Below are 72,089 nucleotides of genomic sequence, written 5' to 3'. Positions count from 1 at the left end.
TGACAGATGCAACTGTCTTTCGGGCTGCATAGGTTAACAGCAAGGTAGATTATTAATGTTCAAGAGCTCACTCCGACACGGGCTGACTTTGAACTCATGACCTCTCAGTCAGTAGTTATTTAATGCAGCTGGCTACTAACTAGCTGCAGCACAGTACTTCTATAGTGCAGAGGCACTCTTAGTCTGCTTTTTCTCTTCTGTCTTTCCATATCTCTATTGGAATCCCAAGGATATTGTGATTTTCAGCATGAAAGATGCCAGAATGAAATACCACAAGCGATGGGTTTTTAAATGCTGTATGTTACTATTGTTATTGTTTTTTTTGCTTATTGTGTATTTTTGTTTTTGATTTTTATTTTATTTTAATTGTTTGTATTGATTATTTGTTATTGCCTTTGTTTACTGACGTGCTGTGGGCTTGGCCTCATGTAAGCTGCACTGAGTCCCTTGGGGATATGGTAGTGGGGTACAAATAAAATTTATTATTATTATTATTATTATTATTATTATTATTATTGAGTGCCTTGGACTGCGAGAAGATCCAACCAGTTCATCCTCCAGGAAATAAAGCCCGACTGCTCACTGGAGGGAAGGATATTAGAGACAAAGCTGAAGTACTTTGGCCACATCATGAGGAGACAGCAAAGCCTAGAGAAGACAATTATGCTGGGGAAAGTGGAAGGCAAAAGGAAGAGGGGCCGACCAAGGGCAAGATGGATGGATGGCATCCTTGAAGTGACTGGACTGACCTTGAAGGAGCTGGGGGTGGTGACGGCTGACAGGGAGCTCTGGCGTGGGCTGGTCCATGAGGTCACGAAGAGTCAGAGATGACTGAACGAATGAACAACAACATTATTATTATTATTATTATTATTATTATTATTATTATTATTGGCCTAGGTTTTCAGTTTCAGTCCTTTAGTTAAATACGAGTGTTTGCAATATGAGCAGTACCTGAATAAAGTGTTGTATTCTTTTCTGTTTTCAAAATGACTAGGGAAGAAAGAAGATATATGAAGTTGTTACATTAAGTCAGACTTCTGATATATCTATCCTTGTTTGTCTACTCCAAAGAGCAGCAGCAAGCTGTTCCAAGAGATCAATTACAAATGTTTTCTTCCCCAGTGTTTGAAAAGCTTTTAACAGGAAATGCTAAGGTCCGACCTTGGAATGCATGTAAAACATTTAGATTACTGCTGAGTTATGACATCACTTTTAAATGCCAGCTGTGCACCACAGCCAACCAGCTCAGATATAAGAATGAGAGGTTTCTAATTGAAGAGTTTTTAGCTTCTATATCTTTCACTGTAGCATTCTAATGAATGAACACCCCATTTCTGGTTGTTAGATGAAATCAGTGCATTGATAGGATTGAACTGTGTTGCATGGCTTCTACTTTCATGACATATACAATGCTGAGTCTATAGCTGATGCTGTTTGTATAGATGCATACTCTAATATTTTACCTATGTCTCGTAGGAATATATCTTACAAAAAAGAACTTAAAATCTATGAAGACTAAATGTGATATCTCTAAGGGGCCTTCCAGACAGGACCTATATCCCAGGATCTGATCCCAGGTTTTCCATTTATCCCAGATTATCTAGCAGTTTGGACTCATATAATCGAGTTTAAAGCAGAAAACATGGATTTTGTATTCACGAAGTTATACTTTTACGAAGAAATATTATTTTTCATGCACATACAAATACACATTGATGTGTTTGTTATGCAAGAAATGCTGGGAACATGCTATGCAAATTTCACCCATGGTTTTTACATTGAAAACAGCACTTTCTGGGCAAAAAAACAACCTTCCCTGAACTGAAAATACTATTTCTTAATAGAAATGTTACGTTGCATGCATAAAATCCTGTTTTCTTCACAGAAACCGTTGCTTTCAGTGGAAGTCAACCACTCACCAAATTTGTAGAAATTAATTGTGAATGAATAGGATGCAAATTGTGAATAGGATGCAAAAACAGTGTGGCGTTGTTTTTCTTGTGGTGAAAAAAATGGCTAAAATGATTTGTTGCTAAGAGAAGAAAATTAGTGATAAATTACATCCCTAATTTGACCTGTCGGTTTTCAGTCCTGCTGGCACAAGGGTTTAGCCCATTGAGCCACTGGGGGAAGATTGACCGGTTGGAGGTTCGAATCTGGAAAGAGTACGGATGAGTTCCCTCTGTCAGCTGCAGCTCCCCATGTGGGGGCATGAGAGAAGCCTCCCATAAGGATGGTAAAACATCAAAAACATATGGACATCCTCTGGGCAACATCCTTGCAGATGACCAATTCTCTCACACCAGAAGCAACTTGCTGTTTCTCAAGTCGCTCCTGACATGAAAAAAAATCCCTAATATGGAGCCATTGTGAACTAAATTCCCGAAACCCAACCTCCAAAATATATCCCTGGTATGTAAGCCACAAAAGAAGAGAGTCCAGTGATTTCTTAAGTATACTCCTTTCGAGTGGTTTAGCTCTCTATAAACAAGTACCAAACCCACAAATGTGAACCCAGTGGAATTTAGACAACCAGTAAAATGCACTGGCAATGTGCCATTCCTGTCACTAGATTTACTGCAGCATTTTGCTCCACCTCTAGGCTTTGACCTAATCTTAAGTGCTTAGATCACACCACAAGCACCCAGACTTTACATTACCAGTAGAAGTTTCACTGTAGACAATATTACGATTCAGAAATTGCCTGATACCCCATCCCAACTAATTCTATGTTCTTAAATAGGTATGCTTCATACTTTTTTTTCTCCCACATTTTATGGGATCTGCCTTTTAGTAAACTTTTCAAAATAATGTAAATTGGACCATTATTATAGTGTTGTTAAGAGGAATATGAATCCCGTATGGGTGAGTTTATGTATAATATGTGAATAGTAGCTGACTACAAGTCTACAGAGCATGTCTATATGTCCTCTAACAGTACAACTTCATTCATAAATCTTTTTATCTAGATATTTTTATTACCCTTATCAAACTTATTTGTTGCTTTCCTGAAAAGTCCTCAAATGAGCTAAAAACTATCTATGGAAAATTTACTCATCTCCCTTTTATTATGGGATTACTATTTTAAACCCTACATTATCTAAACTTGATACTTTTTAGATGCTGATTGGAAATAATGGATCTGCAGTCCACTGCACCAAGAGTGTCAATGGGGGGGGGGGGCTGTCAAGGCAGTCCCCAAGTGACAAAAATCCAACTTACAAATGACTCAGAGTTAAAAATGGGAGTGAGAAAACAGGAAGTGTGAGAAATCGACCCCTAGGAAAGGAAATTCACTCCTGAAAGAGTTATCATTGGGAAAAGGTATCTCCACTGAAGCTTTATCACTAACCCTTGTTTCCACAACAAGACTTTTTTTTTGCCAAAATCCAATTATCACAGGGACAGAAAGTCAGGTGAAAATTTCTGAACAGGGGAGCAGACAGTAAAACAAACACCACAGAAGTGTTAACCCTTCCCTATGATATCCAAAGCTAAAACATATTAATATTTGACTGGAGTAACACTTAAAAATGTATGTGTTCTGACTTACATACAAATTTAATTTAAGAACAAACCTACAGAACTTATCTTGTTTGTAACTTGAGGATTGTTTGTACAGGACTGCAATGGAAAAAAACAATTTGAGTTACTATTCTGCAAGATAGGTAAAACAATGCCAAAATACTTTTAATATATGGCTTATGCAAAAAATGATAAATAATACAGATAGCAGAACAAGTTTTTCAAGGAAGAATAAAACAGAAAAGGCAAAAGAAGAGGGTGCAGATTAAAGTTCCAAAATTTCAGGACAGTAAGCTATACAGCCTTAAAGAATTTTAATCCAGTCTCACATTAAATCACATTGGAATAAATATTTCACTAGTAGATCTTAAACTCTGGAAACAATGGCAGAAGATGAGATTTTCCCCAAAACACCCTGATCCCAAATTACTTAGGGGTTTATAAGTCAACACATGAACACACATAGCAGCATGAATTGAGAGGGACAACTTCATCAATTTCTGGTCCATGACAATATGAGATATCTATAAGCATAGATTTCCAAACATTCCTTTAAAAAGTACACGCGAATATTAAAACATGTATTTTTCCTTCAAGTATACACACATATATACTATGTTGTGTATTCTTCTTAATTATTTTGTAAACTACTTTGAGTTTGGACAAAAGGCAAAGAAAAAATATTATTAATAATTAATTTTTTTATATAGATTTATGTTTTCTGAGCTGAGAAGTACACAACACATTTTTCAAAGATGCAGTATTCAAATAATAATTGTGCTTTAATATATATACTGAGAAAATCCAGATTAAGTTTATTTCTCAGTGTGGACTGAAGAAGTGATTTCTCAGTTTCTCTACTTTGAAACAAGCCCATAAACCTATGGCCAGAAATGGAATGTTTTAGTATATTGTTGCCCCATCTCAGAAGAAAGATGAAATATAAATGAGATGAAATGAAATAAAAGGTTACTTTTGTGTGACTACACAAGACATGGCATACAAATCACACCACCTCCTCAAACCTATGGCTACCAAAGTGTTGGAATACAGATCCCGATATCCCCTGAGAAAATGTCATTGTCTGGCTTCAGATAGTGGGATTATATGCCAAAACAAGTGGAGGGCAGGAGGCTGGATTACAATCATGTTCCTGGAGTAAGAAAACCTGGATTCACAGGCAGTACCACACATTACAATGGTTAAACTTTTTCAGCTTTTCTCATGATCAGAATGAAGGACTGAAATCTTATAGTATTATGCAAATCTTATATCTGGAAAGAAAGTTAACTGTGTGTCCAGTAATCATCTTCTCTGAATCTACAATTCGGTGATGGATCTGGGCATTGTATGTTTTTACCCTGTTTCCCCTTCCTTTCCTCTCCCTCACCCATATTGTGCTTCGGTTTTTGTATTTATATTTTTAATGTACCAAACATACCAAATTTGTATGAAAATGTGACACTATTTCCTGTGCTGGTCAATGACCGAAATAAATGATTTGATTTGATATATCTGGAAATACATCCTACAGAACTTAGTAGGACTTACATCTTAGTAAAAAGCACTGTTATCTGATTGCTCTATGTATGTATCTGGCATTCCATCCAAACCTGATAAAAGGTACTCCACCAATCTAGTATATTTCCTTATGCATAAAGCAAGAAATGGCAAAGACTCACAAAGGAAATCATGTCATCCACTCAGTCAAATGACTGCTTCATCCAGCTTCATTGAAATTCTTCTCTGGCTTATTCCTATGAAAGTTCTTTCCTCCATACAGCCTCATAGAACACACTTTAATTAAGTTTAGATGCAATGAGAGTAATTAATAATCTGGAGATTAATTGCTAAATCATGATTAGGAGATGGCTACTAGAATAGGTTATAAATTAAGTCTTAACTGCAAAAGCAGTGAGTGATTAGCTGTGCTTCTTTTTTAAAAAGAAGAAATGAAAAAGGGAAGAAAACAAAGTTTTTGGTTCATGTGTTAATGAAGAAATCTCCTTGAAAGAATAGGTAATAGGATGTGGAACAATGTGCTACAGAACATTGAATAAGATGGGAAAGAACTAGGTAGAGAACAATGTATGGTGCAACATGAAACCCACCATGGTAATTTATATTTTAAGACTTGGAGATAAGAAAAAAAAAACTGGCATTACTTTCTCACTGGACACATTGAAACATTATACACTCCAGCCATTGAAAAAGAAAAGGGCCATAATCTAAAATCTGTGTGCAACCAAGAAAATCACAATCTGATCTACTTTCCCCCTTACTAAGCATGTGCTTCAGGTTCAGATGAATTCTAAAGTAGCCTGGATCAATAGGAACGTGTCTAGATCAGTGGTTTCCAATCTTTGGTCCATCAGGTATTTGGGATTTCAGCTCCCAGCAGCCCTAGTCCACTTGTCCAATGTTCTGGAATTCTGGTAAATGAAATCCAAAGCACATGGAGGACCAAACATTTGGTCGAAATTAAGGGAAATAACAGAACAACTTTATTCTAGATTGTTCATACTGTAGAATACTGTGTCCAAATCAAATCTTCAATTTGCTGAAGATGTACACTCCTCCAAATAACTTGGAGTATATTCAAGGTAAATATGTTTTAGTTTAAGGCATATTAGAAAAAAAAATATCAGTGGAAGATTAACATGAAATAATAAGTTGCAACTAGTAGTGATTTGTTACATTCAAGCACAGTGGGGAAAGGGGGAGGAAAGTGTGGGTAGCTCTGTCATTTTCCTCCCCTAGTGGTGCCTCCTCCCTACATTGAGAGGAATGTGGGTGGGACCCGCCATGCATCATGTGATGGTGCATGGCAGGCTTTGTCTTTGCCACAAAACGAAGTGGCAAAACAGGGCAAAAATGCTCTGTGTGTCTTACTTAGCCAATTCAATTGCAACTACAGTCCTATGCACCTCCAAACTGCTGCATTAAAATCTGTATTCTATTGTGTGCACATTTAGGACTTACAGTAGATTCAAAGAACAAATGAATTAGGCACAAATGGTGATTCACATATTACATTTTATTACAGATAAATATCTATTTCTTTTTCTTCTCAAATATAAATCTTCTACATATAGAATTGCCATTCTATTTTATCCATGAAGAAATATGCAGACAGTTTATTAGAGGCTTGAATACCGACGCAAGGAATGAAGGTGACTTCCTAGAATATGGATTCTAGTAGCTTTGGTGTTATCATATATTATAGCTTGACTAGATGATTATCTTAATCAGAGTTCCCAAAATGTGTCATTAATCAAGCTGCCTCTTTGACAAGTGATGATCCATGGGGTGATGCAATTCTTCATAATAAAGGGAACAGTAAACAATATACCTATACTTGATAAATAATTAAGTTTGTATCTGTTTCCAGAAAGTGACCCAAATTTTCACATTTTGATATAAAGTTAGCTACATTAAATCTGGATTTCACAAACAAGCTCCCAAACAGAAAATATAAGGTGGGCATTTTCTTGTCCTCCAAGTTTCTCTTTCCATAATAATTGCAATTAGGTTACAGAAGAGCATTCATACACAACTTAGAAATCAATGAGATTAGCAAAACCATGATTAATGAGCATGACAAATACTGCAAAAAATAGTCTTTATGTTCTGCATTTGTGTGTTTTGTAAACAATCAAATTCAATAAGATTCATGGGCATGTACAACAAACATGTATTTTTCACTAAAAATCTCATCGTTGATTTGATTCATACCAGATCAATTTGAAAGTGGATATTAATTTTACAATGATTCTTCACTTATTTAATTCATTTTATGAATTATAATTTTTCAGTATTAATTGTACTTAATGATTTATGCACCAGCCACAGGACTTAGTTCAGACCGCAAACTGAAGATTCAGAAAAGATTTGGAAGGAACCAATTTCACTGTGCAGGTGATTAGATTCAAAGGTCTCAAACTGGTGTAAGGCCAAGAATATGATTACACTATCCGTAGAATCGGGTTGCAACTTCTCTGTGGGATTTTTTTTTAATTCTGGGAGAAATATGCATTAGTGCTCCAGGGACAGAGAAAGTGAAAGAAAGGGGAAAGTAAGGCCTGTCGCAAACTCTGTTCCTGCGGGAGAAAACCTTGCTAGCATGTCCCTGACGTCACGAGACTCCGCCTCTTGCCCCGCCCTTTCTCCGCCCCTTTCTCTTTGCCAGCGTGGATTTTCAGTTGGCAGAATTCAACTGAGAGAAAATGTGGGCAATGCTGCCCTAGCAAAGGAAAAACCACGCTGGCAAAGAGAAAGGGGCGGAGAAAGGGGCGGGGAGAGAGGCGCAGGCTCATGACGTCAGGGACTTGCTAGCAAGGTTTTCTCCCGCAGGAACCTAGTTTGCGACGGCTCTAACAGTTAGGAATGGAGGTAATCAGTTACCCCTCTCAGGGGGTAAATTATCCCTCTGCTAGCCAGTCATGCTCTTGGAGCATCTTTCAGCAACCCTGTTGCCCTATGTTCCAAATCCTAAAAAGCGCTTCAGTAAGGCTGAGTGTTTATGTTGTGCTCTGTATTCTGTAGAGCTGATTGATCCCTGGGATCTGAGCTATAATAGGATGTGCTGTAGTGCATTAAAGGGCTTAACTCGGATTCTCCTGTGGCTTTCTTTTTGTGCCATATCCCATTTCACACATGTTGCAGTACTGGCAGTGTGAATTTTGTGGCAGCTGCAGTTTCGAATCAGTCTAGAGACGTATTAAATGGTCAGTGTAGATGGGACTAAAGTGTGGCTTGCAAAAGATCACCCAATAGCTTTCCATGACCAAGTGGGGATTTGAAAACTGGTTTCCAGGGCTGTCATCCAACACCCTTGCTACTACATCCAACTAGCTCTCTTATCTTAGATAAATCAATCATAAAAGAACAAAATATGCCATATGCTCTTTAAAAGTGTTGTTGATCTAAACAAATGTATGTTAAATTGAAACTGATGAATGTTTTTTTGTCTGAGCTGAAGTTTGCACCTTGAAATTTCTGTAGAAAGCTGCTGACAATTATATGTGCATTGTGTCAAACGAATGCACCACATCTTGCTTCTTTTTCTATTATGTTGAATTATTTTTCTGTTACAATAACTTTCTGTTGATTGTATACACATATCCATATGTAATATGTTACTAGGTTTAAACAAAAAAAAACATGCCTTGTATTTTATAGTACAGCCAAATGATAAATTACCATGTTTGTTAATGACCATATTCTGATAGGATAGTATAGGAAGGCAATTAATCCAGGTAATTGTTAGAGGCCTAAATAGAGAAGACATATATCAATGCTAAATGAGTTTCATAAAATAGTTGGCTCAAATTAATCAGCTGAAGAACTGATCCAAAACATGTTGTTTGTCTGCTAATCTGTGAAGTATTTTTTCAATGTGATTCTGAAGAAGTAGATGAAACAGTTCTCTTGTGTCATTAGTATTTTATATAGCACTTTAAGCTCTAGCCAAAATGTGAGGGTTGGAAAGCAAAGTCTCTATAACTAGTCTATAATACACAAATATGTGGACAAATGCCACACTGGCACACAATGTGAACAATCCTAAAGCCTTCTGTGAAATTATCAAGAATGTACCTTGCACAGGCACACTTAGAATAAAGTACCAACCAAGGAGCAACAGCTGTAAACTTGATTGGTGTTGGGGCTATTGCTTTCCTTTTGACCCCCACATTTGCATTATACTTGTATCAGTCTCTCAATTGGGGTGCTATATAAAAAAAGACCTAGGCTTAGGTCTGCCCCAAGCAGCCTCTTGAGAATCCTGGAAGTAATTGTGCCAGTTCCAATGGGTTTGGCCAAATACCGCTTCTTCATAATGACATTGGGGATAAACCTTTTACCTACTCATACATAAATAAATCAAGCAACTGCAGCTGCATAGTATGATAAAATACAATACAGTAAAATAATTAAAGTCCTTTCTACAGTCTGAAAAAAGTTGTTGGGGGAAAATACTGTTCTCTCTTTGTAAAGGGAAATGACTATCCTGATGAGCTAAAACATAACATGCTTCAGGCCACAAGTAACCTTAGTGCAAAGTACATTAAATAATTTGTCCAAGTAACTACATAATATTACAATCATTATTTGATAAGTGATATTATTCTTCCTTTTGTGGTGTAAAAATACCTTTTAGCTATTTTTATGATAGTATTAATATGCTTTAGCAAATCTTAGGGTTCTCTTGAGCCTACTGGCAACTCCTTCTGGAAACAACAGGTGGGCCAATGTAGCAAAGATTCTATAAGAATGAATTTACTTAGTATTCATGGTATACAGCAAACATGAGAATAATCAGACCATCTAAATGTTGTTAGAAGCACATCCCAGCATCTATAGACAATGCAGCCAGTGGTGAGAAATGTTCGCAATTGTGATCTAGAAAAATCTGAGATACCACATTATTCCCACTCCTGAAATATGGTGTGGCTAACACCATCGCCACAGCTATCCTTTTTCAGATCTCAGGTTTAGGTCCTGAAATCTCAGCTTATCAGAAGCTGCTGACATGAGAGCCCCACTAAGATCACAAGTATGACCACACACACTGTATTGGAATCCTAAATCATTGTAAGTTTTTATATACTTTCAAAACATTTTGGGCACCTTGAGAAAAGTACAAAGAGTTTTGGTAAGACAAGAAATTTCTCAAAGGAGTCCACACAGAGTTAGCTAAGGTCTAATTTGATCTATGATCTTGTAGTGGTGAAATGCCTTTTTCTATCCTTCAGGAAGTCATAGTAGAAACATTATTTCTATTTTCTTTTAAAGGGTCATGGCCATACTATTGTACCCAAAGTATTTGTAAGCAAAACTATAATCCAAAAAGAATAATTTACACTTTATAGATTTTTATCCTTAGCATCGGCATTGTATTCGCATCTAACAAATAATGTGTCCAGTTTTGCTTATGATATACAACATAATTTAAAAATCCAGACCAACAGTTTAGCAAAAAACAAATTTCTTCAATTAGTTAGCAGTGTTTTGTGAGCTATTAACAAATTGACTTTAGCAGAAGATTACAACAGTTTGACATTTACAAAATATGGTTGGCTTTTTAAAGAGCTAGGTGCCAAATAAAACAAATATTAGCATTTGTTTGGATTGATATCTTGAATGTCAATGATGTTCTATACTGAATATTTATTTATGTATGTGCAACTAAATAAGATTATCTGGCCTCCCTTCCCCCAGCCCACCTCAAGATGAGGAGTCAGTTATTCATTTTCTGATCAGGTGTAGGGAGGATATTTCCATATCTCTTCTGTCAAAGAGGAAGATTGTGATAAGGACTTCTGACAAGGATCCTACTTCTGATTATTGCAATCTAACTCAAAGGTGGAAGGGAAAGTCTTCTTTTTTGTGCTCTAATAGAAAGCTGAATGGATTTCATTCACTTGACCTAACTGCTCATTCTTAAGGTAGGTTGAGGACATGTGGGCCAGGAGATGTTACTGCTACTGACTCTTAAGATGGTCAAAGATGATGTTTATACTTACTTTAGAAGCTTTAGAACTTTAGGTTACAAATATGTAATTGCTATACTGAATTTAAGTTATATTTATAACTTAAAATAGAGCTTCTTGAAGTAAAACTTACAGTATTTTTTTATCTCTTTTTACATACTTATTCTAAGCCCTTCTGTTAACTAATCCAAGAACAATGTCACCTTGCTGATATAGTAGGTTTGGTACTGAAATGTGCTTTTTGAATGCCCTAGCAGTGTTTCTGTTTATAATCCTGGATGGTTTTTTTTCCCCAACCTCTCCAAGAATAGAAAATGTTATTGTTTCAAATCACGTTTGGATTGATGCTTTGCATATAAATTGGAATCACACAGTAAGATATTGTCAAATGTACAAAATTATCTAAGCTGTAGTCAGCATGCAGAATTCACTGCAACAAGAGGTCAAAGACAAGCATGATAGCAGAGATTTTATAGTGCTGGAGAATTTCTATGCCAACCAGCATTTCTGGATATGAATGCTAATAGAGGGATAAATATATTTCATGCTTTTGAACATAAATGCATCACCCTGTTGGCCAGTAAGTATTTAATCCCCCTTATCCAAGATAGCATTTCATTGTAGTTACTTTAATCATACTGTCCTATATGAGATAGCTGACTATGCAACCCGAAATTCTTGTGAGATTCTGAAAAATGAAAAAAGGCTGGGACTTGTTTGTTTTAACCCATAAGCTACTAGAGTTTAGCATTCTGGCTACTATTCTATGCTAGGGAGAGATTTATCCTGACTCAGATTAGGTTCATATCTTGTGCATCTGAGTCAGACACAGGGTGCTCCCAGGCAGGAGTTAAACCCATGCCAAAGTGGGTTTAAAAAACCTACTTTGGCAAGGGTTTAATTCCATCCCCCACAAAAGAAACATGGGCTTTTCTGGGTGGGGTGTCTAGATGCCACCCCAGTAACTTCCGGGATGGCATCTATTCACCCCAAAGCCCCCCAAAAGAAGCCTGAAAACTTACAAAAACATACCAGGCTGCCATTATGGTGATCCTTCCATTCTCCTGGTGCATAGAAATGACGCACCAGGAGAAGAGATGTACCGCTGTAATGGCAGCCTGATAAGATTTTCTAAGTTTTCAAGTTTGTTTTGGGGGAGGAGGTGGGTGCCCTTTTGGTTTTCCAGGCTAATGGAGCCCAGGAAACCAAGGGGGCTTTGTGAATTAGGCCTGGGGATAATGTGATGTGGACCCTGGGCCCAATTTATAAAGGGCCCATACCTAGTAAGAGCAGGATCCTACCTAAGATCCGGGTGAGACCCAGATCTTAATGCTTTATTCTAATTTGGAACAAAGCATTAATTCTGAATTAATTCACCTCCAGTAAAAGTGCAACTGCTCCCACATTTTAAGCCCACCTGGAAGGGCCCACAGAAGACAATGAAGTACTTTAAAAGATTTTTGAAGCCTTGGCTCATAAATTAAACAAAAGTGTAGACTGTTGTCTAAATGCAAGAAGAATGCTTAGGTTGATTGTACACTGGCTGAGGCTGGTTTGGATCAGAAATGTGGATTGGCATCTACATAAGCTGGTCCTACTGAGACCACATTGGTCCTAGTGGGCCATCACCTCACCTTTTGTGTTTTTGTCACAGCTTCCAGCTCTGCATGAGCTCCTGGTTATTGTGGACACCCAGTTGTGACATCAGCAAAGGTGCCAGCATGACCAGAAAGCAAAGAAAAAAGTTGGGGACTGATCTCCCCACCCTGTTCCTTGTTGCATGGGAACCTCCTTTGATACCCATGGCATCCATGAGCTCACAAAGAGTTTCACAGCCAGCTGGGAGAAGCAATAGCACCAACAGCAGTGGCAGTACAGGAGTGATCCATCCCTTTGATGGTGGCAGTATCACATAAGGACAGTGGACCAGCCCAATTCAAACTCAATACAGCAGTGCTGTCAAACTTGTATTCCTCCATGTGTTTTGGACTTCAGATCCCAGAATTCCTGGCCATTGGACAAGCTGGCTGAAGCTTCTGGGAGTTGGAGTCTGAAACATTTTGAAGGCTACAAGTTTGACACCACTTCAATAGACCTATCCACACTGTCCCAAAGCTGTAGAATATTCCAGAGTTTCAATCAAACTCTGGAGAATCTCTTGACTTTGTCTGAAGTGGGGAAAAGCCAATATAACCAAGTATAACCCACAAACTTAATCAGAAGTAAAGAAATATCATAAAGACACCCTGCAGCCAATTCAGAGTGTGTTTGGGTTTTCATATCCATGTAGAAGTGCCATTAGACTTGTAAGGACATCTATGAAGAAGCTATATAAAATCGTACGGTTATGGATGTATCATTAAATTTCAAAGTCAGAATCATCCATTCCATAATATTTTCCATTGACATGCTTGGTTATGAAGCTAACAGAAAGTAAATAATTTCAGTTGAAATGTTGCACAAGAGAAGAATCTATGTATATCTGGGCCTACTAAAAAGATAAATGAATATGTCCAGGAGCAAATGACATCTGAATTTTCACTAGCCATGAAGGTGACTAAAGTGAGACAGTTGTACTCTGGGCATATCTTAAGCTGATGAAACTAATTGAAAAAAAGATGATGTAGTATGGTAAAGTGGAAGGCACTAGGAGAAATGCAACGTACACTACAAGTAGATTGAGGAGGAAATCATCGTCCTATAAGCAGTACAGTTAACAAGCAGGGCTCTCTTTTATAGGGTTTCCATTAGACAAAGTCAGCTTCATGGCAACTAACAACAAGAAGATCAGACTTGGGAACATGTATCCCTGCAGATGTTAGACTCAACTTCCGGTGTTCCTCTCCATTGCCTATACTGGCTGGAAGCACAGAGAGATACAACTAAATAAGGGCTTACAGTTCCATTCACTGCTGTGCAACAAATTCCATTTGATCAGTCAACATGCTATGAAATGTAGCCATTTCCGTGCCAAAGGAAATATAATTGCAGCAGCCCATGAGGGAGAAGCATCCAAACGCTGATGACTTCATAATGCATAGAAGTACTTATTCTACAACTCTCAGCAAATTGGATTAAATTTCCTGTGAGGTAACCAATGTGAGAGCGAAATCAATACTTCCATTGTGACTGAGATGTGATAGTGAAGTGATAATAAAGCTCTGGCATATAAAATATTTATATCAGTTGCAGTCACCCAAGAGGCAATAGGTCAGCTGTGTTATATACCTCTACAGGAAATATTGGGTAATGATCTGTATCAAGGTGACACTATTGTATTTCATCCTCTGGTTAAATGAATGAATGAATAATCTTACACGTCATTGGTAGTTGGCCTCTCAATCTATTAAAGGGCTATAAAATACATAAAAATATTTTAGTTATCTCTACTAATGTGAATGAATGGTGTTTTCTTTGAAATTCATAGCTGTTTCAACTAAATGAACACTAAGAACAACAAATTTAACTAAGTTCATCAGAATAAACAAACGGTTGGGTATATTTTGTTTATTTTTGTTTTAAAATAGCATCATTTTCTAAACTGACCAAATTTTAAACTAAATTGGCTTGATTTGGATGGATCCAGATAAGGTCTGAACTGAATGTGACTTGATCTAAATCAATTTTGTGTTTACAGATACAATAGAGTCTCACTTATCCAACATAACTTCAAGTGTCTCCAAAACACTCTCAATTATAGTAATTGCAGCAGAAGGCTTGGAACACTTTTGAAAGAGGTTTGCTTGAATCTGGTGGCTGTTTTCTGCGACTTAGGCTTGTTCATCCTTTTTTTTCAGCAGCATTTAGACTGCAAGACCAACAGAGAATGGTGGTTAGAGTTTAGGAGGCAAAGGTTGAAATCCCACTCAGCTGTGAAAATCCATTGTGCAAGAGTCCCACTCTTACAGAAAGGCAACAGATGGCCAAGAAAACCCAGTGGTTGGGTTTGCATGTGCTAGAGTCAATGTGAAGGCACACAACAACAGTCCAGGCTTGAGCCCTATCTTACCCAACATTCATTTTTGCACTCACTGTTTATTTCAATATATAAGTTCATCTCCCCCCCCCTCCTTTTAAAGTAAACGTTTCATTAGGTAATGGTGCTTTCTATACTTCCCATCCATTATGGACTTTATTTTTAAGGTGAGATTCAACTCTATCTTATACATTGAGATTTGGTTGTTCATCTGAAAAGATTCAATATTTATGGGGGAGAAAGCTCAGCTAGACTTTCAAAACATGGTAAAAATAAATGCAAAATCAGAAGGAGCCCATGAGTGTTAGAGGTTCTCCTGCTAAAACTGTTGCTTTGTTCATGAAAAATAACATTGAAATATAGCAGGGAAGTCATCTTTGTCAACCTGCTTTGAAAGATGGCTGTTTTAGAAAATATTATGTTAAGAAAAACTTTAAATGTGGTTAACACAAAATGTACTAGACCTATTTGGCAGGGTCTACATTTCATGCATGTATGCATAACAGAAACAAAAACATATCCATTTTTAAAGACAAATATTACAGATGGCTAGTATAACTCCCCCCCCCCCCCCAGATTTATACTTCTGAAATTTAGCAAGGTTAAACCTCTTGGAGACAGCTATAATAACTTTAAATTTTAATTACTTATGGAGAGAACAAACTTTTTTCTTAATAAAATTAGTTGAAAGACGCACATGTTCAGATATCTGAATTTTGATTGAAACTGAGATATGAATTAGATCATGTAGGCTCCGTATTGACTATTTCACAGGATTATCACATTCTTCATAAACATATTGTGCTGTTTTGTTTTGTTTTCTGTTTTTTCACTACATAATTCATCAAAAAGAACCCTGACAGGATTGCAGAGTGAATGTTATTTCTATATATTCAATGTCACACACAGATTTGTTTTGGATTTCAGCTCCTAGAAATCCCAGGCAGCTGTTAGGAATTGTGGGAGATGAAGTCCAAAATACCTGGAGGATCAAAGGTTGGAAACCACTCATGTATACTGTAGAATTAATGTAGTTTGAAACCATGTTAACTGCCATGGCTCAATGGTATTGCATTATAAGTGCCTCATTTAACTTGAAGATAAATTGTACATAAGTCCATTGGTGTGTGTGTGGGTGCTTTATTTAACTGGGACATAATCTGAACAATTTTGTATGTTCTGAATGGTGGATTTGCCCTACTTTGAATTATAATGCAAAGATGCCATTTTAGAAGAATATTTCATGAGGGACGATGGGTGTATTTTGAATGCTAATTTCAAAGATTGTATGTTTCTATGTATTGTACAATTAAAAAAACTAAAAAAAGATTAAGGGAATTGTAGTTCAACCACATCCTTATGCATTTTCTAATGGGAGCATTCATAAAAAACCAAATCAAAAACTGGCTTTTTTTTCTAATAAATAGTGTTACAAATTAACGAAATGATATTACCTAACACTTCAAACAAACAATGCCTTTCTCAAATAACCTGGGCATTTCTGGGTATCCAAGCTGGTTCTAAAAGTAAGTAAAAAAAAAAAAACAATAGGAGGATTAGAGGACAAAATATTGTCCTGTTATGTATCAGAAGGAAACCCACCCAAGGTTGAGGAATAAAATGTTGCAGCTGGTCTCAGGAATTGCCAAAAATAGTACAGGATGTTGCGGCATATCCGTTACCCGAGATCAATTTAGAGCACAATCAAGCAGGAAGAAGACGGAGTCAGCCATTTGATTCCAGGCAAGTTTACTATCAAGTTGATAGGACGCTCAGAACATGATCTGAAAGCGTACTTGAAAGTCAGTCAGGTTTCAATATTTATAGCAGAAGTCTCCTGGTCTAGACATGCGTACAACTGTCTTGACATTTGCACAGATCTAATCATTAACAGAGGCATTACGCATTACCTTTTCCCATACATCACAATGACGCATTACAATGACGTGTTTCAAATCTTAATTTTTCCCATCTTCGTAATACCTTTTAGAATATATCTGAAGTTGCCTGCTATTTACCTCACTGACCCACCAGAGGCCGCTAACTGACCTTTCCCAGTTTCAGACCAATTACGCATGTTCTTGTCTGGCTGCCAACAACATTCCTTTGATGTCAGACACCATTGTTTCCCAAATGTCATGTTCCCGTTAATATTTAACTTCCTTGATCTCTGAAGCCTGCATCCTTACTTTCGTCTATGGAACAAATCACTTCTCTTTGCCGAAAAACCCTTTCGTTCAGTATTTCAAGGTATGTCTTTTTCATATTCATTTTTTAAATACATTTTTAAATCATATTCTTCCGCTGACCGCTACAGGATAACAGAACTTTTGTTTGGATAGTTTAAAAAAACCCAAAGACTCAATGTTCAATACTACAATAACCTAATAAATTTATCCTGTCTAAGGAAACCTCTTTCTTGACTTACTTGAACATGGGAAATCCCACTTTAATCAACATTGATAACCACTAGCGGGGGACATGAGAGAAGCCTCCTCATAGGATTGCAAGACATCCGGGCATTCCCTGGGCAATGTCTTCGTAGACGGCTGATTCTCTCACTCCAGAAGTGACCAGAAGCGACTTGCAGCATGCATGCAAGCAAGGAAAACGATCAACGGACGTTTTCAGGACCAACCATGACAATAATTTTCAGGACCAACCATGACAATAATCTTCAGGACCAACCATGACAACCATGCCAATCCCTGAGGAATACGAGCACTTTATTGAAATAGTGAAAACCTGCTCATGGGCCTCTATACCAAGAGGCTGCAGAACCAACTACCTTCAGGACATTACCCCTGAAACAACTGCCTTGTTGGAAAACTATTACAGGCTCCACAACGAAGACCCATTTCGTGAGCAAACCCTTCAGGCAGCGCAGAGCATTGTGTCCTCCATCTCTGAAGCCAAGAAAGAACAGGGGATAAAGCTGATCACACAAGTCGACATGGACAGGAGCAGCCAGAAGGCGTGGAGGCTGCTAAGACAGTTGAGCAATGACCCCTCACAAACTAATACCCATGCCAACATAAAGGCAGATCAGATAGCACACCAACTCTTGAAGAATGGGAAAACCAACCTTGCCACCAAAGTAGGAAAGAAACCAATAGCCAGACACCCAGAGATTGAGAACAACAACCTTCATGAACCCTTTACATCTACTGAATTGGACATGGCTCTCAATAAATGTAAAAATGGGAAAGCAGCTGGCCTGGATGATCTATGGATGGAATAAATCAGGAACTTTGGCCTAAAAGCAAGGCGCTGACTGCTGGAGCTGATGAACAACTGTACTGCATCCTGTCAGATCCCCAAAATCTGGAGGAAAGCAAGAGTCATAGCCATCTTGAAACCAGGCAAAGACCGTAATGATCCAAAAAGCTATAGATCAATCTCCTTGTTGTGCCACCTCTACAAAATTCTGGAGAGACTTATTATGCAAAGAAATATGGAAAAAAAATAGACCCATGTCTGATTCCACAGAAAGCTGGCTTCAGGAAAGGCAAAAGCTGCACATCGCAAGTGCTGAGCCTGACTCAGCACATAGAAGATGGCTTTGAAAGGCAGCAGATCACAGGAGCTGTCTTCATAGACCTGTCAGCGGCTAATGATACTGTAAACCACCGCCTCCTCCTGAGAAAAATATATAATATCACAAAGGACTACCATCTCATCCGCCTCATAGGAAACCTGCTACAAAACAGGAGCTTCTTTGTTGAGTTCCAGGGCTAGAGAAGCAGATGGCGGAAACAGAAGAATGGCCTGCCTCAGGGGAGCATGCTTGCTCTATCCATGTTCAACATTTACACAAATGACCAGACACTGCCAGAAGGAACAGAGAGTTTCATCTATGCTGATGATCGTGCCATTACTGCTCAAGCAGGGAACTTTGAGATGGTTGAACAGAAGCTATCCGAAGCTCTAGATGCTCTTACTGCCTATTACAGGGAAAACCAGCTGATCCCTAATCCATCTAAAACACAGACATGTGCTTTTCACCTTAAGAACAGACAAGCATCCCAAGCTCTGAGGATTACCTGAGGATTACCTGGGAAAGCTTTCGTATGATATTGTTTCTAGCGCCCACTTTTTGCCAGCTCATCCCTTGTTTGGGTATCAGCCAGCACGTCAACGACTTAAATCAAGAAATAGTTTTCTTAGATCTACAGAGACACTCGCTGGAACACCTCAGCAAGCGAGAGTCCAAAAGTGGCAGGCTCAAACCCAGAACGTCAATCAATTGCTGATACCAAATGAGAGACTCCCCCCTGGGCACACAGAAAACTGGGTGACTTGGAAGGCGCTGAACAGATTGCGCTCTGGCACCACGAGGTGCAGAGCCAATCTTAAGAAATGGGGCTACAAAGTGGAATCCACAACATGTGAGTGTGAAGACCAAACCACTGACCACCTGCTGCAATGCAATCTGAGCCCTGCTACATGCACAATCGAGGACCTCCTTGTGGCAACACCGGAAGCACTCCAATTGGCCAGATACTGGTCAAAGGACATTTAATCAACTACTAAGCTTGCAAACTTTGTGTTTTGTCTGTCTGTTTGTTTTGTTAAAAATGTAATACAAATGTCTGGTTGCTCCTGATACGATAAATAAATAAAACCACTAGCAAATCTACTCAAAACTTTAGTAGTACAGTGCTAGAATATTAGGTAGAATTAACTATCACCCTTTTGCTTCAGAGAGAAAGATTCTTTTTTTTTCTTTCACCACAAAAAAGAAACAAAACACCATACATATTCTGACTTGCAAATCCCATAGCTCACCCAGAGCTGTGAATAACGATTTCCCATATGCTCAAAGTGAGATTTTTACAACAATGGAGCTACTAATGGTTACATTTTCAAAACAGAATAGAGACCATGTAAGAATAATTAAACAGCTAGCTTCCAATAGGGGTAGAGAAGAAAATAACAGCCTGAAATGAAACACTTCTATAAGAAATAATGTTCTCAGTGGGCTGTAATGAGCTTCCCCAGCATCTTTTGTATAATTTAATTCTGAAATGCCCTTTCTACACATTACTTAAGTGCCAACAGCATTAAAATGCTTTGCAATACCAAGCTTGCAGACTAAACTAGGGATGTGTAATTCTCCACTGAGAAGTTTTACTAGCGTTATCGAGATTCTTTTCATATCCCTCAAAATTCCTCAGATGTATTGCTTATGATGGGACTTCCATATTCAGCTGAATTTTTGCTCTAGGTGAAATACAGTAGCAATAAAATGTATATACAAATTTAGTGAACATTTGCACAAACATTATATGATGACCCAGTTTGTGACCCACTCAGCTATGTGTATTCTGCTAGCTATATAAACTATAAATATAGTTGATTCTTCAGCACTGGAGATATACATTCATGGGCCAAAACTAACAAAATGAAGTTCAACAGTGACAAATGCAAGATACTCCACTTTGGCAGGAAAAATGAAATGCAAAGATATAGAATGGGGGAATGCCTGACTTGAGAGCAGTACGTGTGAAAAAGATCTTGGAATCCTCATGGACAACAAGTTAAACATGAGCCAACAATGTGACGTGGCAGCAAAAAAAGCCAATGGGATTTTGCCCTGCATCAATAGGAGTATAGTGTCTAGGTCCAAGGAAGTAATGCTACCCCTCTATTCTGCTTTGGTTAGACCACACCTGGAATATTGTGTCCAATTCTGGGCACCACAATTCAAGAGAGATATTGACAAGCTGGAATGTGTCCAGAGGAGAGTGACTAAAATGATAAAGGGTCTGGAGAACAAGCCCTATGAGGAACGGCTTAAGGAGCTGGGCATGTTTAGCCTGAAAAAGAGAAGGCTGAGAGGAGATATGATAGCCATGTATAAATATGTGAGAGGAAGCCACAGGGAGGAGGAAGCAAGTTGGTTTTCTGCTTACTTGGAGACTAGGACACAGAACAATGGCTTCAAACTACAAGAGAGGAGATTCCATCTGAACATGAGGAAGAACTTCCTGACTTTGAGAGCCGTTCAGCAGTGGAACTCTCTGCCCCAAAGTGTGGTGGAGGCTCCTTCTTTGGAAGCTTTTAAACAGAGGCTGGATGGCCATCTGTCAGGGGTGATTTGAATGCAATATTCCTGCTTCTTGGCAGGGGGTTGGACTGGATGGCCCATGAGGTCTCTTCCAACTCTTTGATTCTATGATTCTATGATTCTATCCAATGAAAATGAGTCTATTACCTTCCAATCTACTGAAAACATAAATAATTGATAGCAAAGATACATCCAAACATGAAACACATGACAATACTTTATCAAGATGTGACTGCTTCAATCACAAACAACTTGTATAAATGCTTTATCAAAACATTCCCACAAGGCGTGGACCACATATGGTGATACTTACCTTTGGAATCACTCTGATACATTACAGAATGGACATTATCAGGCCAATGTTAGGGCTTAAGGCTTAAGCCAAAGCCTTGTCCTGGCAATGTTGTTGTTATTTGCCATGAAGTTGGTTTTGATTTATGATAACCCTATGAATGGGAGACTTCCATGTGTTCTAGCTTTGAACATCTCTGCTGTATGTCTTGCAAACTGAACACTCAAGTATTTCTTTATTAAATCTATCTATCTGCCATGTAGTCTTCCTTGACTTCCCCACTGCCTTCCACTATACCAAATTCCACTACTTTTACAATGAAGCATGATATCTCTTGATGTGTCAAAATTGATTAAGTCATGTTGGCTTCTAGCAAGTATTCAGGCTTAATTTCCTCTAGGACCATTAGGGTTGGGTTTTTTTTTTGAAACAACAGAATTTATAGAACTGTACTTCTGCATCACATTTCAAATGAGCTGATTTTCTTCTTGTCAACTTTCTAGAGTTTCCAGCTTTGCCAGCCATACATACAAATCAGAAACATGATGACATTCTGACTGGTATTTAATGTCTGACAATGACATCCCCATTAAAGAAAAAAACTTTCCAGTCAGTTATAATTTCATGGCCCAGTTAAACAAATCAATTTTTGGACATATGTACAACAATAGCCAACATTTTGCAGCAACTGAGTTGATGATTGTATGCTATGGCACATAAATGACAAATAAATGGTAGTTCCACAGTGTCATTTAATCAATGTTATAATAGTATTATCTTTAGTTGTACTTTAACATGTTTAAAAGAAAAACAAGTATTGTTTGCTTTTTAATTAAGTTGGAAGCAAACTTATATCCCCATCCAAGGAGTAAGACAAGAATATAAATCAAATAAATAAATAGCCAAATAATGCAACAAGAGCAGCAAGAAAAATAGATGAAGGACATCCCACTCAAGACATCCAAACATATGACTTCGTCACATAAGTATTTCTACACAGAAATACTTAAGAAACTGCTACCAATGGTGGCCTTCATATTATGCAAGCTTCAAATGTGGGGTAGATGTATCTTGCTGTTTCTAAAGTTTGAGTTTTTCCCATGATTCCTAAGTCAATTGACAAGTAACTGATTCCTCAATTCACCACATAGAAACACATAAAAACAACCTGTTTAACATGTGATGGGAATCCCCCCTTCCTGTTTGTAAATAAAACAAAGATGTCATCATGGAGGGAGGCACTGAGATGGGCAGAATTTATTCCTTTCTGCCCCTGTTACCATTTGGAACTGAGGAGGTATAGCAAACAAGATATTCAACACATTCTGGAGAACATAGCAAGCATTCAAATCCTGTGCTTCTGTCTCTATAACCTTAGCAAGATCCCTCTTCCTATGTCATGTCATAAAAGTTCTTTTGAACTCTTGCCTGATGAAACTCCTGCTTTTGCCCATCAAAGGGATAGCAGAGAGAGATTTAAGAGAGCCAAAGCTTCATTTCCCCACTCATGTAAGAACATAAGAATAACCCCTCTTTTGGGCCTGTAAATGGAACTCCCAAGACAGAAGTTTAAAAAGAAAAAGAAAATGAGAGAAGGACAGTGGACGAAACAATTCTTTACTGTGTGGTGGCAAAACAAAGGGATAAATCTTAAAGAAAGCAGAGAGAAGAATTAGGTATGATGGAGGTAAGAAAATCTTCCATTCAACTTAAAATCAGAGTATGGTGAAACTTTAGAGAAAACCTACTCTCCCAAATACTTGATCTATTTTGTGGGATGAAGTTCCTAATCAACTGTCCGTCCCCCCCCCCCCCCCCCCAATAAAATTAGCTACTAGCAATGAAAAGTGAGAAAGCCAAAAGCCTCTCCTACACCTTTTATATAATTTCAGCAGAAGCTTCTATGGAAAATTTATAATTATGAGAAAAGCAACTGTGTCTTTATAGCCTTAATGGTTCAGCTTAGAATGGATTTATATGGGAATGAAATTGAGTCAATATTGCCAAGTTTCCATTTGGCCTGAAAAGATCTTCCACATATGTGAATGGGCAGAATGAGAATTTGAGTTAATTATACACATTTGTTCAATTTCTGCGCTTGCTGATCTCCAGAAGCAGTGGGGGAGTGAAAATGTCCCCTCAGGAGTGGCTGCCAGTATAAGCTCCCTATGACTATGGGGACTGACAAAAGTCAAAAAGAAGCACGAGACTAAAAGCCTTTCACCATCTCACTCTACTCACATACCCTTCCAGTGCATTACAGTAGTCTAAACAACATGTAGTCAAGGTACATAACGCAATAGCCAGATCTGACAACTCCCAGAGTGAGTTCAATCTCATTTCCTTACTTCTTTTTCACTGACCAGGAATACATTTGTCCTGTAAGAAATAAAATTTACTTAATAAATCCACATCTGGTCACTCCTGACACAACTTTAGCAATAAAGCAGGTTCCTTGGAATTAATCACAAAATAGGAAATAAAGGTGGGAAAGCGGTGATACCAAATCCTGAAGCTCCAAATAATCTCTATGTTAAGCAGTACAGAGAACAAACTTTCAGATAGAAATCCTACAATGCCTCCAGAAGGAGGAGTTCCTGATATCGTGATAGTGTGTTTGTTGTGTCTGGTTTGAAAGTAGATTTATTTATTGCTCTAATTCAGTGGTTCTCAACCTGTGGTCCCCAGATGTTTTTGGCCTTCAAGTCCCAGAAATCCTAACAGCTGGTAAACTGGCTGGGATTTCTGGGAGTTGTAGGCCAAAAACATCTGGCCTACAGGTTGAGAACTACTGCTAATTGTTTCAGGGGCACCATTCAAGGCACCCTTGAGTTACCCATTTATCTTTATGGAACAATAAATAATCTATTATGAATGTCACCATGTAAACAGCTGTTAAAATTTACTGCATGTTATTTGCTGTATATTATTCTAAAAAACACTGACTGTTCTCCTTAATTATTAGGTCACTGGATGAGAATATGTGGTCCATCTGAGAATACTTTATTGTTGGTACATATTGATTGTGACCTTTTCAACAGTAATTTTGCTACACTTTACATAGCATAACTTTATATCACCTCATATCTTTTATTTTGCAAAACAATATACTGTAACATGGAGATAAAATTAAGCCATTATATCAAGAAGGTTATCCCTTTAGTTGGAGTAATAGAAGGTTTTGGGATATAAGTAGTGATTATTGCAGTCTATCAATGCATCGAGGGAAAAAGCCACATATTTCAGTATTAGAATTACTATCTGGGACAATTCCACAACCATGCCAGCAACTCAGGCCCTTTTCACAACAAAGCTGCAATATGTTAGGTGATTATTTGGTTAGACCAGGGGATCTACATGTGTCACAAATGATGATGATAGTTCACAGTGGGGTACTCCAGAGCAGTGCCACTGCAATCCAAATGGCCAGCCAGTGAGCTAACTCAGTGGCTGGTGCACTTTTTTACATTGCATGGCACTAAACCACTAAGTGACTAGTCAACATGGTCCAGTGGTATCAAATCTACCACTTTTATCTTAGAATCATAGATTTATAGAATCATAGAGTTGGAAGAGACCTTATGGACCATCCAGTCCAACCCCTTGCCAAGAAGCAGGAAAATTGTATTAAAAGCACTTCCGACAGATGGCTATCCAGCCTCTGCTTAAAAGCCTCCAAAGAAGAACCCTCCACCACACTCCAGTGCAGAGAGTCCCACTGCTAAACAGCTCTCACATTTAGGAAGTTCTCCCTAATGTTCAGGTGGAATCTCCTTTCCTATAGTTTGAAGCCATTGTTCCAAGTCCTAGTCTCCAGGGCAGTAGAAAACAAGCTTGCTCCCTCCTCCCTATGACTTCCTCTCACATATTTATACAAAGCCATCATGTCTCTTCTCAGTCTTCTCTTCTGCAGGCTAAACATGCCCAGCTCTTTAAGCCACTCCTCATAAGGCTTGTTTTCCAGACCTTCTGTTGTCTTGGGTCACCAGGCACAAAACCTGTAGTGGTTATCACTGGTCACATTTAGTGTCACTAGCAAACTCATCAAATAGGAGAAGAATCAGTGGCATGCCTCTCCTCACTGCCCCTTTAAGACCAAGCTCACTGGCTCCCATTACAACATGTACTACTCCTTCCGGCTGGGCTCCATGCTTAAAGTGGTGGTGAAGTGAGGCATGCTCCCGTTCCTTGGAGCAATGGGGGGAAGCCAGACAGTCAACACTTCCCCCTGTGGAATCGCTCTGTGGGTAAGTTGCGGGGCATGGGTTGGTGGGTTCTCTCATCCCACAACAGCGGTCACCAAGTTCACCACAATGTGTGGTGATTCCAGCAACCAGTATGAAGAGTTTATGGCTGGAGTGAATAAGTAACATGAGAAAAGGACAAGGAATCACTCCCCTTTTGCTCCTTCCCCTTTTTCTAATTGCTTAATTGTTCCAGCTAGTGTCACTACATTTGACAAGTGGACTGTCGGTTTTCTAGCAGTTTCATGGCCAGTTATCTGGCAGTTTTATGCCCGCTAAACTCAGAATGACATTGGAAAAGTAAGTGTCATCCCCCGTATCCAGGTTGTGTGAGCCCAGCCATGTGAACATGCATGGTTACTCCTGAACAATGGCCCAATTGTGCACATCACTGCAACTTTTTAAAACATGGGTTTTTTTTCATGTCAACGGTGACTTGAGAAACTGCATGTCACTTCTGGTGTGAGATAATTGACTGTCTGCATGGACGTTGCATATAGGATGCCCGGATGTTTTACCATCCTGTGGAAGGCTTCTCTCATGTCCCCGCATGAGAAGCTGAGCTGACAGACAAGAGCTCACTCTGCTCCCTGGATTCAAGCTACCAACCTTTCAGTCAACCGTTTGGGTAGCAATCATGCTGGCACAAGGGTTTAACCCATTGTGTCATCTGGAACTCCAAAAAGATGGGATAAGACCACCTTAAGCAGTCTCCTCCCATGTTAGAGTGAATTGAATTCATGTGTTATGTGGGTATCATGAAATGCATTCACCCCCACATTGACTCTTTTGGCCTGTATAGATGCACCCTAAGAAACATTTTTGATGGATGAAATATTTATACCATGCACAGAAAAAAATATGTTTGAGAAGGAAAAAGAGGGAAAGAGGGTAAATATTGGTAATGTATATAACTGCATATTATCTGTATCTCTATATTAACATTAAAATATGTATGTACTTGTATGGATGTATCTTTGTATTTTTCAGGATGGCTCCTACATCCGGAGAGCCATATCATGACCAGGAATAATGGATTTGGGCCTAACTTGGCACACATAACCAACATGACAATTTTAAACGACTGGCATCAAAACACTCTTACTGGTTACATGGTAAGCAGTCACAACACATCCCTCTCCTTATGTAGAAATAATGTATCAACTCTTTTTACATTTCTGGTACAGATGTTTGAAAATCTCATTCAGTTCTAGAATAGGAAGCTGACAAAATGTGACATTTAAAAATTATAGCTAAACCTTGTTAAACACTCTGGAGAAAAATGAAGGTCATTAGCCTCTACCTGAAACTTATTTTATTACTTTTACAACATGGTCCATCTGCAATTCCTTCGTGCTTTAGAAACAGTAAGAAAGAAAACTTTACAGAATTTTTTTTATTTTACTACAATTTTTTCTAGCACTCAGATTGACTACATATACAAAATGAAGGGATTGTTCATTGCCTTCCTTGAATTTGTACAGGGCAGTACTTTCTCAGCTTCTCTTTAACAAAATAGCAATTAACTAAAGATCTTGCAGGCTCTGTTATCCTTCATTATCACTTCCAACTGTATCAGCATAGAATGTCATTATGCATCAGAGACATTGTGCAGTTAGTTTACAAGCACATAGGAAATGAAGTTAATGGAGAACATTATAGCTCAGCGTAATGATAATGTGCTATGAGAGCTTCTTTTGAATTTTATCTTGCATGTTGTTTTGATTTTATTCCATTCTTTGAAATAAGCAGGATTGATGCTATGAAACCTGTGAAATACTCCAGATATTGCTATTTGAAGAATGAGTTTCTTTGTCCCTTCATAGGGTGATGGTTACTGCCTTTTCTCTTACCTGAAATAGCTGTACATTTTTAAACTTTCCTTATCCTTTTGTTTTCCTAATGGATACAACTTTCAGACTCTAATCCTATACCCATTTATTTAAACTCAATGGAACTTATTTTTGACAGAAAAACATAAAAGCTTTCATTCTAAACCGCTGGATGACTTGAACAGAAAGATCATGATTGATTGAAAGGATGTCCTAAGCTAATCAGTCAGAAAATGTAAATGATTTAAAATGTTTCAGAGAGAAGTACAAGTTATAAACTTTGTAACTTACAGAAACTGTCTTCAAAGAAGAATACTACCTTGATGTTGCTTCCTGCTACATATGCATGCAAAATAAGGTAATATTTGTAAACTTTTTTATTACATGCAAACTTATGTAAATGTAGCCCATTAAATTTATGAATGGCCTGAAGCAAAAACAATTGATCAGCTAAGGAGTTCTGTAGATGTTCTCCCAAATGACAGTTATATGAGGGAGGACAAGTGGACCTGTCCTTTCTGTGTTCTAAATTGAATGTGCTCAACAATCTTTCACTTTTGGAAGTTCCACTTCTATTTTTTCAATACAGTCCCAAATAGATGTGGCTAGTGGCTAGGCTGGCTGTGGGATTCTTATAGTCATGGTGGGGCAATGTAAACCAGGCATCCTCAAACTGCAGTCCCCCAATTGTTTGGGCTTCCAACTCCCAGATTTCATGACCATTGAACAATCTGGCTAGGATTTTTGGGAGTTGGAGGGCCAAACAGCTGATGGGCCTCAGTTTGAGGATACATGATATAATTCAAAAATGCTTTTTCCAAGACATGGAAAAAGTGAGTGACAAATAAAGAAAAAATTATACACAATTGATCTAGCAATAACAGTTCTCTGCCCTTGCATAAATGTGGTAGCATGAGGAAGAAGGTTTCTGTAATTAATCTGGGAGAGAAAAATATTTTCTAATTTCTTATATGAAATTGTGGTAGTAAATGCCGACAGCAGCCTATCTATCTATCTATCTATCTATCTATCTATCTATCTATCTATCTATCATCTATCTATGCTTTGTATCTTCAAATTGTTTTCAATTTGCAGATTGTGGTATTCAGGATCATAGTCTACATTTATCACCTCAAACATGCTTAAATACAAAGAGGCTTGAAGCTAACTGTGAAAAGAATGAATATGCTGAGTTAAATCAGCAATTTGTTCAGACCATGGGAAAATAAGTGGAAAACACCAAACCATGGGTTGGGAAGTATGCAAGCATTTCCTGTGTCACCTTTCTTATAAAGGAATATTTTAATGTTTCTGGTGTGTGCAGTTAGTCAGCCTTCCATAACAGGGTCAATGAAAGTAGGAACCGAAAGATGCTACGTTCCCGGTATTGTAAAGTTATTAAAATATAAAATTAAAAATTTAAAAAAATCATGTTTATAATCATATTGAGCTTGGATTGCGGTCGTACTTTGGGAGGGGGGTCCACTTTCTCGACAACAAACACATAAACATCATTTCCCTAAAAGAACGTAAGATCCCAGGACCTGATTAGATACCTACATAGTAATAATAATACTGTTTATGTATATTCTGCTTTACCTCCCTGGAGGGACTCAGAGCAGATTACAATACATATATGAGGAAAACATTCAATGCCTTTTTACACAGTGAACAATGTCTGAAGGCGATACCCACCTCCGGCCATGGGGAGGTGCTCTTGTTCCATTTTCCATGCCGAGGAGCCTGTTATCCATGGACATCTCCGAATGTGTTGTCAGCATGTCTTCACAACTACATGGGGCCCTATTGATCTACTCACATTGCATGCTTTCAAACTGCTAGGTTGACAGGAGATAGGGCTGACAGTCAAGAGGTCACCCTGACTTGTGGCTTCAAACTGCCAACCTTCAGCAGCTTTCCTGTGCTATTCGCAGCCCATAGTAGTGGGAACAAAGTCATCTCTAATCTATTTTACAATTGTTTTGTTTTATCCTGCTACTAGTATGCAGTGCTCCAACTGTAATCTTCCCTCCCAGTATATCTAATAAAGCAGGGTTTGGCTACTATGAAGTAGTGGCTCAGTGAGACTCAGGATGCATCTTTAGGAGATGGGGAAAAGAGGATATTGACCTCTCCCAATAAGAATTCTAGCTATTCAATCATTTTTTCTAGAGTCCCTAAATTTTAAGCATTGAAAAGAGCAACATAATGAAAACCGTTCACCTCTAGAACTCTTCTATTTGCTCTGCACACATCCTTTTGATAATTTTGTCTGCCTGATTTATCAACTGAATTTCTAAATACTCAACTTGGAGTTTAAATTACTGCAATACTAGAAATATGAGAAATAAAGAAATATTTCACAGGATGAAGTTTCTGGTTTAGGAGTGGTAATGACTTCCTGCCAATACATATTACCCTTTATGTTCATTTTGAGGAGGGATGTTTTATTAAGTAATCATGGGGAGCAAGGTGTCATTTGCCCAATCCATCTACTTTCTCCCCTTTCCCAAGTCCTTTCTAAAATTTCCTTGCACAAGTTGGCTTTCATTACTGGAGAAACAGCAACTAAACTGATGAAATTGAATAAATTGATTCTTTTAGGTCTGCAGTTAGGGAATGTATAAATCTTAAATCTTGTTTGCACACTTTTTAGTTGAATGGTTAGGCACTTGCTAGAATTAACTAACTTTTGCTATGAGACAATAGCCATATAAATAGCACTTAATAATTAATATACTACTAGATTAGTTTGATCTCACAGTTGAACTTTATTGTGATTCATCATCATACAAATACTGCTAATGAAGAGGAACATCATCAGTGCAAATAAGCATACCTATATTTCAGTCAATGGAGTCAGGCTGAATTTTAATAACTAACTAGATGACTCATTGTCACTTATTTAATTAAGATTAAATGGTAGACTAGAATGACATTTTAGTGACAAAAAATTCCCCTCAGTCTTGGAAACTCTGGTAATTTATCTAATCTTTTATTACAAGCATGTCTGCTAATCTTCATTCACCATGCATTAGTACAAAGCAAACCTCTAGAATCAATGGGCATCAGTTCATTTAAAAGAGTCCTTTAAAGACTGTGCAACTCTTAAGACTTGAGTACATTTGTTATTTAAGTAAAAAAAAATCAGACACAGATGTTCCATTATGACATATCTGTGCATGGCCAATCTGATGATGTTTTTGATGATGATATTTGGTTTGTTTTCTCATTTTGTTCTGCATAACACTTTGCAATATTTTCAGTGATAACAATGTAATGACAAAGGGGAATAATTTGCAACTGCAAAGTTCACATCAACCATTTTAACATAATAACATTTGAAAGAATAAAATATGTCTTTTGAAAAAGGTAAGTTTATAAATGATAAATTTAAGACATTTTGTGGATAATCTGCATACAACATTGCCTTTATGGATTCACTTAACTAATGTTGGGTTGAAGTGTGTTCTCAAATGTGAAGCACAGATCATGTATTTCAATTATGGATCCATCAGTAGATACATTCATTTTGATAATTCCCTAGAACACTGCAAATAATTTTAAAATAATAATGTAATCTTTACTTTAAAAAATAGAGGTGTATTGTTCCCATGCCAGTGAGAAATCTTGCATCTTACAACTTCATCACTCAAGGTACATTTCGGTACCAGCACCAGTTCCTCTTTAGTTTTGTGAAGGAGTCTGCTTACTCCCATTCCATGATGTGCAGATACTTCCAACAGGTCTCTGTCACAAAACTAAAAAGGAACCTGTGTATGCCACTGCAGCAGCAACACAGAAGGCTTCCTGTGTTACATTGGGATCTACAGGGCAAAACTAGGCAGTGGACACTTCCCCGTGGGATGATGTAAGAGGGAAGCTGGAAGATGCAGGGTGTGGGGTAACAATTCTCTACTCCAGGCACACTCACGATGCTTGGCAATTCTGGTAGCACATATGAAGAGGTTGTTAGTAGGAGCAAAATAGACGAGGTAGTCAACAAGCATAAATTTCATATGTTTTTGGCAAATAGCAGCCATGGGAGGTGATAATAATAATCATCACAGTGATGTTGATAGATTTTATTAATTAAGGAAATAATTGCCCTTGAATCCTACTTCCTTCTCATGAGCCTCCACTAGTATACATAGTTTCCCTCCTTTCCAATTTATCCTCATAACAATGTCATGAAAATATCATTGCAGATTTGATAAATGTGGAAATAATAATAATAATAATCATCATCATCATCATCTTTATTTATGCCCTGCCACCATCTCCCCAACAGGGACTTGGCGCGGCTTACATGAGGCCAAGCCCAACAATGCATTACAATAAAATAAAATAAAACCAAGGCATGAAACAACAATACAATAAAATACATAGAACATGAGAATACAATAAACAATGTATAATACAGTAAAAGTCAATCACAATCCCAGTTACAATAAGCAGGCCACATGTACAGAATAAAATACTAAAACTCAAGGTGAGATAGGAATGGAGCAGATTATTTGTAAGGGAGAGCACATAAAAATGGGGGCATAGAAACAGGCCTTCATACAAGCATGAGAAAGTGTACTGTAGGAATAAACGTTGAGGAGTAGCAGCAATGTCTAGTTGTGCGGTCAATCTCAAAAGGCGCAGCGGAAGAGTCAGGTTTTGAGGTCCTTCTTAAAGGTTTTTAAGGAGGGGCTTGCCTAATCTCACTAGGCAATGAGTTACAAAGTTGGGGGGCCACAGCAGAGAAGGCTCTCTCCCTTGTTCCCACAAGAAAGTGGCAGGGATCAAAGAGATCGGGTCGGTTCATGGAAGGAGATATGGTCATGAAGGTAGACAGGCCCAAACAGTTAAGGACTTTGTAGGTGATGACCTGAACCTTGAATTGGGACCGGAAGATAAACAGCAACCAGTGGAGCTCCTTAACCAGGAGTGCCAACCACACTCTGCAATTTGCCCTGGTTATTAATCTGGCCGCCTAGCATTGGACAAGTTTTAATTGTGCGAAGGTTCTCCCGGCCACCACCCAGGTGGGTAGGCCAATATAAACTATATTCTGAAGGACTTAGTCGACTCTCCAAAAACGGAGAGCCACCTAATGAGTTTATTTGACTAGAAAAAGAAGATATCTCCACTGGGGAGAAGGAGTCATCTGGCATGGAGAGGGGGCTAAACAAGGGAAGAGTCTGTTTGCGGGATTGGGAATTAGAAAAGGCAGGGATGTAAACTAGGGAGGGAGGCTCAAAATGGAACTCTGACGGGGGGGGGGGCATGTCTGTGAATGAATGGAAGAATGGAAGATGAATGTATGGATGGAGCTAATAATTTTGGAAACACCAGTAGAAGACCCAGGCCTGCAATGACTATCTACCTGCTTGCTGGACTGTAATTAAAAGTAAGCTGTGATAAGAACTGGGACAGTGATAACAGAAATGTTTACAATGTTAAGAAGTCAACATAAGATCAACATCAATCAAGAAGATCAACATCTGGCCAGGAAACTGAGATGGATCCAGGATGAAAATGTCTATTATTAATTTATAACTTTGGGACTACTTCAGCAGAATATTCCTATAAAAGACTCAGTCTAATAATGCTCAAATTGTGGCAGACTTGAGCAGTCTGTTCCACCCGCTATGCTCTGCTCCATGGGAAGGAGAGAGACAATGTACCTATGGAGAGTGGCAGATTTGCATGGGAGCAGTCTGGTCACTTTCGGGCTTCTTTCTCAAGGGAAGAGAAAAAAGTGCACTTTTGGAGTCTTGGATTTTGTGCAGGGAGTCAGGTTCTGCTGTATGGAAGTTTTGAACTGTACGTTGGCAGGCTGCAAGAAAGCAAGGTCTGGCCTAACAGGTGTTTCTCCAAGGAGGGAGAAAAGGATATGGTAATATTTTGGATGCATGTGGATGAATGCGTGTACATGTGGTGTGAATGTTTAGTGAAAATGTAATTCCCCTTTGTTTGTTTGTTAACCAATGTAATTGTAAATCCAATATAGTTGCATAGAATCTGTATGTCCAATGTCATTCTTTGTCTAAATGTTCTACTGTAATCTGATATACCCTCTCACACTGGAAATTGCAAAAAAAAAGAACCTATGCTTCAAAGTTATTGAAAATTCATTCATGACAACAATCCAGTCAGGTTCAAAGAGAGTTACTATTTTAATGTTGTCCAGTGAATGTCATAATTCAGTTGCATCTAGAACCCTGTTCTAACAGTTCCAGTCAAGACTTTCACCATAACATTGCGTTAGAATAGCACGACACTGGCTTAACCTTTTCTCCACACCATTTTCCCATTGAAAATCTCTGTATGATACTGCTTGCCATGTTCCTATAATATATGTTAGGAGTAATATATAGATAACAGATAGCTTGCCTCTAATTAAAACTCTTTTGACTTCCCACACAAGCTGTTCAATATCTTTCCAGCTCTTTGAATTCACTTCAGATTTTGCCTCAGGTATCATTTCAGCCAGCTTGTCAGAGTCCCTGAGCCACCACTGATTTCAACTGCAATTTTGCTCAACTTAGTCTTGCCACTTCTTTATTCATTGCACTCAGTTTAACTATGCCCCTGCAATCATGGAAATTGTCCTTCTGTGAATTCAGAAGGCATTGATCCAGCAGGACTCCTGCTGGAAGACACCAAGACAGTAAATTTATTGATTCTTCTTCATTCCCTACTGGGATATACACGTGTATGAGCTTTCTCATCTCCAGTTTCCCCCCTGAATTCATGATAAAGAAAAACTAGCAGCAAAAATTCCCACAAGTATGAAACCACCCTATTCCAAAAGGCACAGCACAGTGGGAATCACAGTTTACCTACCAGTCATATAACTGTCAGAGACAAGGGACCTCATCACATTAAGGGTGGGATTCGCCATAAATCATGGTGAATTTGGTGGGGCCCAGCATGGGTGTGGGGAATCTGTCTTTCCACACCCTGCATTGCCCGACTTCCCCTCACCCCATACCATGGTGGGAAGCATTAACTGCCCAGGTGTCTTCTGGTTCTTGCCTCTGAAACATGGGAAATCTCTTGTGTTGCTGCGGCAGCAGCTTACCATTCTCCTATTTTCATTTGTGGCATAGAGCCCCACCAGAAGTAGATTGATGTCATGGGATAGGAAATGATGAGATCAGTGCTACAAGTGAAATAAGAGTTTCATAGGATGGGCAATTTTGCCCATGTGATGAGGCTGAAGGAAAGAAAATATGTTTACAACTCCACAAACATGTTCAAAGTCAGATTTTTAAGAGTTAACCATTCAAATGCAGTTTCTGGAAGGATAAAACTTTCCAGTTTTCCTTTCTCCAACATTCATTTCCCCCCCTCTTTTTAACTTCCATATCCTTTGTATTTTATGTGTGTATATGAATGTTGCTTAATCCTTTCCCCAAATGAACAGACATACAATTATTATTTATTTCATTTCTATCCTGCTCTTCTCACTCTGCAGGGGACTCAGAGTGGTGTGCAACATACATCTAGGCAAAAATTCATTCCCTCATTATACAAACCAAATAAAACATAACACAAAACACTAGAAACAATAGATATATAAATACATTTTAAAGCAATTTAACATGAAAACATAATAATCCCATACACAAATAATACACTGCACCAATCTCTTAATCATAATTCAGCTGCTTAATTTCTAACTGTGTCATTATAGGATGTTAGACTTCATTTCTGACACTTGTCAAACTTGCATAGTGATGTTTCTCAAGTTTCTTGGTTGAGTAGCAGCATCACAGTCCATCACTACTCCAGCAGCATCATTATACACCCTACTAGCTGCCACCACCCTCTCCTCCTCCTCCTCCTCCTCCTCCTCCACCACCACCACCACCACCTCCTCCACCTCTTCCTCCACCTCTTCCTCCACCTCCTCCACCACCTCCTCCACCTCTTCCTGCCCCCATCATGATCTTAAGGTCTCCTTTGGCTCTCTTGGATGGTGCTGGGTGGCTGGACTCCCACCAAAGTCCTCCTTTTATGCTTCAGCCTCTGGAGGCAGCAGGTGTTTCTGCTAGGCCTTGCTTCAGCCAGGCAGTCAAGGCTTGAGCCAGTCACCAGGAGCTGAGGTCAAAGGCAGCCTGCAGCAGAGAAATACTGCCTTTTCCTCCAACCTACCTGCTGGTGATGTTTTTTTGACTCTCTTGGGTGGTGCTGTGTGACTGGGGCCCTGCCTGCATCCTCCTTTTATGCCCCAGCCTCTGGGGAAAGCAAGTGTTTCTGCTCGGCCTTGCTTCAGCCAGGCAGTCAGGGCCTGAGACTGTAAGGAGCCAGTCACCAGGAGCTGAGGTCAAAGGCAGTCTGCAGCAGAGAAATTCTGCCTTTTCCTCCAAGCTACCTGCTACTGGTTTTCTTGGGCTCTCTTGGAGCCAAAGAACTGAATTGTGTCCATCCAATTCAGTCTCTGAAGTTCAAAATGCCTTCTGCCTGCCATGGTTTTCAGTGAATATAGTATTATAAGGCTGCTCATTTTACTGCCACCACATGACATCTGTCTTTAGGTACAGATAGTTTGTAGTGTAGAGGACAACTAACAATCCTACAAGTTAGGATTGTCCATCTCACCATTACATTTGTATTTGGATTCAGTTTCAGGTTGGCAGTGGCAAATGATATTATGTATTAATGATCCAGTCTAAGGACCTTATCAGACAGGCAGTAGTAAAGCAGGGGACTGTGGAGAAAATTGTGGGGCAGTGGAGGGAACCGTCAGGCTCTGTTCTCTCCCGTCAGGGTCTGACCTCTGCTCTCCCACATAGTTTCCTCAACTGATTCCACTTCCCCTTCAGCTCCTCTTCTGTGTTGCACCTCAGCTGGGGTACACCTTGCTTAAGCATTCACTAGGAAGCCCAAAGTAGAAATACTTTATTGAAAGAAACACACACAGTAGAAGAGTAAAAAATCCAAATAGATAAGATACAAAGAGTCTCACAAAACCAGAGATAAATTTCCAATGCAAAGGTTAAAACATAAATATAAATCCAAGGAGCAAGGTAAACTCATGAGCTTGAATAATCCAAAGATGAGAAATAAAACATCAACTTGAGTGATCCAAGAATCAAAGAACAACACATTATCTTGAGTTCATGTTAAAATCCCTAAGACTTACAGCAAAACTTGACCAGGACATGAGTTGAAGCGAGAACCAAGGCAAAAGATCCTTGCTCTAATTGCAAAGTTGCTTGATCTGAAAAACTGAAAGCAGTTTTCCCTCTTAATATGGACAACAATGCATGAAAGCTGTTGGGGTTCAGCCTCCATGTGAACCTGAACCTGATTCTCTGATTGTATTTCCTGATGCAACTGAACAGGCTACTGAACATGAATTTGTCCCTGAAGGTTTGGAAACTGTTGATTCTGAGGTCAGTGACTTGGAAAGTGAAACTACACATCCTGATGGGAATGTTTCTGAATCAAGCGGTGATAGCTCTCCAGAGGAGCTAGCACCTGCCTTTTTAAAATAAGGATAGAAAAGGACAGATTTGGAAAAACAGGAGTGAATCGCAGAGTCTGCGAAGGTCAAGCAGATTAAAGGAAAGGGAGGCAAAGGCTTCAAAGCCTGGAGGCGTGTCCTGAAACAGTTTCTTTAGTTTTAAGTGTCTCTCCCCGGGCTCTCTCATTAGATCAAGCATCGTTTAGACTGAGGCATTACCTTGGCAGATTTCCCGGTTCCCATGGCCTGCATTCCCAGAGGCTTCTAGTTTCCAAGTACGGTTAGTGAGATGCTAACAGGTTCCAGGTTTTCAAAGTGTTGCTTTTGGAATTTTGATCTAGTTCATAGATATTCCTGACTGCTGATTTTGGCTTTTTGGACTTTGTATTTTTCTCTACTTTGTAACCATTTTTCATCAATAAAAAAGGATTGTTTTTTCCTACAGTCAAGTGTGGTGGATTAATATCTTATGGTCTTGTTTCCTGATCTGGGTTGCAACAAAAGCATTCCTTCAGCCCTTCAGCTGCTTTTCCCATTGCCTAACTTGCACATGGAGAAGCACTCTCACCTCTCTATCTAATCTTTCTTCTAGCCTGTCATTCTGCAAAACAGTTTCATTTTCACACAGAGAGTCCTCTGTTCTCCCAACTGAGGAACTGTTTTTATGTTCCAACATCCCCTCTGTCTGAACAGGCCCTGCACCCTCAGACCTCTCGTCAACATCCTCAGCTGGAGGCCCTGCACCCTCAGACTCCTTATCAACATCCTCAGCTGTCTGAGCTACAACATTCTGTTCTTCAATTAGGAGTCATGTGTACATGCAGTGCTACCACCCTGGAACTCCAGGAGGTCCCTCTGAAAGTAGCCCTGCAACATGTGATTGGCTCCGTGGGACTCCCTTCCAGCAGCAGAGAGAAGGGGAGAAGACGCTCCTTCCCTGCATCTTTATGCAGTTATTTTCTTCACACCCACAACCTCTAATTTAATGTGCTACCTGCTATATGACAAGGATCTTGTTTTATTTAAAGTTGAATGAGTATCTTCCTTTTTCTTCTTTTTTAAAAATTGTTGAAAACCACAAAAAGAATTTTTTAAAATATTTGTACAATACTGTGAAAGGGAGATAATTTATTTGTGTACTTTGCAACATTATTTTTTTGTGGGAATCAGCATCAGCGAAATAGTGAAATAGGCAACATACTATCACTAAAGAGAAAACTTTGATCTGTCCTGTTTTACAAAACAAAAAGAACCTACATAATTTCTTCTTCAACAGGTATGTTCTGGCCTTCCATCCTCATCAAAGGTTTAGTGACATCATCAGAAAAGCGAAATAATTGGCCCCATGGTGTTATCACATTTATTGCATGATGCCTATTGGTTTATAATCATGTTTGGATTTTTAAAAGACATTAAGTATGACACAAAATTATCAGTATATCCAAGCAACAGATGTGTGAGTGAAAGACTGCAAAATACCCTACAAAATAGTATTTGGATGGGTATTTTCAGATCCTCAAAAAGCACATTTTTACAAGTGCAGTTCTAACCTTTTCAGTTTAATAATATGAATAATTAAACACAACTAAAATTCAAAATATTACTTTCTTCTTCTCAGTTGTATGTGAATTGACATGCAACACTTTATCATTGCCTGTTAGGGTTAAACTAGACAATACACTTAGCATATTTTAAAAAGTCGTAATGTCTCAAGTGAAGAAAATGTCTGTTTGTCAAAGCACCATTGTCCTCATCTATACATTTTTGAAGTAACATGCTTGCTTTGTGATTGGTCATTGAAACAGAAGTCTAATTTGCAAGCTTAATTTCTGAGACACGCAATTCCATTACGGGAACAAAATAGGCTTATGGAGGCATAGAATTAATGTCTACCCAACAAAACAGATTTTTAGTGAATCAGTATTCTTAACCCTTTCATATCATAGATCTACCTAGTTTCTTTTCCCTTCTATTGCTATCTATCTAGAAGTGAAGACATTTATGAAAAAATAGTGGGAAGGAAAGAATGTAGGCAGGTGTCCAAGGCTTTTTTTTGTTTGTTTGTATCAGGCTATAGAAACTAATACATAACCTAAGGCAACAAAGTGCATTTCATATTCTGTTATAAGATGGAAGTTTCCCCCTATATATGTAATGGAATAATTTATCATGAACAGATGGCAGGTGACATCTGTAGTCCTTGTGTCATCTTAAATCACATAGTACATATGCTGCAGGTTATCATCATTTGCCTCACACCCTTTCTCTCACTAGAAGATATATTGTTGAATATTAGGAATAGATCCTAATATAGAGTCAGCAATGGGCATAGATGATGTATGCACTCATATATTTTAACATGGTTTTCTCACATGCCCATTTCCTTGTCCCACAGTCAAAGAGATGGTACATTTAGATGAATCTCAGAAATAGAATACAGTCAAGGACTAAGCTAACTAGGCTCTTTATGCCTATACTATCCATGGGTGGATTGCTTTTTCAGTATTTACCCATCCTTCCTCTGTTTTGTAGTCCAAGCCTATCATTGATATGGGTCAAATTTCTTTCATTCAACAGGCACAATGTCTCAGTTTGTGAGGGAATATCATTTCTTTATTATCTAAGACAGATGTTCTCAAACTTTTCAGCCATGGAGTCCTTTTTGAAGCAAAAGTTTTTCGTTGAACTCCTAGAAATATTTATATATTATATTATGTATTCTAGAGCCCCTGGTGGCATAGCGGGTTAAACCACTGAGCTGCTGAACTTGCTGATTGAAAGGTCGGTGATTCGAATTCCTGCTGTTAGCCCCAGCTTCTGCCAAACTAGCAGTTCAAAAACATGCAAATGTGAGTAGATCAATACATAATGCTTCTGCAGGAAGGTAACGGTGCTTCATTCAGTCATGCCAGCCACATGACCTAGGAGGCATCTACGGACAATACCGGTTCTTTGGTTTAGAAATGGAGATGAGCACCACCCCCCAGAGTTGGACATGGCTAGAAATAATGTCAAGGGGAAACCTTTTCCTATATTATCTATTATGTCTATATTTCAGGCATGGGCAAACCTTTGAACATAGGAAGTACATTGTGTTTTAAAATTTGAGAGATGTGCCAAGCCATTGGCAGATAGATGGAGAGTGTTTGTGTGAACAAAAAAAATGCATATCTCTCGTTTGTATTGCAAGCAATGTTTGAGCCACTTTACTGAACCTCTTGCCTTTCACTCTGTCTCTTTAGCTCAGCCTGAAATTTATCTCTATGTTATCTATGACTAAGTTTCCCATTCCTGAATTATGAAATCATTGTGCTATCTGGAAAATCCCGCTCCATGGTAGTTTATGGCTAACTAGGTTCAGCGATTAGCGATGACTCATAGATTTTCATGAAGAATATCTCATTCAATATGAAAATACCCTTTTTATACAAGTCCTTAGACAATTGCCACATGGAGGTGGATTTTCAATGTGAAAACAAACACTTTTCAAAAGCACTCCACTTCAGATTTAGCCCTTGTAAACTTTTACACTATCATTCTAAAAAAAAAAAGTGGGAGGGGGAAGAAAAGGGTAATTTTTTATACATTATGATTTCATTCCATCATTGCAATGAATTTTATGGTTACATTAAGTTTCCTTTATTATCCAGGGACTATAGATTCAGCCAGTGAATGAACTATAGATCCATTTGATACTGTGACACTACAGTTTATTGCTCTCATCATGAAGGGTAAAATTCTCAGACACCTTGCTGAGAGCAATGACACTCCTGTATAGGAAAGTGTCCACAACCAAGGGCCAGCAGAGAGCCAAGAGGATTGCGTTTTACATAAAATTTCCATATGACTTTCACCCTTCTGTCATCTTGACAATGAACTATGGCACTTAGTAATCACCAGGGTGCTGTTTTGAAATTTTAGAGTAACTATTAAATTCATTGGCTTTAATGCCCCTTTTATCCCTCTAATGACTGATAGAGTCTGAAAACAGGACAAGCTTATCACCAGGTAATTCCATTTCCAAGACATGTATTTTCCTTCCTCATGTAACTGGGTACCTTTGTGACATTCAGGTTTTACAATTTCAATGGAAAAATTAAAAGTGGCAGGTTAGAGATAAAGAGACTGTGGTAAACAAATCTTGAAAAGAACACACCAAGGTAAATCTCCCCATTAACAATGGTTTCTTTGGTATTCTTTCCTCTTTTAAGTAGAATCAAGATGTGTGTAAACAACTTGCCCATTTTCCTGATATGTTGTTGTTCTAGATGTATTTCAAATTCTTAATGAGGGATAAGAATTCGAAAACAATCTCACAAATGTTGTGGCATTTCATTTTGTGAAAAGTCATAACTGATATGATATTGCTATCAAGCACTAAAGGGAACAAGTTGCATTGGGAAAGGAGTTAAGAGGACAGCTCTCTCTTCCTGCCACACCCCACAATTAAAGAATGCAAATAAACTTTTGGATAAATAAGAAAAATCTTTATTAACCTATAAATAAGGATCCCTACTAATACATCCCAGTAAAATAGTGGTTGATCTCAACCATGTTGTTTACATCAGGTTAAATACACCTGTCTGAGTTTATGATTACCAACCTATAAGACAGGCAGGATAAGAGGATAACTACATTATCTCCAGGCAATTGACCCTCTCAACTTCTCTCGTTGCAAAATACTTTCATGGAAATATGTGGAAGAATGGAGCAGGAGGGGGATTCAAGATAAAAACAAGTCATCCATCATTCTCCTTATTTTAGTCCTCCAAGATCTTGAAATGAAACTTCCAGTTAATTCTGGTTTCATTGCAAGATCTAAGAGTGAAATAAAATGGAGGAGGTCCCTACCCGGACTTTAAGGCATCTCACTCGTAATATCTGGTTGTACCAATCCATATGAAGACAGGAAAGCTTGAAGAAAACAATGATGCTGGGGAAAATGGAAGGAAAAATGAAGAGGGGCTGACCAAGGGCAAGATGGATGGATGGTATCCTTGAAGTGACTGGCTTGACGTTGAAGGAATTGGGGGTGGCCACAGCCAAGAGGGAGCTCTGACGTGGGCTGGTCCATGAGGTCCCGAAGAATCGGAAGTGACTGAATGAATAAACAACAACAACACCCATAATATAAGGCAAGATGGCCCATGATGGCCTTTTCCTTCACAAATAATTCACAAGAGCAACAGTGAGGTTTTGCCACAATTTGCCAAGGTTAGAAGGATATTAGTGATAGAAGAAAACTGATAATTATGGTTGCTCTTCATTTTTCATTTGTATATAGTTCAGGTTCTATCCAATTGTCACATTGATTTTAAGCATATCATTTAACAAGTTCATTCAAACTCTGGTGTGCAATGAACACAAGAACACATGTACGTGTGGAAAAAATCCCATTAAGCTGCTATGCATCAAAACTATCAGCTCAGTTTGCAGCTTTCAAATGTGGAGAAGGACTCCAAAGCTCTTTCCAATTGTACAATCCCATGATTATATGACAACCGAGCTGGAAGAACCTTGGAGATCATATACACTGTGGAATTAATGCAGATTGATGCCACTTTAAGTGTCATGGCTCAATATATGGGATCCTAGAAGCTATAGTTAGATGAGGCACCAGCATTATTTTGCAGAGAAGATTAAAGACAGCTCCCATGACTGATTATATAGTACCTCCCTCCTCTACTCTTAGTTCTAATTCATTTTTGTGTTTGGAAGGAATGCTTTAAAATCAATCCCAGTGTTCCTACTTGCATGCATTTTTGACCCAGCAGAAAATGTCTCATCCCTCCACTCATAGGCCATCTAAGTAAAGTGCCTTTGCTATGGTAAAGACATTGTTTGTAGTCCTATTTTTCATTTTAAATAATAATGTGATGCTGTCTTTTATGCTTCTCTTCTGTTTATTTCCAGGACTCCGGGGAGGCATACTTGGAACATGCTTCTTTTTATCTGTTATTTTCCCTTATTGTTTTTTAAAGGCTAACTGTTGTTAGCAGCTATTGCAAATGTTATATAAATTATACTGAGGACAGCTAATGAAGAAAAAGTGAACATCATTGCTTTTGACATTTTTAGCATACTTAATGGAACATAGACTGCCTTCAGCCAGCACTACCAACCCTCTAAATGTTAATTCCTTAAAATTTATGAAGTGGGCCTATTTGTATCACTTGGGATATTATGGTTCAGCTAAAGCTAAAGGTTTAAGTAGTCTTATAACTGCTTTCCCATTGAAATCAATGAAATTTAAATTGGTCATCTTTGACTATATTGTAAACTTTGAGTATTTAAATTATATGCTGAAGAAAGGAGGAGGAACGGGTGTACCCAGAGACATAATTTCTTGAACCAGAAAAGATTTAAGGCAGGTCTTTACAATTTCTGATCTGGCAAGCAAAGCATAATTCTGCATGAATATAAGAATACAATTATAATACTAATCCAATATGATGAATGTTTCAAATTTCTCATGTGACTATTCAAACATAATTGATTTTTGTATATTCCAAGATGTGGTGGGTGCTCTGTCATATAGGGTTGCCATATTCCAGTTCTCAAAATTGGGCCAGCCCATTTTACAAATTATTATTTGATATACAACAAGATTAGCACATAGCAAACAAGATCACTATGTTGGCTGTTGCATTGGATCAAACACTGGACACTTCCCAAGTTTCTAGGACTTTGTGATGTATAGGCAAATTACGCATTCAGATCTGGGTAGGGTAGGTTCTTCTTCTTCTTCTTCTTCTTCTTCTTCTTCTGTTTATTGTTATGTTTATTTATGTTGTTGTTTATTCATTCAGTTGCTTCCGACTCTTCATGACCTCATTGGCCAGCCCACGTAAGAGCTCCCTATTGGTCGTGGCCGCCCCAGCTCCTTCAAAGTCAAGCCAGTCATTTCAAAGATACCATCCATCTGTCTTGCCCTTGGTTGTCCACTCTTCCTTTTTCCTTCCATTTTCCCCAACATCATTGTCTTCTCCAAGCTTTCTGTCTTCTCATTATGTGGCCAAATGACTTCATTTTTGCCTCTAATATCCTTCCCTTCAGTGAGCAGACCAGATTTATTTCCTGGAGTTTGTACTGGTTTGATCTTCTTGCGATCAAAGGCACTCTCAGAATTTTCCTCCAACACCACAGTTCATAAGCATCTATCCTCCTTCACTCAGCCTTCCTTACGGTCCAGCTCTCACATCCATAGGTTATAAATATGTTTATTATCCCACAAAGGGCACTCAGAGTAGCTTACATTCAAAACATTTCAGTATAATTTAATGTTCAGATCAGTTCTAGCTTTTGTTCTTCAGGTTTCCTTCTGGTTTTGCCAAATGTTACATTTCTGATGGCTCTTTTAAAATATACATGTGTCAAAACACAGAATGTTACATTTCTGAAAGGCCTTTTTCTTTAATATGTAAAATTGTTGCTTCAAGAAAGTATTCAGATCTGAGGTTTGTATTTGGGTGGAATAGCCGAGGAACCTGGGAAAAATGTCACTATGTGTTTCAATAAAACTAGCAATATTTTATTTAGACATGGATCTTCATTATAATAAAGCCTCTTCTTTACATTTAGAACCAGTTTTTGATGTTTTTCAGTCAAGCATGTATATACCCCTAGTAGATTTTAGACTTTAATTTCCCTTTCCTCCTTATCTCCCCAAATCACATGTACAGTCTACTAAACTTCTAATTGAAACTTCTGTGGCATTTTCATGATGAACCACATTCAGCTCCCTGTCATTCTATACTGCTAAGTAAACACATCTCCTAACCTTTTATTTCCTTTGGAATAATTCATTAACTGCCTCTTTTCACCTTTGGCTGTGTGTCAGTTTAATTCCATGGTCACAAAATCCTCGTTCAACAGTTCTACAGTCAACAATGATTATGTAACACAGAGCAGCAAGTGCAATTTCAGCAAGTAAGCCCACTCTTTAATGACAGGCATTAACTTATTCATAGTCCCTCTAGGCAGACTTTTTGCTTAGCACCTGGGCTTGCTACATCACTTACACAGCAAACAACACTTGCTGGTGATGCAAACTCTTTACATGGCTCTTTTACTAAATCCCTTGGTGGCCTAGACCAGACGGTAGATTTATTTGGACATTTCAAAGTTTACTGATGAGTATGTATGCTCTTTTTCTATGCCATAGCATAAGTTTCCTTGACATGCATAGAGACTAACAACTGGAAAGAAAAAAAATGAAGCAAGCCCAAGGCTTCCCAAAGAATAAGATAATGAATAGAGTAACTGTTCTTGGGGGAAAGAAACAAATCTGTGAGTAGAAACAAACTTGAGAATCACTGGACTAGAAAATGACAGGGCTCAAATAGTTTTGTCCACAACATTTCTTTTATGAATGTTTATATTATGGGATTTTCCAAATGTCTGCTGCATATTCAGAAAATCTACATGGCCTAATTGTTGTTGTCTAAACAGAAACAAATGGTTTTCCTTATTTATGATGTCGATATATACCTTCATGCTTTAAATGTGTTATTATGATACCTTTTATTTTTAAAAGTGCATGTATCCTTTTTTTTTAAAAAAAAAAAAAGGTTGATCTACATGAGATACAGAAGCCATTCTATAAAAACAATGTCCAAATAAAATGGAATAACAAAACTTCAAAGGGAAAAAGCATGGGGAAATGAAAATTTCTCTAGGGATCAGCATCAGTACCAGTGCTAAGTAATTTTAGCTGACAGCAAAACAATTGGGTTCAGAACCTTGGTGTGACCCAGCAACTTCAGAAGGTCAAATCAGGACATGGATGATCGAAGGCAAAAGCAGAGGTTTTCATTGTGAAAGGATAGTAAAGAGGCAATGATCTAGTATGCACATTCTCTTACTCTTTTAATAGAATTAAATCTGCATGGTAAATAAACTACCTACTGTAGCAAAGTTATTTCAATGTGTCTGTCTTTCTAATATGGCAATTTCTATTTCCCAGAAATATTGCTCTGAGAACAAGAGTTACAGCAAGAGCTACTGGAATCCAATCTTATGGGACAACCATAAAACCTAGTAAGTTGGTGAACACCACTAAGTTCCACAATCTCTAAATCTTTCCAGGAGGAATTTATCTCTGAACTTTCATTAAGACCAGTGTGAAAAACGATCAGATGCTGAGAAAGCGCGTTAGCCTTTCAGACTATCTTGGAGAGTCAAACCATGAAATTATCTGGAAAAAAAATCTGTCTCCAACTACTCTCCTGGGAGTGGGGTTGATCAAGGTAAAGGTAAAGGTTTCCCCTTGACATTAAGTCGAGTCATGTCTGACTCTGGAGGGTGGTGCTCATCTCCATTTCTAAGCTGAAGTGCCGGCATTGTCCATAGACCCCCTTCATGTCATGTGGCTGGCATGACTACATTGAGCACCGTTACCTTCTCACCAAAGCAGTACCTATTGATCTACTCACATTTGCATGTTTTCAAAATGCTAGGTTGGCAGAAGCTGGGGCTAGAAATGGGAGCTCACCCCATTCTTTGGATTCAAACCGTTGACCTTTCAGTCAGCAAGTTCAGCAGCTCAGCGGTTTAACCTGCTGTGCCATCAGGGGGCCCTGTTGTGGTTGGTTATTTTGTATTTATTTTGCCAGATTTCGGGTAATCTATGGAGCATTTTAGCAATGTTTAATTAACAACAGGAAGTGTCTGGGAAATCACTTCATATTCATTTCTTATTAAAAAAAATATCATATAGACTTCAGGGCACATTCCCACACAAATAGAGTAAGGCCTACATTTCTTTGAGATAATAATGTTATGCCTGTTCCATTTTATATTGCTGGTGATCAGGATTATACAGTTTAATTGCTTTAAAAAACAAACCTATCCATACACATTAGTGGGTGACTTCAGGGGATAGAAACTGTTTTTCCTTCAATACAATGTGAACCAAATCTCATCATTATTATGCTGCCAAATTTCTCACCACATCTTCAAATTTTGACAGCGTGGCAGTGCAAACTCTCCACTTTGAGAGTACACTTCTATTTTTAAAGCTGAATTGTGCTTCCAGGAGCACATATCTTCTTCTTTCAAAGGTTCATATTTTCTGTGTATTTTGTTTTCAAAGAAAATCAGGGCTGTACCTCTACTACCTGACCAATGTTAGTAACTGAGATATGTATAGGCTACAAAAGCAGTGGTAGGGACCGATGATTGTATACAAGAAACAGGTCGTGGATCATACAAAATCATTTATTCAGGAGAATAGAGCTAAGTACTATTTTCTCCCCTAAATGCCAGAATTTTACCTACAAACTATTTTGTGCATCTCCAGGAGACATAGTGGAGCCCAGCTCCCAGACACAGATTTCCCATCATGCTACGGTTTGCATTTTATAAAATTGCTGTAATAAATGCAGTTATGTAATTAGAATGTCTGCCAGATAATCCTGGAACCGTTCTGTACAATATTTATGTCAGGGTCAGGTTACCTGATTTAAAGAACATGAAGTATTGACCTCTATCACACACAAAAAGACTTTTGTTTCTGAAGTCCCTAAATTGGTTATGATATTACCTTTTATACTGCTGCTGAAAAATTGAAAACACTAAATGTTTAATTAGGGAAGAATAATGTCACGAGAGAGCAAATCTCAACTCTATCTAGTCTCAGAAATACACAGGTTGAGGCAGACTATCTCATATTTGCTGAATTAGTTAGTTTCTCTAATTACTGACACTTCATCAACTGACAAAAGAAAAACCTCAGCATGTAAACCTCTTCAAAAATCTGGGACAATTTACATGTAATTTCAGGGAGCAGCAGGGATACTCAGCTGGAGAAAAATAATAATAAAGTGGCTTCCTGTAATTGAAAAAAAGTCTCAGAACTTTCTTTTTTGGTGATTAAAATGAAATATGTTTCTTGTTGCATTGTTGAGCAGTTACGTATATTTCACTATGGCAATGATGCATTGCTTGTTATGCGGGCATGATCAAACATAAACAGACATACCTTTCTAAGCAATGCTAATGAAATATGTGCACTTAAGATGTATGTAATGTACTGTAAAGGAATATTGGTTGGTTGTATCTGTCTTCTGAGAAACAATTCAAGATATCATTTAGTCCCTGAGACAGGCAATCTAGAGAGATAGGACTACAATGGCTCACTGTGCCCCTTACCTATTCCATTAAACTTACCAATTTCAGTTTTATTAATTTTTTTCCATTTTTTCTAGTCATTCATTTTATTTTTTTCTATTTTTGCACCATTTTGCTTTTATAAACATTTGCATGACTGGGGTGGAGTTCCTGCAAAGAAGTTAGAGAAAAATAAAGGTGGAGTTCCTACAAAGAAGTTAGAGAAGAAGAAAGGTGGGGAGGAGAGCATGATTCTATTGCCAAATATTTTGGGATAAGGAATTTTATACTAGTATTCTGAAATATGAAGTTGACTTAAATTGGCCACGGTAGTCCACGCTCTGGTTACATCCCGCATAGATTACTGCAACGCGCTCTACGTGGGGTTGCCTTTGAAGGCGGCTCAGAAGCTTCAAATGGTCCAGCGTGCAGCAGCCAGGTTGCTAACAGGAGCGGTGCTTAGGGAGCACACAACTCCTCTGCTGCGCCAGCTCCACTGGCTGCCAGTTTGCTACCGGGCCCAATTCAAAGTGCTGGCTTTAGCCTATAAAGCCCTAAACGGTTCTGGCCCAGCCTACCTATCCAAACGCATCTCTTCCTACGAACCCTCTAGGAAGTTAAGATCATCTGAGGAGGCCCTGCTCTCAATCCCGTCTGCTTCGCAAGCACGCTTGGTGGGGATGAGAGACAGGGCCTTCTCTGTGGTGGCCCCTCGGCTGTGGAACTCCCTGCCTAGGGATATTAGATCAGCCCCTCCCTCCTGACCTTTCGTAAGAGAGTGAAAACCTGGCTCTTCGAGCAGGCATTCGGAACCCCGAAATAGATAGTCAAGCTTGAGATGGAGAATGACCCAGGAACGGCCAAGACGATGAAATGGACAAGGATTGGAATGAGAGGATATAGCTCTTTTAAAATTGTTATTGCACTTTCTTTTTTGTCTAAATGCACTTAATTGTTTTTGCTTTTGTATTGTATTGATGGCATCGAATTGTGCCGATATGTAGACCGCCCTGAGTCGCCTGCGGGCTGATATGGGTGGGATATAAGTGATGTAAATAAATAAATAAATAAATTTCAGTATTGCTAGAGTGACCTAGATTTGCTTAGAAAAACAGTTTTAAAAATGTTATTCAAAATAACTGCAAATCCTCTCAGAACTTTCCCAGAGTCGTTGTGGACACATGTGGAAAGATATTTACTAGGCCTGGGTAACAAGGGAAAAATTTGTTTCTAAAATCGATTTGTATTTGGGGGTTTTTTTTGTTTCGATATTTAAAATAATTACAAAATTTTCCTTTTAAAAAGTTCAATATTTACGAAATTTCGTAAATGGAAAAAAAATTAACGAATCGATTTCCGAAACAATAACGAATCGATTTGTTAATGGCGGACGCGTCCGCGAAATACGCTAAAAAACCTCCAAAACCTTCTGAAGCTTCCCTCTCCCTCTGTTGTTGACTGTTGGTGTGATATTATATTTTTTTTTCACTAATTAAACCATAAAACTGGCCCAGACATGCGGAAATAATAATGAAACGACCTCAAAACAATAACGAAACGAATACAATATCGAAATACAAAGCATTTACCCATTGTCCTAATTCCAACAGACCTCTACCTCTGAGGATGCTTGCCATAGATGCAGGCGAAACGTCAGGAGAAATGCCTCTAGAACATGGCTCTATAGCCCGAAAAAACCCACAAGAACCATTTACAAAACGTTTTTGAAAATTCGTTTTTTTAATAATTGCTCCAGAATAGTTCGTTATCGTTTTGTAATTGAAAAAATTAACGAATTATTAACGAATTACGAATTAACGAAACGAAACCACCCAGCCCTAATATTTACCCAAAAAATGTCAATATATGAGAAAACAAAAGTAGGAACCAAAATATTATCAGTTTGACTAACACTTGGTCTGAATGTGCAATGATATAAAAGGTTCTGTACAAAACTAATGAGTATAAGTGTCCAGATTGAGGGAAATAGCACAGCCACTATATCCTGTTTTGGTTAGGCTTCATCTGCAATACTGTGGCCAGTAAATTGGGTATTTTGTTTAGCTTGGAGGGTACTGAAAGGAGGCGAAATAGCTAATTTAAACATTTGAATAGATGGAATTAGTTTGTTTTCTACTGCTCTTCTGGAGACTAGAAAATGAACCAAGACACTAGAAGATGAACCAATGTATTCAAATCACAAGAAAACAAATTCCCCCTAAACAATAAAAGAAATGCTTTACTGTGAGAACAGTAATAAAATAGGCTGCAGAGTGTAGTGGGCTATGTTTATTTGAATGTTTTTAAACCGAGATTGAATAGGTATCTTCCAGGAATGTTGTAATTGTGCATCTCAGCATGGCAGGAGTATACTAAATAGTTCTTGTAGTCTCTTCAAACTCTAGGATTCTATGGTTTTATGACCCTGCTTAGGTATGAGGTTTCCTGGTTGTTCTTTTTGGGAAGACAGCAAGGGTATGAGCCATGAACCACATGAGCATGAGCCATGAACCAAAAGCTACTAAATTTAAAAGCAAAACATGCAGTTCACAACTGACCTAAACAATTAGCTTGCTAGTGAACTTAGCTAAGTCAATAACTACCATCCTAAAGGTATTGGTTCTTATATGGGGCTGAATACTGACTGTAAATAGAAGGACAGCTGCTGTCCTCTCCTTTTTGCCTTGTCTTTTACTCATGTTGTATTTTGAAATGGTCATATGACTGGTAAGATAAATTATAATGATGATGATGATGATGATGATGATGATGATGATGATTATTATTATTATTATTATGACTATTATTAGGGGCTGAATACAACTGCCTATTGTAAAAGCTTAGCCATAAAATACTGTATATAAAGTGCTTTGAATGCTCAAAAAGTACTGTTTAGAATTATTTGTATTTTCATTCTGTTTTGAGTATTTGCCACTACAAGGCAGTCAAATTAAACAAACAGATTCAATGCACTGAAATGAATTTCCGAAGACAACAATTTGAGCATTTGCTCCTTCTAGTCACCTCCCACACATCGGATAGATTATTATTTTCTGCATTATGCTTTCTAGTACTTTGTCCAATCTGATTTTTAAAATGTCTAAAGGAATTATTATCTCTTGGGTGGCTATTTTGAACAACAGAATTTTACTGTTCTAGGGAGAACAGCATTTTGGCAATGTCACACTTGCTTCTCCATTTGTCACTGTAAAAGCTCATCCAAAGGATTATGAGGGGAGCCTTCTGCAAGGTTAAAGATTTCAATTAACAATTTGAGAACATTACCAAAGTATGAATTATAGCTAAATGTTTGATGAAAATTAACACTTGCTCTATTACATTCTGTGATGCATGACAACGTGGACAATGAAAGATAGCTTCTCATCTGTCATTGCATATTCAAGGCTCACAATGGATCATTTGGCATTAAATTGTTTATCTTAATGGCATAAAAGCTTTGTATAGCTAAACACACTGACATTCACGCTGCAGTCTGAGATATATTGGACAGTGACAAAATACCACCTTTTACCCCCTTCCCATTTAGAACCAAGTGAATTGTATTTGCAAACTGTTTAAGTGACCCTTAACAGTAGCAGAAAAAAATGCAGCTTGGCAGATGTTGTTGCACTACTGCTCCCATCATTTCTTCCCATTAGCCATTTTGGCCAAGATGGATGGAAATTACAGTCCAATAAATCTAGTGAACTCCATTTTTCCCACTCTAGACTTAGAGGAATGGGTGTTAACCATGAATCAGAAATAGACAAATTTAATGAGTATCCTTAATGTTTTAAATTGTTTATGTTGTTTATGAACTTCTATGTGTATGTGTGTGTGTGTATGAAAACAATTCACACATATATACACTACACCGAACACACACACATGTATATATGTTAGCACTGTGCAAAACTTTATTTGTAACTAGTTTGTCATATCTATTTCATAAGATTCATACATACGATTGATATTTAGAAATTGACCTATGACTTTTGGATGAGTTATCTAAGTGGCTCTAGGTCTCTGGCTTGCCCCCCCCTCTCCCCCCCAAAAAGGACTGGGTTTTGTTCTCCCAAAGGGCCCTGAGGAGGATGGGGAGGCCTGGAGTTGAGGAAGAAGCCCTGCTGTTTTCCTAAAGCGGGTGGCGAGGGGGGGCTGGGTTGGGCAGGCAAGAGGAAGGGATGCCTGGCTGGATGGCTAGGCAAGGAAGAAGCCTTCCCAGCACATGTTCAGGCCAGAGAGAGGCAGGCAGAGACCATCACATTGAGGCTTTAACGAGGACAGCCTCAGTATTCTGAAGCGAGCAGAATTCTGGGAAATGTACTTTAGGGTGGGATCTTTTGAATTCTCTTCCACAGGGGTACTCTCATTTCCAAGAAGTCTGCTTACTGCCTTGTGTCTTCTCCTCATCCTACTCCCTGAAGGTTGCTGGGAATTGATGCAACCCTGTGATATAGGCAAATTTGAGAGGCAGTAACTCCAAAGTTTACCTAGTAGGTTCCCTATTATTATTATTATTATTATTATTATTATTATTATTATTATTTCAAAGGCTGGCTTGGCATGTGTTGGGGGTGCTTTGACCATGCTTGCTTTTTCTGCCTGGCAAAACAGTACTGTTAAGTTTATGTTGGTTAAAATTCTCTTGTCCAACATGCAGCTGCCCTTGTCAATCATGTTAGCCACCAGCCCCAGCCCCTCCCTAAGGCGGCAGAATATTTTACAATGAAAAAATGCTTCAAATCAATAAATTTCTCAGTAAGTTTTAGAGCCTTCTGTTTCAATCTGTAAATCTTTGGAGGAGCCTTTACCATATTGCATTGCAGTGGTTAGTATCTCCAAATCACCAAAATTGTCTGAAATCCAAAATGACATCCAGAAGTTTGCACACCTCTAATAGTTCTTTCAGCCTCCTTTCTTGAGAACAAAGTGTCACATTTTATTGTCTTCACTGCAACTTTGAACTCCTATCAAAATTGTTCAAATTCTCTCCAGAAGCAGAAACCCCAATTTTGTCTTATATTGTGTGTTAGGTAAAAATTAGTGGCAAGTCTAAGCTTTTCAGGGATTGTGATGGTCACATATTGAAGAATACATTGACATTTTCTTCCACCTCCATGTCACTCACCCTTTTTTTCCTTTGTATTTCTAGGATGTCCTTCTTTTACTTGGTTTGGCTGCTATATTGTAAGTGCTGTGTGTGAAGGGCTAATGATGTCTGGGTTGCTTTCCTTTTATCCCTGCTTGATACTTAGAGATAGTGGATATAATAAAAGCCTATTTCAGAGATGCAATAGAGAGGTAGGACTTCAAAAACATAGACAATGCACTAATATCCACCTTTGTCAGCTGTATACACATAGTCATTCTTTTAACCCGAGGCTTCTCAATCCTCCACTCATAGACCTCATACAAACACTACTATTTCTGAGGGTCTTTTAAGTAATAAAGGACACAGTAAATGGCGTTGCACATTTGTCTTTCACTTAACTTACAGAGGGAGGAAGCCTTGGAGACTGCCATTAGAAGTGAAAAACTAGCCATGGGGGAGGAGACACATAACTCTTTGATACAAACACATTGATAATGACTTTCCATCATCAAATTTCCCTATATATCTTTTCCCCAAAGATATGAATGCAGCTTAGGACAATGTTGTTCCAATGAATAACATGCATGGAAATGTTTAAACAGTCCCAGTGCCTCACCATATTTGCTTTCCTCAAAGCAGCCCCTGCAACTGTTTTATGGATCAAAATAAATTATACATTAGGGGTTTTTTTGCTTGTTTTTTTAACTGTGGTCCTCCCTCAACTGATAAACAATATACATTTGCAAAACATCATGACTGGTATTATTTCTGTTCTCTTTCCTTTAATTTTCTCTCTTTCTTTCTGAGAGAGAGACAGACAGATACAGAGAGAGAGAGAAAGGCCCCAGCTACAATGACTATTTAATGCAGTTTGTGGCTAGCTTCCAATTGTGGTAGCTAGACAACAAATTCCCACAAATGTGAGTGAAAGAAAGCCATCTGTGTTCTGTGTAATCATGATCTGGGCCTAAACTGGTTCCAGGATTTCTCATGTAACCATCTGCATAGTGAAACCACTTTCTTAAAAACCAGTTTGAAACTGACTTACATGTCAGTGTAGATTTGTCCAGAGAGACAGTGACAAAGACAGTGAGGGGAGAAACAGGAGAGAGAGAAAATATTGTAACACATTTTCCCATGGTTGAAATTAAAATTTGAATCCAAATATTATCCAAAATATTAATTTTCTAAATATTTCTTCATCACTGTTACTATTTTTCTGTGGTAATGGAACCATGTGTTCCTGTTAGGCAAGAATCTGTATTGCTGATAGGATGCCCCATGTCAGACAGGTGTTTGTAGAGGAGCCAGACTAAATATGCCAAACAGATATAGGACAACAGCAGTAGTAGAGGGCTGTGTGAGATCCTGGGGGATGTTTTCTCAGAGCAGTGGCACCATTACTCTGTTAGTACTGGACAGAAGCTGGCATGGCAAATGACCTTAGGATTTCTTTTATCACAAAACACTAAAATGATACAATCCAAAATTAAACAAGAGATAGTGCCAGATAATCAAACTCCCATATCAGGAAGCACTTAACAATCTATCCAGGTAGAGTAGAGAGCAACTACGAGTAGCACTGGCTTATGTCAAAACTGAATTTAAGACAAAAGGATGCTCAGCTGTAGGATTAGACTGAGGGGAATTTAAAATATGTAGATGAAACCAATCTACTACCAGAAAGTAGAAAAGACTTGGAAGGAAATATGAAAGAAATAGGAAAGTTCCTGATGTGTAAAGCATACCATAGAATACTAAAGTTAGAAATGTCCATGCCATCATATTTCTAAATGTTATGTATTAGGGCTGGGCGGTTTCGTTTCGTAATTTCGTAATTCGTTAAAAATTCGGGTTTTTTTATAACGAAGCGATTTTGAACCATTCAGGAGCATCTAAAAAACGAAACGAATTTTTCAATTCATTTCGTAATTGCTTCATATTCATTTCGTATTCGTTTCGAAATCGTTTCGAAATCGTTTCGTTATTATTTCCGCATGTCTGGGGCAAGTTTTATACCTGTTGTTTGTTTAATCAGTGAAAAAAAAATATAAATATCACACCAACAGTCAACAACAGAGAGGGAAGCTTCAAAAGTTCCCCCTGTCCCATATGGAGGTTTTTTAGCATATTGCGCGGTCACGTCCGCCATTAACGAATCGATTCGTATTCGTTTCGAAATCGTTTCGTAATTGTTTTGTAATTTACAAAATTTCGTAAATATCGAACTTTTTTAAAGAAAAATTTCGGAATTCTTTTAAATATCGAAACGCAAAAAACCCCAAAAAACGAATCGAGTTTAGAAACAATTTTTTCTGTGGTTGCCCAGCCCTATTATGCATATTTGTGAAAGCTGAGTAGTGGGAAAAGGTCTTAGGAGGAAAATTGTCTCATTTGAAATCTGATGCTGGAGAAAAATTCTATATATGCCATGGATTGCTAGAATAACAAATAGATGTTGGAGAAAATCAAGCCCAAATTCTATTTAGGTCCAAGGCGATTAAAATGAGACTCATATTTTGGCTGCTAGTATTTCATGAGAAGAAGGCAACAATACTTGGTAAGACAGAAAGCAATAGGAAAACAGGAACAGTGTATTACAAATTGATAGATGCAATCAAAGAATCTGCAGCCCTGAATCTGCAAGACTTGAGCAGTGTTGTTAGAGGTCTCTCGTTCATAAGGTCACCCTAAGTCAAATTTGACTTGACAGCAGTTAACAGCAACACCTTTTTCTTCTAATACTGGGACATCAAGTGTTCTTGAGAACATCTTGTCAATTTACTATACAAAATGATCTCATCACCATACCTTGAGGGTCAAACTAGAAGTGTTCTGTTTTCTGGATTTCTTTCCTTTGTTAAATCTTGCAACATCCTTCTTGATAACTTCAACAGAACAAAATATCATACATTTTAAATTCACTAGTGTCAATATGCTTGATCTGAAGGTGTAGTGTTCATCATAGTCAATCATGTTACATATCACTGATGGTTTAACATCACTCACATTAAACTCAGACTTACCAATAATACTTCCCCAATGACTTTTATGCCAGGAGAACAACTAGTAAGTCGCATCTGATTTTCTCTTGGTGTGTGTATGTATGTGCATGTTGTTTTCTTTTTTCTTTTTAGGTTCTGAATTGTAACCATTGCCATCCCAACCAGTAGTGTATCTGGAGTCAAACGTGTTGTGATTAGGGACTGATGGGTAAATGCAGCGGCAAGGACTCTAACAAATCAAAGTAACACATTAAAAAGAAAGACCAGTAATAGTTTTTTTTTGTCAAAGTTAATCCAATGATCAGTCTCTGAAAATAAGATAAATCCAGAGTTTATTATGATAGCTTGATATATGCCACAATATGCATTTCAGAGGGTCATGACATAAAGCAAAAAGCTGAATAACCTTTGTGTCAATCTCAACAGCTTGTTACAATTCTATACCACAAAAGATGTGATTATGTGAAAGGAGATAGTGTTCTTCTTAACACAATAATTCTTAAGATTGTGATTGGAACTGTGAAAGATATCATAGGCCCCATGGGGAGGCTAGTTTAAAAAGGACCCTGGAAATACTGTATTTTATGGTGTTTACTATCACATATGTATTATTGTACAGGATTCTTGATACTGCAATAGTATTCCAGTGAACATGGGGGTCTAAATCCAACTGTTACAACCTCATTATATGAAGGCAGAGAAGCATCTTCTTCCCATTTTTTCCACTGTAGCTGTACACAGCGCTACTTCCGTTGCAGCAGTGGAGCTCAGAGAAAGAGGTCAGAGGAGCCAAAGAGTAAGCAAAGGACAGGACAGAAATATCATGGGAAGGTATACCATGGACCCCGATGGTAGGGAACACAGTATGACAGTTTCCTCCACTGCCCCACAATTTCCATATCTTCCCTAGTAATAAGAGAATTTTTTTTTTGCAAAATAAGTTCTGAAGTGTGAAACATCTCCTCAGCTAGGATTCTTTGCCCCAAGATGTTCAAAACCTGTGTTTTGAAATCTTTGTATCCTCTTTTCACTCTTATTTTAACATATACAACCAAAGCTAATGAGATTAATCATTAAGTTCCATTAATTGAAAATTCAGCAGTGATACTTTGAATCACATAATTACAGACCCTTTATCTATACATCTTTTTGGTGATGGCTAGGAATAAATTTTCAGACCATTAAGGTAAATAGGAAATCAGAGTCTTGGGAATTAAAAGTAATTACACCTAGATGTTTAGTAGATGGCATAGACTCAAATAAATGAAAGGGGTGAGTGTTAGGCATTCCTTGCAAACGGTTGATGTTGTGTGTGGAATCAAGCAAATGAAAAAGAAATGTGAATGTTAGTCACACCTGCACCAAGCAGAGCTGCAGAACTGAAATCATAATGTGTAAATATAATTATGTAGTAAATTTAATAAATACTGCTGAGGTTCTCAAATCAGCACCTGTTGATTTGCAAATTATATGATGTAAATGCTTCACACATACTGAGTGGCAGACTTCAATATGTGCATACCTGGGATGATTCTTTATAAATTGCTTCTCTACACTCAAAAAAGAAAAAAAAACTTGGCACACAATCCCATATCTTAATTGTTTTATGTACGCCATTCCTTTGCTATTTTAGCTTCAGCAAAAAAAGGGGGAAAGAATTATATATATTTCCATTTCAGCTCTTCAGTCATCCTTGAGAGACAAACGTTTAGGATGCTCTCATGAGTTTCAAACAAGGGTTTTGATAGTGTGAATTAGTAAATATTTTGTTACACTTGAGGTGAAGTACTCCAAATAAGTATTTAATTAACAAAGAAAACCATTATTGCTGCTTGAGTTTTAATAATTGCCAATAATTGCTTTCTAGAAACTGAATAGTTACCATAAATAGAAAACAATAAAAATCAACATTCAATGATCGTATACTATCCCAGGGTATCATCCAGCATAATCTTTAAAACTGTGTCAGTAAGATGGCATAGTGTGAGAAATAAGTGACATTTACCAACTCCTCTGTGTCTCCCTAGACTATTTTAGGAATGTGGGGGATCTGATTAAGGGGGTAGGAAGAGAATAACTCACCTCCAACATATACCTCTTATGAGCAAGAATATTGCATGTGCTAGCATTTGCAATCTTAGGAAAATTATATTTTATTTTTGAGAGACTAGGTTTCAAGGAAAGAAGGAAGAAAGGAAGGGAGGAAGGAAGGAAGGGCACAAAGAAAGACACATTTATTAAACACCATGAACCTGTATTGAATGGGATGATATAATTAAAGTGGATAAACCTGAGTTCAAAAATCCAAAGCTGTGCGCTTCCAATTCTGTGCCACCTATGCAAAAATGTGCTGTGACCTTGAAAACATCACTTATTTCTCACACTATGCCATGTCATTGACACAGTTTCCAGAATTGGATGATGCACCTTGGGCTTGGCTAGTCACTGCTGTGAGAGAGCAACACTGTCTCAGTTTTATGGAGATCAGCTGACAAGAGGTGTATGGTATCACTCAACATGGGTCACATTGTGGGTTTATCATCTGTTCCCCCCTGATGTTATCCCAGGTTGTCAGATACCAAATATCAATAATTGAGGAGTATGGATGCTGAAGAACAGTAAGTGAAAAAATGGAAACTGCATTGGTAGCTTCCTCTTTAGTTTCAGCATAATTGTTAACATCTCACACTGTCCTGAAACCTTTGCTAGTTCTTGGACCTTATCACATTGGGATAGAATCCATTTCTATCAGCATGCATCCCATATTTTTTTTAGGATTGGATGCGTACTGTATTCAGACAGGGTGCATTGCACACTCTCCCCATCCAATCTGATTATTATGATTCTTGCAATTTGAAAATACTGCACTTTGACTCATCACACCATGGAAGGCTTGCTCCTCCCAATCAATTCAAATGCTTCTCTGTGTCCCTTTTTTGGAAAAAAAATCCTAATATTGTGCAATGGTGTAGCCAGGAAGTCATGAACTACCATTCTCACAGGATTTTAGGTGATAGAATGCACACTGATTATCTGATCACACATTAAAACAGCACCTCAGCAATATATAAAAGCTTAGTAAATCAAAAACACGATTAAAAGCCCATGTGGAATTACTCCATTTATGTGACATTGAATGGGGCAAATGTCATATGATAGGACCTATTCAGAATCCTTTTCAAGAAGTCTCAGAAATGGGGTCTATCCCAATGTGATAAGGTCAATATACGAAACAGCAATGGCTTTTTGTATGTATTATTGTTTCGTTGCGAAAGAAATTTTGAATCCCCACCATGAAATAATGAGACCTGGCACGAAGGTATGTAGAAATAAAGGGCCATTTATTTACCTATTTAAACTGGAAATGTAACTAAGTAATTTTTGTGGGGGGAGCACTGTCACATGGGCGATGGCGTAAGCCAACCTCTGGGTGAAGCACCTGATCCTGGGGCACTCCGTGGTGATGGTTTGCTATTCTCAGCCAGCCATTACTGGAAGGCCAACTCAGGAGTCCTCCCACCCAAGCTCCAGAACCCAATAGGAGAGAGATAACCCCCCCCCCCGGTAAGCACCAAGGGGGATCTTTTGGGAACTCCCCCAAGCTCAGAACCTATAGAGACCATCCCAAATATCCCCCTTCACCCCAAAAATGGGTACCAAGGTGCACATATCCATATTCTCTCTCCCCCCCCCCCATTACCTGCCACAAAAAGACTCAGATATCATCTAGTGTCTTTTACCCATCAAAAATTCCAGTGTGGCCTCCAAACTCCTTTTAAATTCTGCTAGATATAAGTTACTCCCTTCACCGAAAAATATATGGCACCTGTCCTGTAGAGCTCTGGACCAAATGATGCAACCCCCAGGCCACCTCTTCTGAACATAACAAAAATTGTATTTTACCTAGAGACTCAGCACGTTTGTTTTCAGCAGGCCCAGGTCATTACCTCCCAAGTGAACATGAAGGATATCTGGGGTGGCCCCTTACTTTCTTCAAAAAGGAGAGACAACAACACATTCCAATATAGACCATCAGTAGTGATGAACTTGGTAAGGCCCAGCTAAGAGTCAACAGGGCTGTGACTGGCTTGCCACTTCAGCCAGATCATGCTGTGGCCACAGATCAGGATTCATTGTAACATGCTGGATCTGGAAACTAATAACAAAAGAGATTATTTGTTGCTTCTTTGCTCAAGAGTGGTCGGTTATATTACTTTAATGCCTGTGAATGCCATCTGCCAATCTGCTGTGTATCCTGGGATCCCAAACACATTACAAAGTCAGTTGAAGTGGTCTCAATTCCAAATAAATGCATGCCCAACTTAGCCCCTGTAATCTCTAACAACTCCAAGGCTCTTGGATGTAACACTCCAAAGTTGAAACTTGGTGAGGGGGACACCATCCTCATGGCAAAACAAATAACCTGGAGCATTTCTATAAAGTTTAGTATATCTCCTTAGTGCCATAACCAAGCAAAGGCTCACCACAGCACTGGTATTAAACTCAACCAACCTGCCTATACCTTTCTGATCAGTTTTAGAAGATCTAAGGGTTAATTTAAATTGGTGTGGAGACATCTGTAAATGCCACCCCCCCCCCTGCATCAGAGCTTTACTAGACATGTTAGATTGAGACATGGGAACAAGCTTACATTGCCAAGATGCCCCCCCCCCCAGAAAAGCAGTTAATACAGCTGTGGGAAAGAGCACCACCTCATAGGGGGAACTACAGATCAGTTCTCAAGAATTTGATAACCCATGTAAGATATCAAAAAATAAGGGAATACGTGGATCCCTTATTTTACCCCTTTCATGAAGCCATCTCTCCAATACCTTCCAAACTCAGAACTTTCAAAAGTCTGGGTGCCCCTGTTTTTTTATGCAAACGCCAATGCTGAAATCTTGCTGTGTATGGAAGGGGAGGCTAAACCCTTGAAATGTTGAAATATCTCACTTATAATATTGTGTCCAATTCTGGGCACCGCAATTTAAGAGAGATATTGACATGCTGGAAGGTATCCAGAGGAGAGTGACTAAAATGATCCAGGGTCTGGAAACCATGTCATATGAGGAGCAGCTTAAGGAGCTGTGTATGCTTAACCTGCAGAAAAGAAGATTGAAAAGAGAAATGATTATCATGTTTAAATATTTTAAAGACTGTCATAAGAAAGAGGGAGCAGGCTTGTTTTCTCCTACTCTGGAGACTAGGACTTGGAGCAATGGGTTCAAATTACAGGAAAGTAGGTTCAACCTGAACATTAGGAAGAACTTCCTGACTGTAAGACCTGTTCAACAGTGGAACTTACTGCCTTGAATTGTGCTTTAACTCCTGCCTTGGAGGCTTTATACAGAGGCTTGATGACAACCTGTCAAGGGTATTTTGATTGTGTTTTTCCTGTACGGCAGGTGAGTTGGACTGAATGGCCATGTGATCTCTTCCAACTCTTATTTTATGATTTAAAACAGAGAAGACTATTAACTGAAGCATACAGCATGAGATCAAATAATTTCTCTTCTTTAAAAAAAGACAGATAACATTTTGAGTAATAAATGATCTAGATACTGTGATTTATCAAAAGGCTTTGGGAATATATGTAAAATGGCATTTATTTTAACATTCACAACCTGCAACAATCCACAGAGAAATGTGTCAAAGGACAAGCAAAATACCAATCCCCCACATACTTGAGAACATAATATCAAGATCCTTATGCATTTTTTCAGATATGTCTTTGTGTCACTATGGATCATGACTCTTTCTTTGTGAGAACTCATGAAACTAAAAAGAGGCAGAGCCTGACAAGTTTCTAACATGGAGATAAAGAATTATCAATCACATATTCCAATCCTACTGTTGTAAAATATATCTCTCTCTTTCTTGTTTAAATTAGGTGGCATTGGCTGAAGCAAAGTCTAAGAGTATGGGTCAAACTATAGACAATGGACCATTGAGATCTGCTAGGGTTTGGTTCCAGGACCCTATGTGGATACTGAAATCCATAGATGACCAAGATGCATTATATACAATAGGTAGTAGAGTTGTGTCCCTTATAAGAAATGACAAAATCAAGGTTTTTTTAGACTTTTAAAAATATTTTCAATACAGAATTCATGGATATTGATAACTAACTTTATAAACAACATGTATATATTAGAGTTGGATAAGTTCATTCGGAAAAGCCTGAAAGTCATGAAAAAATTCCGAATTTTGACTTTCGAAGCCGATTTGAACCATGCAGGAAAGGTTCAAAGGTGGGGGAGGGGGAATCCGAATTTGAACCATTTACCTTTTTCCCGGATATATTCCATAATGTTCAGATGTCTCCCAAGGTTATTTTAATTTTCACAAGCATTAAGCAAATTTGGTAAAGCCTAAAAATTTTAAAATCTCATGCTTTCCCTCCCCCTGTGATGCAAGGGAGAGATGAGGTGAGCGTGGTTAAGCACAACCATTGTTGTAGTTTGTGAAGGCCAAGCCCCCAATGGTAGATATTGCAAAAGGCCCTGCTGTTAAACTACATTTTTCACACTGCCTGGCTGCTCATTAGTCAAAATGGCTGAAAGACCCAAAAATGCTATAGCTGTCTGTAGCAGTCTTCATCTAAATATAAAATAAACTGATTCAATCTACAAAGGGTGTCTAAAGAAAGCAGTAAAGCAATAAGTAACTTTTGCAAAGCCAAGAGATCATAAACGGCTTAATAAAAAAATGTCACTTTGGTTTGATTGCCATTAACAAGGCACTGGGGTAGCCAGCCACAGCCAGCCAGCCCTTTATGTCAGTAAGTAATGATAAAATAAAATTATTGACTGCATCTGCAAAAAGGAATAAATGGATGGATGTGTCTTGAGGGTTCCCTCCAACTCAATAGAGGAAGCAAATGGATGTCAGGAGAGTTTGGATGGTACCTTTCTGCCCAGAAGAAGGGAGTCAGTCTAAATGTCCCTTGAAGGGGTCTGTACTATGATTTCTGTTCTCCACCAATTTAACACAGTTTGTGCCACATAAACAAAGTTTCTCGAGTACAACAACTACTTTCAAAGTAAATACCACTCAATGAAACAGAAATAACACTTTCAAACCAGGAACAGATTTTCTTTATTATTAAAAATGTTTTTTTATAAAAACTTTGAAAATTTGCCAAAAATCCATGGAGAAGTCAAAGATTATGAAATTTTGTGAGCTAACAGTGATCCATGTGTTTTACCACTATAGCAAGGTTCATTTACCACCCAACTGGCATGAGAATTATCAGTTGGAACTACTATTTCAGAAAGTTATTTTCTACATATAAAGTGTTCCCTGTTTCCCCACCCTGTAATCATTGCTAAATTAATTCCAGTAGCCTTAAAAGCACAACACATAACAGCCTCCCATAAGACCTGTCCAGTTGCGAATAAGGTTATTGCTTAACATTATCTCAGTACGTTTTTTTAAAATGCCTTTAGTAGTATGCTGACTTGTTTATTACTTTGTGCTGTTAATTAGACAAATGTAGAACTCTCCAAGCAACCACAAGATGTCCATTTCTAAGTTTACTCATTAGTACATGTTTAAAATTTCCTATTAAAGTCCTTGAGGTTTACACTCTATTGTTTTGAGGTTTTCAGTTTGTTGCACTAATTAATTCCATAAATATAAATATTCTGTAGACAATTTCCATAATCTGTTTTCCAATAATCACATCTGCTATGGTATTGTACTATATCAATCAGAAAGTGACAGTCTGTCACTTATATTTTCTCCTTCTGCCAATTATTTAAAAACCCCAAGTTGAAATTTTGTGAATTTGGTAAATTATTGAAAAATGAAATGGTATAAAATTCCACTATTTGCTCTACTGAAATTCAATATATGCAGATTTTTTTCATCCAACATAAAGGAAACACTTCTGCCACATGGGTTTAAAGGGCCTCTGTTTGTTGCCCATGTGACAGTACTAATTCAGCACTAACATGTAGAGAGGTGGCAGTACTAATTCAGCACTGGCACACTGAATATATAGAAAGGCAAGCCCAGGGTTGAATGACAGAAGCAGTCAAGCTATCACTCTCATTGTACTAGTCTGCCCATTTCCATTTCTATTACCTATGAAAGCATTTGATCAAAACATTTTCCATCTTTTCATTTTGAAAATGAATAAATTTGTGATTCTGATATCTTATCAAATCTGAACTGAAACAAAATGATCACCTAATTGTGGAATCACCAAACAGGCTTTAAATGAAGGGATATAGCAAGATATACAGACAACCTTCTGTCTATCCTTACAAACAGCCAACTTAAAGTCCTTATCTGAAAATAGTGCAAAATTGGCCAAACAGTGTAAAGCTACTGTGAACTCTGACTGTATTGTAAACGGTTCGGGCCCCGTCTATCTTCGCGATCAAATCTCCCTCTATGAACCGGCGTGAACTTTAAGGTCTTCCGGGGATGCCCTGCTTTAGCTCCCACCACTGTCACAAGCATGGTTAATAGGAATGAGAGAGACGGCCTTCTCGGTGGTGGCCTCCTGCCTCTGGAACACCCTTCCTAGAGAAATAAGACAGGCCCCATCCCTCTCCTCCTTTCATAAGAGCCTGAAGACTTGGTGGTTTAAACAAGCCTTTGAGAACGACTAGTTCTAGCTCAGCCCCAGGTACTGTTGAATATGGCTATATCTTTTTCTACCAATAACCCAGGTTACTTCCTCCTATTAGGCCCCAGAATAAACAGCCATAGACTCTACCTAATTTCCCGGGCCCTCTACAAATTGCACTAGCCTCGGCCCGGCCTTTTAAGTTGCCTTGAACAGGCAGGATTATTTTAAATATATGTGTGATATTGTGGTTTTTTATGCTTATATTGTCTTGTTAATTTTAAATTTTATGTTGTTTACTTTGTATGTATTGATGATGTTACTTGGAAACCGCTCTGAGTCCCCTCGGGGAGATAGAGTGGTATATAAATAAAGTTTTGTTGTTGTTGTTGACAAACATTAGATGGAATGACCTAAATGTCCTTCCTCTAACTGGCTTCTCTTGAATATTGAGAAAAGATAAGTGCTCGGGCCAGATGGATCATCAAACAAATCTTACTGCTTTTGAGTTTTATTGACCAGTTCCATTAATCTTAACATTACACTTGTACCAGAAGTTGATGTTATAGTCATGTTTGAGTACATAGAGATTTCTAGACAGGTGTTCTCCCTGATAAAATAATAGTATTTCTAATGTGTGTTTTCCCCTTTTGGTAGGGTTCTGTACCCCTATCCCTAGCAAATCTACCTTTTTGTTTCTGAAAACAATAATCTTTTCAAGACAATTCTCATGTTGTGGAAAGACTACTTAGGTTTCCTTCTTTTTTAAAATGCTTGGTTTTTTTATTCGGCTTTAAAAAACTAAACACTGACAAACTTCAATTAGGAAGTTATCTTAGCACTTTGTAAACACACTATATCAAAAGATGAGATAAATGTAGGTGAGGTAGTATTGTAATGCATCACCGTCCCAATGAAGCTCACAAAACATCACCTAGCAGATGTTATTGTTCCACAAACTGCAGCTGACAAATGTGCTGGTAATAGCAATAGCAAATTATTTGTCATTTCCAGTGGTTAGCTGATACCATTTGGAGACCTCTCCCATATTTCATATTGATTTAAGGCTGTCAGGGAAAACATTTATAAAGTCCACGTGTAACCAAATTGTTTCTGTCCAGTTCAGGTGTACTTCAGCTTATCATGTCCATTCTTTCCAAAGGCAATTTTCTAGCATGCCACTTTATTTCGTGAATCATACTGAAATGGAATATCAATGAAGCAAATAAACTTATAGGCACTTCCTTTTAGATAAGAGACCATGGTGATGCATTCTCTACATATTAGACAATGTGACATGAAGATTTCACTAAGTTGCTTTCGTTCAGTTGCTGTTAGCAAAGAATCAAGCTACATATCTGGCATATTTCCAAACCCACTTTTTCTCTGAAATGCATAGCAGGGACGAAACTATATTTGCAGGACAAAAGCCGCAGCATGGAGTTGATGCTTAATCCTTCCCACCCATCATTTTCTTTACAGGTCTACTAGCTGTGTTCCCCTGATCTTAGCTTCCAGTTTTCTTGTCAATTGTATGAGCATTATGCAGAAAGTGTTAGGCAAGCAAAAGGTTGAGCAACACATTCCTGTCAGGTTCTTCTTTCCATCAAATATTTCACTTTATCTTTACACGATGGAGATAAAAACAAGACTGAAGCTTCTGAATTTACTTCCAAAAGCCTAATATTGACTTGTGAAATCAGGAAAATCATGATACTATGTAGCAATAACATCACCAAGAATGTGAAAAAGACTGATTGTCCCAAAAGGCATGGTAGAAAGTGAAAATTCTATAGGTAGCAAAAATTCTTAGACCTCAGTCAGAAAAATGATTCATCTTTCAGATTGTCACTTTTCCCTTTTTTATCCTTACTTATTTGCTTCATCCTCACCAAATACTGTGGGCCCCAGAATCTGCTCCTCTCCTGTCATTCCTCCCTCCTGCTTCACTTCAGCTAACTTTTTGTGCAGCTCCCTGAACCCTATGGGCCCTGAATCTGGACTTCCTTTCTTTTTTTGATTTGGCTCTCCAATTCATTCTTATTCCAGATTATTCACTCAATCCTCCCTGACTGTTCCTTTCCTATGTCCCCTTCTCCACTATTCCTTCTCCTTCTTAACCAGAATTGAAGTCAGCAGGCAGATTAAGAAACTGGGGAGTTCAGAACTCAAATAGCTCACAGACCACATCATAGTTCTGGTTTTAAAAAAAAAAACAGCCAAGAGTGGTTTCAGACAGGCAAAAGATCTGAGAGGATCTGGGATTTTAAATCCCAGTTCCTCTTGGGATGGAAGCCACACAGCTGGCCTAAATCCTAGGCTTTTGTAGGGGGTGTCCAGATACCCACCCCTGCTGATCCGAGATAAGTAGGGGTGCCATCATGGGCAGTGCCAGCCTCCCCCTTCCACTCATTTCCCCCTGCCCTTACCAGGAGAAGACTCCACTGTGACAAGGTTTGAAGCCTTTCTCTCTCACTCCGCCCTCCCTTGGAAGAGCCAAAAGAGGGCTTTGGAAAGGGGAGGTGATATTTCTGATCCAAGGCCCCCTATTGGATTTCCAGGGAGGAGGAAGAGAGGCAAAGGCTTCAGGACTACTTCTGTTGAAGGCTCCGGTAAGTTGGGGGTGGGGGGAAAGGAGCCAAGGGGAATACAGACAGGAGGAGGGAAGGAAAACTTGTGCTTTTGGCAGCACAAGCTCACACACATACACATGAAGATGTGATTCTTTTGGGCAGAAATGGGATAACTTTTGTAGCTGCTCCTTCTGTGTTTTCAGGGAACATCCTTTGGCCACCCTAAAGATTGAACTGGGAGCTTCTGGGATAAAGGTACTATCTAGATGGGCCCCAAGAAAGAGTAATTACAGTGGAGGTGGGAGGAGAAGACAAACTTGGCAGGATTGAAGTGAATATCAAGGAATTGGGGAATCAGGCTAAGCCAGCAGGTGGAAAAATAGAAGTGTGCAAACAGAGAGTCCAGAGAGTTCAGAGAGAAAGTTGTGCAAAAGATCAAACAGGAAAGCACAGGAGAAGAGGGGGTGGCAGGAGATAAGCAGCCTTGGTGGGGAAAAGAAGAGCCCAGCCAACAAAGAAGAAATTATTGGTTTTTAGGCCTGTTCCTGAGATTATTTGAGGCAGTGGTTCAGAAAATTGCATTGGATAAACTGAATCAGGTCTAGTTTCTTAGATATGACTATCAAGATTTCCTATGGGTTAGCAGGTGGCAACTGGCAGATGTTCTGTATCTTAAAATCTAGAGCTGAAAGGAATTTTGGAATTAGCAGGTCAAATATACCCAGAAACAGGGCTAACATTTGAGACTCCAAATGTGGGTTGGTTAGTGTATAGTTGTAATCTTCACGGTTATCTTTAGAGCTTAACATTAAAGGAATATTCCGCTCCCTTCTCTTTCAATTTTAACCATTCTCACATTAATAAATATTGCAGCTTTAGTTGGTATGGTGTGCAAATTTATCTTGGAGAATTGTAACTGTACATGTTTTAAGATTTGAAGGAACTACTACTTCTCAGCCTGTAGAACTAGTGCAAATTCCTCAGCAGGCTGAGAAAGACATAACCATTCCAGATTTCATGAACCTATAAAGATAGAGGTCTCTGCTGCACAGGTGGTTCACAGATTACTTGAGAAGAAGGCTAGCAACAAGTTAAACCTGTGAGCTTAAAGATGGCACTTTGAGCCCTTCAACACAGCCCTATATCACAGAATATCAAGGGGGAAAATCCCACAACATCTGCTTTGAACTGGGTTATCTGAGACCGGATCCAGAAGCATCTGTGTTTTAAAAAGTGTGCACTTTCTGGGGTGGGTGTCCACAAGTTTTCTCAGGACTAGCCCAAGAGAATGTGTGAAGGCCCTACCCCTTTCCTCCAAGCCCCCAGAAAACTAATAAAAACTTACATTCCCTCCATTAGAAGGCTCGGCGGGCTCTCCCAGCACGTAAAAATGACATGCCAGGAGAGCAGGGGAGCAATTTTCCTTCTCTCCCTCCCCCCCACTCTCCTGGTGCATCATTTCTACCAGCCAAGGGTGATCTCATACCTCTTACTGTTAGGTGCATGAGTGGTTTGCAGCTATGGGGTTTCTCTTGGCTGGCAGCCAAGGGAAGCTCCATAGCTGCAGAGAAATTTCCCATCAGAATACTTGCACCATCCTTCCCCACACCCCAAAAAAGGATAAAAAGTAATACTGTCATGCGATGAAATAAGGGATATATATATATATATATATATATATATATATATATATATATATATAAAAAAGAAAATACAGTATTCCAGACTCCCAACTACCACATCCTCAACCACTGTTTCCAAATTAAAAATCAAAACAATCACTAGTCATTTTAACTAATCATTTTAACATTTTAGCAATACTCTGTTTAGCTTGGAGATCAGATGGCATTTCTCAAAAGCGTATCAAGTTTTCTCTACATTAATTCTTGTGGAAGCTACACTTCTTGCCTGATGAATTTTAATGAAAGCCTCAAGTTGTGTTCCCCCCTCATCACCACAGTCGCTGGAGAAAATAATTGCCCAAAAAATGTAATTGTCATGCAAGTTGTTTGTAGTGCTGGGGGACTAATTTATAAATAATCACCATTGTAACCATTTTACCCAGAACTAATAACTTTTCTATTTTCCTTAATTCTCATCATCAAATTACAGGTAAGGGATGCTAGTTTATAACAAGCTAGTAATAACTATTCTTATCACAACATGCAGACACACAGCTTTTATCAGCAAGAATAAGAAAAATAAAACAGCCCATGTAATATATGAAGCCTTCTTGATAATTTCCAGATTCATTTAACAATATCCAGTGAATTTTAAAACATCAAACATGCTGGTTCTTTGTGGGACTAGAATCAGGAGAGGAAATTGCTTTCCATTTTCCCCAAGGAATGTTTTAGTTGGCCTGAAACACTTTTGGTCTTTTTCAAAGTTTCTCAACTATTTTTACCCAATAAAGAGCTCTGAAATTCACTTTAAATTATGCTAAAGACAAATTTCTAAATTTGGGAACCAAGAAAGAGTGTCAAAAGAGGTGGTTTCCTATTGATATATAAAATTATTTTATCATTTACGTTTATTAATTCAATCACATTTGCCTTTCCTCAAAATTCCTCAGATATCTTATCTACAGACAATTTTTGATTTATTTATTTTTGCTTTGAATTGCAATTTTGGTGAACTATCATGCATACATCTTTCTTGTATTGCTTCTGTCTGGTATAGAAACAATTTTAATAACCATAATAGGGTAAGAGACAGAAATATATAGCTTTCCTCATAAATTTATACAAGTAAATAACTTCATGTCCAGTGCTTGATTATATGGGAAAAATACATTTTAATTAAAATAGGGAACACCTTTCAATAGCATAGAAGGAAACAGCATAGAAGCAGGACCGATGACTCATATCACATAATGCCACATACAAACCATTGGCAGTCTGCCACCTCCCTACAACCAAAAAACATGAAGGCAGCTCTTTTGACTTGAGGTTTTCTCTCCATCTTGCCTAGAGGTCAAAGGAAGAAGAACTGCAAATTATAGTCCATATTCCCTGTCTAGTCTTATTATTTTGATATGAAGAGGGGTGAGGGTTGCCCTTAAATTCGATCCTGTTTAGAGACATTTATAATAAAACTTTTGTGGATCCCACCACCATCTCCCTGAAGGGACTCAGGGCGGCTCACAGAATGCACTCAGTAGTGCAGCAAATTACAAATATAACCAAATACAGAAAGGTAAATATTAATACTTTTCCAAGGGCAAAATGGATGGATGTTATCCTTGAAGTGACTATCTTGACCTTGAACAAGCTGGAGGTGGCAACGGCTACCAAGGAGCTCTGGCATGGTTCATGAGGTCATGAAGAGTCAGAAGCAAATGAATGAACAACAAGAAATTAAAGGAAAGAATGTGCCTCCATAGTTCAGAGTGACTCCTTGAAGCATAAAGTTTGTTTGGTGGGAATTTAAAATTGTAATCATTGTGTCTTGAAGATATAATAGATCTAAATATGGACCAAATTGTGCTCCAGTAGTTATATTTATATTTTAAATGTACCAAACATACCAAGTTTGTATGAAAATGTGACTCTATTTCCTGTGCTGGTCAATGACCGAAATAAATGATTTGATTTGATTTGAATATGGAGCAAGTACACATACATAGCCCTAAGTTACAAATCCCAGCAATACATAATGCCACTGTTTTAAACTAGTTTATTATAGTCTGGTCCCTACTCTTCAAGTAGATATGCTAGTTTGAAGACAAAAACCTTATTTCCTGATTTTTGATTGCAGGCATATCAGCATTCAAAACTGCACGATTCTCTTGTTCGAACTATCTACCTCTACAGGATGGTTTTCAAGAAAAGAGAGATAGCAGGGGCCTCCCTATCCCCATGTGTTTGATTGGCTAGTTTAGAAAACCAAGGCAATTCATAAAGAAACTAGTAAACTATAATGAACTTAAGTATTTACATGTAACAAATGTGTTGTCACAATTTTGGATGATGATAATGATGCTGATTTATTGATATAGTGCCATCAGTGTACAATCATCATGATGCACAATCACTCATGACTGAGTATGATTATCTTCCAGAGGTAGAGTCTTGGAAGTGGATTCGTAAATGATTGTGAAGACCTATTCTGAATCTACATGATTTTTCATGTTGAGCCCATGGCTTTTCAGATGAGAGGTACTCATGACAATGATTTGTTTGACATACGTTCTGGTTGGCACATTTCCTCCTTTTGCCCTGTATTTGTGCCTCTTCAAAATCCATAGCACAATTAGTAACAGCTGACCTCCAGTTCTAAATTTGCTCTTCATGGAAACATATTTTACCAGATAATTTGTTTCAGAGAAATGCTAAAAGGATATTAGGATTATGCCCTCCACAAGGGAAACATCACAGAACATCACCCAGAAATATTCCAGATTTTGAGCACTGGTGTCTCTTTTCTTGTCAAAAGAATGAATGAATGATGTTGCCCCTGTAGCTGAAATATGCACCTGCTTCATTTTTCCTGTATTGCAAATTGCGGACATAATACACTACTCAGGCAGTATTTTTATATGTAGGGTACTTTTCATTCCAAATTATTGTTTTGTTGTTGGTTTTTTTTGTCCCTAGAAGAATGTTAACTGATTGCTATGCATCTGCTTAGAATTTCAAGATGATTTAAAATGTTTTTCCTTCTATTACTTAACAACTGGCTCTCGTTCATTTTGACTGTCATGGATGTCTTTCCTCTAATTCAAAATTTTACATTTTGAATCCCTTCATTGATTTCATTGCTTGAATCTGAAAGCAGGAATACTGACTCAATATGAAGACACACAGCAAATATTGCTACTGACAGC

Source organism: Anolis sagrei, chromosome 5 (assembly GCF_037176765.1).
Source record: "Anolis sagrei isolate rAnoSag1 chromosome 5, rAnoSag1.mat, whole genome shotgun sequence".
NCBI lineage: Eukaryota > Metazoa > Chordata > Lepidosauria > Squamata > Dactyloidae > Anolis > Anolis sagrei.
Note: the sequence above shows the minus strand (reverse complement) of the source record.